Source organism: Zerene cesonia, chromosome Z (genome assembly GCF_012273895.1).
Source record: "Zerene cesonia ecotype Mississippi chromosome Z, Zerene_cesonia_1.1, whole genome shotgun sequence".
Taxonomy (NCBI): Eukaryota; Metazoa; Arthropoda; class Insecta; order Lepidoptera; family Pieridae; genus Zerene; species Zerene cesonia.
The window spans coordinates 5,276,384-5,348,472 of record NC_052122.1 but is presented as its reverse complement, the minus strand read 5'-3'; the positions used below and the strand labels follow the sequence as shown (position 1 = coordinate 5,348,472).

At 32.1% G+C, this 72,089-nt stretch overlaps 4 protein-coding genes and 1 long non-coding RNA gene across 9 annotated transcripts in view; 2 read left to right on the top strand and 3 right to left on the bottom strand.

The window, feature by feature from the left end:
- The window catches only part of LOC119835878 (otoferlin-like), a 66,524-nt gene extending 53,822 nt beyond the window's left edge, over window positions 1-12,702 (top strand). Inside the window, exons 9-26 of the mRNA XM_038360956.1 lie at window positions 3,167-3,323; window positions 3,590-3,776; window positions 3,908-4,094; window positions 4,546-4,669; window positions 5,456-5,730; window positions 5,805-5,995; window positions 6,083-6,280; window positions 6,364-6,480; window positions 6,563-6,715; window positions 6,859-7,059; window positions 7,141-8,526; window positions 8,679-8,813; window positions 8,884-9,326; window positions 9,421-9,710; window positions 9,921-10,119; window positions 10,542-10,780; window positions 11,030-11,309; window positions 11,443-12,702. Of these exons, the coding sequence (XP_038216884.1) occupies window positions 3,167-3,323; window positions 3,590-3,776; window positions 3,908-4,094; window positions 4,546-4,669; window positions 5,456-5,730; window positions 5,805-5,995; window positions 6,083-6,280; window positions 6,364-6,480; window positions 6,563-6,715; window positions 6,859-7,059; window positions 7,141-8,526; window positions 8,679-8,813; window positions 8,884-9,326; window positions 9,421-9,710; window positions 9,921-10,119; window positions 10,542-10,780; window positions 11,030-11,309; window positions 11,443-11,623 (4,943 nt within the window). The 3' untranslated portion in view covers window positions 11,624-12,702. The remainder of the gene's footprint in view (window positions 1-3,166; window positions 3,324-3,589; window positions 3,777-3,907; window positions 4,095-4,545; window positions 4,670-5,455; window positions 5,731-5,804; window positions 5,996-6,082; window positions 6,281-6,363; window positions 6,481-6,562; window positions 6,716-6,858; window positions 7,060-7,140; window positions 8,527-8,678; window positions 8,814-8,883; window positions 9,327-9,420; window positions 9,711-9,920; window positions 10,120-10,541; window positions 10,781-11,029; window positions 11,310-11,442) is intronic.
- Window positions 12,703-17,360: 4,658 nt separating this feature from the next.
- LOC119835766 lies at window positions 17,361-17,711 on the top strand. The gene has a single exon (XM_038360752.1). The coding sequence runs from the start codon at window positions 17,361-17,363 to the stop codon at window positions 17,709-17,711; it is 351 nt and encodes a 116-aa protein (XP_038216680.1).
- A 502-nt stretch (window positions 17,712-18,213) lies between these two features.
- On the bottom strand, window positions 18,214-49,771 carry LOC119835868 (GRB10-interacting GYF protein 2). Of its 2 annotated transcripts, none has more exons than XM_038360925.1 (27): window positions 49,696-49,771; window positions 46,993-47,523; window positions 46,415-46,553; window positions 46,148-46,287; window positions 45,749-45,913; window positions 45,580-45,677; window positions 45,384-45,471; window positions 44,416-44,525; window positions 44,160-44,299; window positions 43,711-44,084; window positions 43,117-43,633; window positions 42,836-43,030; window positions 41,268-41,417; window positions 40,870-40,962; window positions 36,222-36,335; window positions 28,649-28,939; window positions 28,254-28,508; window positions 28,084-28,164; window positions 27,888-28,000; window positions 27,143-27,212; window positions 26,161-26,376; window positions 25,756-25,836; window positions 25,358-25,472; window positions 24,821-25,024; window positions 24,238-24,361; window positions 23,824-23,932; window positions 18,214-23,347 (listed from the first exon to the last, which is right to left on the bottom strand). In XM_038360925.1, the coding sequence occupies exons 2-27, from the start codon at window positions 47,466-47,468 to the stop codon at window positions 23,231-23,233; spliced, it is 4,575 nt and encodes a 1,524-aa protein (XP_038216853.1). In that variant the 5' UTR covers window positions 47,469-47,523; window positions 49,696-49,771; the 3' UTR covers window positions 18,214-23,230. The 2 variants fall into 2 exon arrangements, with proteins under 2 accessions (XP_038216853.1, XP_038216854.1); XM_038360926.1 differs by having other exon boundaries at window positions 28,084-28,161.
- A 2,186-nt stretch (window positions 49,772-51,957) lies between these two features.
- Window positions 51,958-56,250, bottom strand: LOC119835550. Of its 3 annotated transcripts, XR_005288061.1 has the most exons (4): window positions 56,100-56,241; window positions 54,816-54,883; window positions 53,748-53,935; window positions 51,958-52,092 (listed from the first exon to the last, which is right to left on the bottom strand). It is a non-coding gene; the product is annotated as an uncharacterized LOC119835550 (long non-coding RNA). The 3 variants fall into 3 exon arrangements; XR_005288059.1 differs by lacking the exon at window positions 54,816-54,883 and having other exon boundaries at window positions 56,100-56,250; XR_005288060.1 differs by lacking the exon at window positions 56,100-56,241 and having other exon boundaries at window positions 54,816-55,813.
- Window positions 56,251-59,528: 3,278 nt separating this feature from the next.
- LOC119835429 (proton-coupled amino acid transporter-like protein pathetic) overlaps window positions 59,529-72,089 on the bottom strand; it is a 24,379-nt gene continuing 11,818 nt past the window's right edge. The window contains exons 1-6 of one of the 2 annotated variants that reach the window (XM_038360224.1): window positions 64,876-64,967; window positions 64,272-64,401; window positions 63,341-63,481; window positions 62,911-63,183; window positions 62,269-62,826; window positions 59,529-61,795 (exon numbers count right to left, since the gene is read on the bottom strand). In XM_038360224.1, the coding sequence (XP_038216152.1) occupies window positions 61,381-61,795; window positions 62,269-62,826; window positions 62,911-63,183; window positions 63,341-63,420 (1,326 nt within the window). In that variant the 5' untranslated portion in view covers window positions 63,421-63,481; window positions 64,272-64,401; window positions 64,876-64,967 and the 3' untranslated portion in view covers window positions 59,529-61,380. Of the gene's footprint in view, window positions 61,796-62,268; window positions 62,827-62,910; window positions 63,184-63,340; window positions 63,482-64,271; window positions 64,402-64,875; window positions 64,968-72,089 lie in introns of those variants that run through there. The other variant, XM_038360223.1, reaches the window with a different exon arrangement.

Here is a 72,089-nt window from a genome sequence, read left to right as displayed (position 1 = left end):
TGATACGAATCGAAAATTAAACGTGTATCTTTGTGCTGATTATCCTTGCCTATCTCATCCTTTTGATATTTGAGCAGGTACATAGAGGTTAGGAGAGTAAACTCCCACAATATACTTATAATGCCATCGGTATTTACGTAGTGGCAAGTGGCTCTTTAAATGTGTTATCAAAACCACACTGACTTGACACTTACAAATATATTAATTAATTGTAAGGCTCGACTCTAAATCATTAAAATACATTTATTTATAAACCGCATCCTTACTAATTTTTAATAGGTTTTCATTTAAAACCGGATTATAGGTATGATTTTTGTGTCTGGAAATCGCAAGGAGGTTAAAGTAACTTATATGTAATTTATATTAGATATATAGCTTTATTTATTAGATATATAGCTTTATTATAGTATATCAATATCCATATTTTATAATTTCGTCAGATTGCGCTCTTAAAGAAGGCAGCTGCGTTTACAAAAGCGGTACTATTAAATCAGATGTTTATACTCAATACAGCTTTATTATACAAAAGTGGTGGGAAGTTGTATTTTATGAATGTCTTCAGCCGACATATTACGATGTCGTCGTACTGAATGAATAAGAATAAGCAGCGAAGCAGACGTCGGAACTTTGATCTCCGAGTTCCATCTCCGTTGCTTTCAAGTTTTATTCCATTCTTTTTTTTTGTTTTATACGTTATTACATATGCCTTTTTTATAGTAAAGAATGCTTTTGCGCATATTCGACAACATCGGGGAATGGGTCTTGGGTTATATCGGACTTCCACTGCTATAGTGAACTATCTATCGACTTAACTCCTCCGAAGACCCGCTTTAATGATTCAGGCAAAGCTGTTAGATAGAATTTTTTCCGTGTCCCCATGATACATGCCCTTAAAGTTTTGTTCATAGAACAATAAAAAAGACAAACTTTTTTCACAGGAAGTTCCCTTAAAAATCATTATGTTATGTCGCATAAACATACAGATCGTACGTCATTTGAGCCAATAAAAGAAACAAGCTTTACCTGGTATATATTATTTTATCTTTTTGCTAGTCAGTTTCAAATTGTATTGAAAAACCAAATCATGTTTAGAATAGTCGAAAGTTTTTTATTTTAAAATTACTGAGGTCGCTCCTTTGTGTTAGAAGCTCTATCGAAAGCGTACGGAAGCTTTCAAGAAACTTTTTATGTTTCAAATTCTGCCTTTTTTCTTGTCATTCACTATCTATACTAATATATAAAATGAAGAGTTTGTCTGTTAACTTGTTTGTCTGCCTGAACGCGCTAATCTCAGAAAATAGTGGACAGATTATAAAAATTATTTCATGGATACGTAAGTGATTCCGATCCTATGTGCTATAGATCTACTACGAGTCAAACCGGGATGAACCGCCAATCTTATGATAAAATGGGCAGTAAAAATGTGCTCATAAAGAATATAATTTATTACTGTCTATGAAAGCTTTTAAAGCTGACTTACTCTTGTTTATTTTATACACAAAATGAAAGCCGAGTCTTCGCAGCCTTTTAATCTCTAACTGACGCAATGCAATTAAATTGCTAATGTTTCTAAATATTCACCAAAATGTTAACAACTTGCGTCGCAACGGCGTGCTTGTTTTTAATTACTTCTACTATATTTTTATTCGAATCTCCTTAAGTGTTTCATTTTAACGATTAATGGTTGGTTTTTTGTTGGAAACGAATTCATCTATCTCTTTAGAATTCAAATTATTATGCGAAAGTGAATATAATACATTATATGCAAAGCGAAGTTATGCATGTCTATCTATGGGATTACATTGATATATTATGATGTACATACGTAACATTCATACGAAATAACCTCCGGTAATACGCCAATTGTTCCGTATAACAATCAGAAGTAGCCTTTGGTATAAGCAAGATCTTTGTTAATGAATTTTGTTAATTAATTATTGAACTCTACCTTCTTCCTTGAAATACGAACCGTATGCAAGTTTTAACGAGAAAGCTTACTAAATAAATTGAATATTATATATCTAGAACCATTACTACCATTAGTACTGTTAAAACATTATTATTTTAAGTATTTTCATATTTTCCACAACTCAAATATGTTAATGAAAAAACTTTATCACTTAGGAAAGCTTTTAGTACAAAAGTACTATAAAAATAAAAGTATGACAAGTAATTGAATAGAAAGAAATTGAATAATTTAAAAGACTTCAAAGCTGATAAAGCCTGAAGTTATGATTAGTTCCGAGAAAACTTTTCGATAAGCTGATCTTATAATGTCTCGATATTCCAATGCCAATGATGTGATATTAATAATTATTTTATTCCAACGTTGTACATTCTACAAATAGACATTTGTATCAATTAACACAAAAGGCATATAATAAAAAATTTTTTGTGGAATATACAATGAATTAAAAAATAAAATAAAATAAACCTATTTGCACCAAAAACTTACATACTACTACATACTACTACATTACATACTATTACATACTACTACATACAATGTAATAACATAATGATCGAAGACTAGTCTATGAATGATTACGATTTTCAGATTATTATTACAAGAGTGATTTTTGTAAGTTTTAATTTACGATATAATATAGATATTTTATTAAAACTGGACAGATAAATCTATAATTAATTAATTTACTTTCAAAAGCGCGACATTTTTATGATTTATCATTGTATAAAGTTCATTTTGTTTTGTTCATTAAATACGTACCTACGTTCTTGTGGTATTACAGATACTTTAAAGTAAATTTTTATACAGTAATTTCGATTTTATATGTTTGGTCTATAATTTTATTGTGCTTGGATTACACTAGTCGATACCAAATAGTCAAATAAAGGATGTTGAGTAAAAGCAATGCGAAATGGGAATAAAACTCTTATTTGAGGCTCAATAAACCAACGAAGCCTCGATCTCCGGTGGAATAAAATTCTCTGATTCTTCGAGTGTCTCTTGGGCTTCTAATGTTGTTTGTGACAGTTTCGTTGATCGAACCGTCTTTCTTTTCTGGGAAAAAACATACATTCTGCATTATGCTATTCTAACATTACCCACTACTTTCTGCTTAGTATGTGTTTCACGACAAAAAGACTGACAAAGCTTACAATTATCGGACATAGCTAGTTCTAAATATGTAATATTTTGTCGTAGATCGCCAGTTCTACCACAAATGGGCACTTCTCACGGACCCGGACGATATAACGGCCGGCCCAAAGGGCTACTTAAAATGCGACATAAGTGTTATCGGCAAAGGTGATCAAGTAAAGGTTCCACCCAAGAGTGAGAAAGATGAAGATGATATAGAAGCGTTAGTACACACACACGTATTTTTTTTATTAACACTTCAAGTCTTTAATATTCTTTATTTCCCCACGCATTTAATTCATATTGTAAATCTTTATTGGATTTGTTATTGTGCGCTTTCCTTTTATATTACACGATAAAACCACAGCATAAGGAGAAAATATAATATTAAGCTGTGATGAAACTGTTCAGTCAAAGGAAACACATTGCGTTTTAGAATTGAAAGTTACATGGCGGCAAAAGCATTATACAAGGTAATTTGTTTTGCAGAAACTTGCTACTCCCCGACGGGGTTCCAATCGAGCGGCAAAGAGCTCGATTCATTATCAAAATATACAAAGCAGATGGTCTGCCGAAAATGGATTCTTCGCTTCTCGCTAACATAAAAAGCGCCTTTACCGGTGAAAGCCAAGATATAATAGATCCTTATGTTCAAGTTTGCTTTGCAGGGATGACGGTAAGTATTCACGAAATAAACAATTTCCTTAGAAAAAACAATTATTCATTGTGAAAGCGTACAAATAAACAAGCGTTTCTTTATGAACCAGAAAGTTTCAAGTGACATTGACCTTTTAATTTTTTCTACAGGGTAAAACAACAGTTCAAAAGAATTGTTGTACACCAGTTTGGAATGAACAAATAGTGTTCACTGAAATGTTCCCACCTTTGTGCCAGCGTCTCAAGATACAGTTGAGGGACAATGTGCCCATACACCCGAGCATTATTGCTACACATTTCATTGATTTAAAAACAATCTCACATGACGGCGAAAGAGGTTAAATTTAACATTTAAAATATTTTATAAAGTTTACCCAAAAAAGCATACTTTGACTCCTCAATACAAAAATTTATAAAAAATACTAATGATAATAGATATAACACAAAGGATAGCATGGAAAAACTAAATCATATTTAACAACCACATATATAAATGAGCAGCCACACAAAATACGCTGGAACCCAGTTGCAGCAATGATTTTCAGTAACCCCTCTGTAGCTACAGGCGCGGCTGCTCATTCGTTAATTAAAATACACATATTAAATATTCTTATTAAAAATTAAAACAACTAACAATATTTCAATAACATGTAATACTAAAATTGTATTATAACTATACACAGTATACGAACAACAGTTGACTTTTTTTAGAAGAGCACTCATTTTTTAAAAATCTGCAAATTGCATTACTAACAATAATATAATTAATATATTTTGCTTTTCAATAGGATTCTTGCCAACTTTTGGCCCTGCTTATATTTACTTATATGGTTCTACTCGCGACTGTGGTCTATTGGACCAATCATCCAATTTGAATAAGGGTATGGGTGAGGGTGTGTCATACAGAGCAAGGTAAGAAAATGAAATATATCTAAGTGTGTATGGGTTTATTTGATAATTTACTTTAATCAAATAATACGCGGACTTCAAATTAATTTAACAATCGAGTTATATATACAATGCAGTATTATCACTAATTATTCGATATCTTTAATAAACGTATAACAGTAAAATAGCAATAAATTTTTAAAGGTATGGTTTTTGGTTTAGTTCACTTTTTTCATACTTGAAATCTGTAATGGTTTGGTACATTTAGTCAAATATACTTTTTCTTTATCATAATGCAATAGTGTAATCAAATGTTGGTACATATTTCTAAATTACTAAATAAAAGTAAAAAAAACATGTATATTAAAAATAATCACACTATTATCAAAAGGAAAATTAAATAAGAGTTTTAAATTTTTTGTTGCCGTTTTAATCTGTACTCTTCAATCAACAATACCAACTATATAAAGGATCACGTAGAAAATCAAACTGATCTACGTTTATATACATTTGTGCCTTAGTAGACGGAGAGAAGTGCTATAAAACAGTTTTAAATTAAACCTAATTACAACCATGACACTTAGCGATAAAGTCACAAATCGTATAATTGTAATGCTAATTGTTAGTAATTTTTTCATTGACATGTTTCAAGTGAACTAACCGCTGAAGTGCGCCTTTATTTGCCGAGACGATATTATTGCGCTAATATGATAAGTTGGTATTATTGATCGTAATCTGAACCTGTGTATAAGGTCCCATAACGTAGCCTAATTTTTAGTTATAATCATAATAAAACAATTGAAATTATAGGATACTAATTTCAATACGAACGGAGATAATAGATAACTTTGAAAGCCCATCCTCGGAAGTGGAGGTGGAACCAATAATGCCAATAAATGAATTGTCATTCGAGAAAAATGAAGAATTTTTCTTATTCGGAAGCATTTTCGACGCTAATATGATAGACAAAGGTATTTCGGACAAACCTATTCATTTCGAATTAAGCATTGGCAACGCCGGAAATTCTTTGGATGGTCCTCATGCATCTATGAGGAGACCGCAAGATTTAGCGGTAGAATCTTTGGGTAAGGTTTAAGACAATAGAGATTGAAATGCCTTAGCAATTATAGGACTTTCTTTAAACACATTGCAATTTTAGATGATTTGAATGCTGACACGGGCTATTGGCAGAGTACCACTCCAGATGTAAAGCCGCAGACAAGTGACAGATACTACTACTTTCTGCCATATTGGGATACTAAACAATGTATGCACGTTCGTAGCATTTGGCCCGATCACCGTCGCCGTATGTATAACTCGAACATGCTTAACTACATAATTGACCTATTGGTAAGTATAGCAAACATTCTTAATTTCTTCATTTTTTCAATTCCTTGGTAATATCTGATATTAAATAAGAAGTTTTCAAACTCGCAGGAAGATGGTATCACCGACGCAGAAATGTCTTTGAAAACGAATGGTAGCCTCGACAATACATCCTTAGCAGCTTTAAAGTCAGTTATGGAAACAGTTACTATTCACTGCGCGAAATATATTGAATACATGAATAACGCTCCTCCTATTGGGAACACTAAGCTCGACCGGGAAAGGCAAAAATTGTGTATATATGAAATTGTAAGTACAGTCTGCTGGTTGAAGTTTCATTACTATTCAGCGGTATAACCTGAAGTAAACTGCTAATCAATATCGCGTTTCAGGAACAACTCGCTAATTTAGCTCGCACGCTCAAAGCTGTTATTACAAGACATTCAGTTAAAGACCGTCTAAGAACAGCCTTTTCCTACCTAAATCGATTGCGATATTTGTGTGAGGACGTAAGTTTAAACAGATTTAATTTTAATATTTATTAAAGTTTGAAAAATAATTTTAATTTGTTTTTTTTTTTGTACTTTGTAGTCGCAACATGCGATGCCAGATATATTTATTTGGATGATAAGTAACGGTAAACGTTTGGCTTACCAACGTATCCCAGCAAGAGACATAATTTATTCAGATAGGCCCGATGAAGTGGGCCGGCTTTGTGGAAAGATGCAGACATTGTTTCTTAAGGTAATGGAAAATTAAACCATTTGTTCTTTGTATTGTATGTTAATGTAAATCCTCTTGAATTCTGTGTATTTGTGTATAATAAAGAAATTTCTATAGCTCATTGTCTTATACTTTAATAATACTTGAATTTTATATAAATTTAGTGGCCTGGGAAGAAAGCATCAGCGCCGAGTGGTTGGACTGTTCCTGCTAAAATAGAAGTGTATCTTTGGCTTGGACTTTTGCAAGACAAGAAACATTTTCTAGATGGTTTGCCGGGGGGATATTCACTTAGCACTGAATTAAAAAATGCAGACAGGCCGCGCGCTAATCCTCCATCGAATATATTTTACACCGAGAGACACGTAAGATTTATTTATTTGTATACATTTGAACTAACCTATTGTTATGTTTTCATAAAATAGTAACTATATAATAATTTTCAGAAATTTCAAATGCGAGCGTACATCTACCAAGCAAGATCATTGATAGGATCTGATGCTTCAGGTTTATCTGATCCATTCGCTAGAGTTGTTATCGGAGATTGCTCTGCTACCACCCAAGTAATTGACGAGACTTTAAGCCCAACATGGGATGAATTACTACTATTTGATGACGTATTGTTGTATAGCACCATCGATCAAATAAAAAAATATCCACCAACTATAGCAATTGAAATATTTGATCAAGATAAAGTTGGAAAATCAGAGTTCATTGGGCGAGCTTTGGCACGACCACATATTAAATCTTTGTCGGAAAAATATGAAAAACCAGAATTCCCACCTCGGCTAGAGTGGCACACAATACTTCGAGGCGGTGATGCTGCGGGGGAGCTCTTGGCTACCTTTGAACTTTTGGAGGTACCATTAAAACAAGGTGCTCCTGAATTGCCTGATCTTCCTGATCCTAGAGAACCAAATGGAAAACCACCAATTGACGCCAATAAAGGCCCAATCCTTCCCGTACCAGTAGGAATACGCCCGACTCTATCGAAATATCGTATAGAAATTTTGTTTTGGGGTTTACGCAACTTAAAACGCGTTCATCTGTTATCTGTCGATAAACCTAGAGTTGATATAGAATGTGCTGGGCATTTAATATACTCGTCTATAATACAAAATACCAAACGCAATCCTAATTTCACAAGTCCAGTAAAATTCATTGATGTTGAGCTACCAGACCAGGATTTATACCGGCCTCCCTTGACAATACGTGTTTTAGATTGCCGCAGCTTTGGACGAGTTACTCTAGTTGGGACACATACTATTAATTCGATTCATAAATATATGTACACCCCTATAAGTAAACGTGAAAAAGAACTCGAGGACCGTAAAAAATCGTTAATTCAATTACAAAATGTGGACTTGCATGCAAATCGTATAGTTCAAGATGATATTATTATGACTACCGACGAGAGAGAGAGTTGTCCTCTGCTTATACATGATTTTCAAGGAACTGCTTCTTATGGATCAGGTGCTACTTCCCCTATGCGTAAAAAGACGCCAGGCTATGCAAAACGTGATATTAGTAGGAGGAGAAAACCAAGCTCCGAATCATCAGCTGAAGAGGACGACACAAGCAAAGATTGGTGGACAAAGTATTTTGCCTCTGTGGAGAAAATGATAGAGGAAGAAAAAGAACACAAGAAAGAGAGGCAAGGTTTACTACAGCCCTGCCAATTGAATTATGTTGACGAAACACAGTCTCCTCGAGATGAAGCCCACTCACCGCGCTCCGAACGCAACAGACGTCGTCGCACTGCATCGCCTAAACCCAAATTAAGTCCATCAATAACCAACAATTATGAAATACCTAACAGCACGTTGGCTAAAGTAAGTATAACTCAAAAGTTACACTATTACTTTTTTAACGAAAATGTTTTTAAAGTGTTCGCAGATAATGAAATACATACAAAAAAATTATTATATCATATCTATTAACCGTCCATTGTAAAATCTCATACACATATAAATTTCGAATTCAGATATATCCTCATGAGCTTGAGGCCGTACCAGAGTATGAAGAATTTAAAGATTGGCTACACTCATTTGACTTGTACCGCGGTAAAAAAACGGGTGATGAAGCCGAAGATGAAAGTAGGGTCGTCGGAACATTTAAGGTATATTATTTTTATTCGTATATTTCTTCTATATAACAATAAAAAAATAACATTTTTATTTTATATACAGGGAGCATTGAAAGTTTACAAATGGCCACTGTCTAAAGAAGCTGAAGACAACACATTAATGGGATTTGATCCTAATTATGGTTTCTTTCAAAGCGTTCCCAGTAATGAACCAATACATGTTCTTATAAGAGTATACATTGTAAAGGCTACAGATTTACACCCTATGGATTTTAATGGAAAAGCTGACCCGTACATAGTACTTCATCTTGGATCTCGTAAATTCAGTGACAAGGAGCACTATCAATCCAAACAACTTAATCCAGTATTTGGTAGATGTTTCGAAACAGAAGCTACTTTTCCTCATGATTCTATGCTCACAATACAAATTCTTGATTGGGACTTATTGGGAAAAGACGATTTAATTGGTGAGACAAAAATTGATCTGGAAAATAGATTTTATAGCCGTCACCGTGCAACGTGCGGTTTACCGGTGAAATATGATGAGTAAGTTCTTATACATTCTTTTTAACTTACATTTATTCGTTTTATTTGCGCCTAATGCCACTTTATACTTACTAACACTGTACAACAATTTTAGAGAGGGATTTAATCGTTGGCGCGATGCAATGAAGCCTACTCAAATTTTGGCTAAACTATGCAAGGATATCAAAATAGACCCGCCAGTATATGAATATGGTCGAGTTAGAATCGGACGTACCATTTTCAACATGTCCATGGATGATCCGGAATTATTCTCTAATCCAGACACAATTCAAGAGCAGATGGCATTGAATGTCCTCCGACGTTGGCACGAGATCCCTCGTCTTGGGACACATCTTGTCATTGAACATGTAGAAACTCGACCCCTTTATAATCCCAATAAGCCAGGTAAGATTATATAACAATTTTGTTAAATACTTGTATAAATATTATAACATTTAATTATTCAAATAAATCTAGTGAAATAAATAAATGAAATGTTTTAAGCGTAGCAAATAACAGCCAATACTTACTAAATAATACTAAAGAAACGCCAACAACGTGATATTAACACTTATCTAATATTATGTAATTGCACGTTTTTTTATTTTGATACAGGAATCGAACAAGGCCGCTTAGAGATGTGGGTAGATATGTTCCCGATGGACATGCCACTACCTGGACAACCTGTAAATATATCTCCAAGGAAACCAAAATCTTATGAAATGAGAGTCATTATTTGGAACACTGACGACGTTGTCCTTGAAGATGATGCTTTCTTTACCGGCGAAAAGATGTCTGACATCTACGTGAAAGGGTAATTATTTTTAATTTATATAAAATGGACGGTAATTATTGAAAATACGTACAACGCATATAATCCCCGAGGCAGCAACAGATATCAAGTCCATTTTCTTCTGGTTTAATAATTTATACCATGTTTAAGTCTATCATTAAGCAGCATCAGCAGCAGCTCCAATTGTGAATTGAGCAGCGGAGACGTTGTAAGTATATTAAAAAAAATATCAGTCACTACCTAGATGCTGACCCTGGCACACGGACCGTAACAATCTTAATGAAAAAAAAAATACGTTTCAAATATCCGATAGTTCTTAAGTAAAAGTAGTTGTCTAACCGAGAGTGTTACTAATGTATCTGTTATATGGATAACTTTATTTATCTTGTATAAAATGATCTGGCTTTAATATTCCTAGTAATATTCATTGATAAATCTTATAGGTGGCTCAAAGGTCCTGATGATTGTCAGAGCACTGATATTCATTACCGCTCACTAACTGGCGAAGGAAATTTCAACTGGCGTTTCATATATCCTTTCGACTACTTGGAGGCTGAAGAGCGCATAGTGATAACCCGCAAAGAATCAGTATTTTCATGGGATGAAACTGAATGCAAAATTCCAGCTCGACTTGAGCTGCAAGTTTGGGACGCTGATCACTTTTCTGCTGATGATTTCTTGGGTATGTAACTTTATTTTTTCTTCATTATATGTTGATTAGACCTTCAGTTAAAGTAGCTCAAAATATAACAATACAATAATCTTAATACGTTACGTATTAAAATGATTCCCTGAACCGGAACTCCCTGAAACCAATTGTATTGCAGAAAAAGTGTGTATTCAGCACATATTTGTATTACTTTACTATTCTTTATTTTGAAAATACGCATAACTAGATTTCAAAACGCACATGTATTTTAATCTGTTATAGGGGCTTTGACTCTGGATCTAAACCGATTTCCACGCGGTGCAAAGTCTTCCAAACTATGCACCTTGGACATGCTACGAAATGACGGTTCTGTTCCAATGGTAAACATTTTCAAACAAAAACGAATTAAAGGCTGGTGGCCTTTCTACACTAAGCGTGACAATGAAGAAATGGAACTTACTGGAAAAGTGGAAGCTGAAATTCATCTTCTTACTCGTGAAGAAGCCGAAAAAGTACCAGCTGGGTTGGGACGCAGTGAACCGGACCCCTTAGACAAACCAAAGTAAGTTCTCTTGAAGTTACTTAAGGTTTTCTTTAAAATTTATAGTAAAATATTCCTATACGATATATTACAACCTGATATACGGGCATATTGTTTTGTATACACATTGCCTTACTATTTTTTCGTTTTACAGTCGACCAGACGCATCCTTCATGTGGTTTTTGAATCCACTGAAGTCACTACGCTACATATTGTGGCACAACTACAAGTGGACCATCGTCAAAGCCTGCTTTGTAGTCGGAGTAGCAACCATGATTCTTTTACTCGTTTATGCTGTTCCCGGCTACACTGTCAAGAAATTCCTCGGTGCTTAAACGAATGATTTGATTCGTAAACATAACATCAATTTAAGAACTTACGAAAATTGAAACATAGATGTTTATTTGTAATGGATATAAGAGCCTTCCTTCGCTACAGAGCCACAATATGACTAGACAATTTGAAAGCAAATTTGGAGCTAATTCTCAATTTATAATAGCTAAATTTTATTTTTATTTGGGATCATTATTCTAAAACATGAAGTGAGTAAGATCGAATGTCACTAACTTCCCGGATTAAAGTTGACAAATTAATTTTCGCCACCGCTCATCCCGTGTAGTTATTTTTCAAATCTTTACATTTATTTTCCGTATCCAGGTCGAAACAAATACAAAAAACTAAAAACCATTAAAAACAGTTTAGCCCTTCTTTATTTATGAGTATTATAACCATGAACAAGATTTGTTTCAAATAATTACATGTAGATTATTTTAAAGGTAGATCGTTTATTTACTTACTTTTTCGGGTACCAAGACCAAGGGAACAAACCGGACTCTATTCCGCTGATTTTTCTGTGTATCTATGTCCATATATCTTACGCTCTATCTGTCTTATCTGTCTTCTTTGTCTGTATGTCTGTCTGTCTGTTTGCCTGTCCGCCTGTCCATCTGTCAGCGAACTGTATCTCATGTACCTAAACCTAATAACTAGGCAATTGAAATTGTCACGAATAATATTTGCCGCTGCAACAACAAAACTAAGTATAAAATGAAATAAACATTTAAGGGGGGGCCTATATAATTTGTTCTTTGTATAATTTGCGATATCAACTTTTTTCTTTGTAAGAATATTGGCAACTTCATTCTACAATTTCGTACTTACATATTTAGTTAGTAAGCAGATAAGGGAAATTCGATCTTATTTCATATTTCACATTATACTCACTTCACATTATTATTTCACATTATATTCGCTTTCTACCCGGTTGAATAGTATATTCAACACGTCCTAAAAATCATAATTTTTGAGAAAGCTCCTAAAATTTGATTTGGAATCGTCTAATTTATGCCTTCTATAGCTACATAACATACATTAACACATAAAAAATTAAACAGATATTAATAGAAAAAAAAATCGGATACATAGTAAAAGCTTCCACATTTCATACAACGGAATCCAGAACCAACTTGCACATGCGATGTTGCAACCTTTTGCAAACTTATACTTATTAAAGCAGCAGAGGTCAAACTAGTACCTAGTGCTAGTTTTTTATGGTCATGCTTTAATAATTTAAAAATTACACTGATTTGTTTGCTAAATGAACATTATATTGAGCATACGACAGAATGTAGGTATAACAACGAAGTTTAGGTGGTACCTGTTCTTCTAGACCCTACTGTATACGAACATGAACTTTAATATATCACTAGAAAATTATTTTAACTGAACTCAGACATGCATAGGTAATAGTTATTAATGTCTGCAAACGGAGGATTGTTAATTTTTAAACATATAATGCTCAAATCTGTCAAAATTAATAATATCTATAAATATTTATGTAAAAAATGTATTTATAAAAAATAATTACGACTAAGATCTAGAATCTATCTTTTTTGTGGCCTGTTAAAACTATGAAGCCTTAATATATATAACTTTCTAATATTTAGAGTTTGATCACATTTATGTAAAGGAAAGATAACGTATTGTATTGGCATTAAAGGCCACATCAAATTGATGTAAGGTAAATTACGATTTTAAGATTTGGGCGAATTGGAAAAACTCCTGAGTTTCATACATATACGGTTTACCGGATTCAGTGTATAAATTAAAAAAAGTAAGGACATGCTGCGAATATAATATATATTTTTACCATTCATGTTATTTAGGCACTGTAAAATATTTAAAAAAATATTAATTTTTACGCAACGACGCATTAGATATTTTAAAGGGGTTTTTTTCAGTACGGTTTTTGCAATAGCAATGCTAAAAATGCTTATTAAAAAATTGAATTCATTTATGAAATTTTATGATGATGAAAAAAAAGGAAACACAAAATGTGACCATAACATGACAAATATTGACATATCTGATATTACATATCAACCGAAAAGACATGTATACACGATGTAAAACATGCATATGAATAAACACATACCTATTATAGAGGTGATACAAGCAGAAAACTTTTTCTAGTATATTTTGAACTGGACATAGACTCAAATAACATATACATACAACTAAAGCTACGGAACACTATATCCGTAATAGCTTATTTAAGAATACAATTAAATAAACAATATAATCTTTAAAGCATAAGATTTACGACGCGCAAGAATATACATTAAAAACGCGATTATTTATTATTATAATCCATATTATCTCTATGAATGTAATTTTTGAAACATATAGGTGTTAGTAGTACGTAAATTAATTATCTTTTAACCGTTTTTGTGCTAACTGTATCTTTCTGCTGTATTTTCTTTATATACTGACTTTATCGTGTAACTTACCATATCCATATTTAGATTTAACTTTGCTTATCAAACTGTTAACGCGCAAATTTTTACTGCATCAATATGTTTTTGAAACAAGTATCACATGTGTACGTCTATAAAATTAACGATTTTAATGTATTGATTTTTTTTTGTGCGTCTTGGTAAGGTTTGTTTATGAAAACTTAGATAATTATTGTTTCATTTCTAGGCGTATTCACGCTTTCGGGTCCTGCAAGCATCACACTTTTAATTTACATAGATTCAAATCCAACATTCGAAGAAGATTAAAATCCAATAAAATTCGTTATTTCTATTTAGCACTACTTATAAGGGATAAATAAAGAAAATAATCGGAACGACCAAGAACAACCACCACGATCGTTTCGAGAATATAAAAATCCTTTTTTTATATATATTTTCTTCGAAAGCTTTTTTTCTCAGCGTAGCTTAGCCTAGCTTTCTAAGCTTTACCTATTTTTTAAACATCCTTTATAATCTTTGCAAGTAAAAAGTGTGATTCTAAGTTTCTGGACGTGTAGGTCTCGCTGTCATGTTTGTTCTTGTATTGCAAACAATAAGCTGTTGCACGTAAATTGTTTTTAGAAGGAATCATTGTTTTTTAGTACTTAGTATTTAATAATGCTGCACATTTATTCAATTTCGCACTAGTAACATAATTTCAATTTATTCGATTTAATAGTGTAGTAGGTTCGTAGGTAGACACTTACCTACGTTATAATATAATTTCAGTCTAATATTAATTATTATTCACTCTCCATTCTTCGTGAAGATATTATCGCTGTTGTTATGAAATACGATTCTCTAAATATTGTGGACATCATTCAAGTAGATAATATAAATTTATTCAATTTAAGTGTAAAAGTATAATAATTACCTAGTTCTAGTCGTTATACCAAATAAGTATTAACATATATCTACTCACTTTACTTCTTAAGGTTTTCAAAACTATATTTTATATTTTATGTTTTGTGTATTTGATAATTATCAAAATCATATAATTTTATTATATAATTCTTGTCGGTTGATGAATATTAAGCAACGATACTAATCAAAATATTTATTAATAGATACAAATCAATTGAATCAAACGATCGTTTTTTAAATTTGGCATTCAAATTCGACATGTGAAAAACCCTTGGGAAATCTGATTTTATCATTCATTTGTGAGAAAAATTCATTTTCTAATTTTATTCCTACCAGGGGATTAACAGTTATGAATCAATCTATACATTAGTATGCATCTAATTGTAATATTATTCTTCAAGTCATTATACCAATCTAGTTTCATTAGGGTTGCCAACTCTACTTACAAGTTCTACTTTATATCTCTACGTCATATATTAAAATAACATTGACGATAGCCAACGTGTTTATTGTTTTATAAATTGGTTAAAAACACAAAAAATCTCATAGAGCATGAACAGATCAATTATTCACTTATTTTTGTGTGAATATACTTGTGTTTACCTATTAAAAAATCATTGCAATAAATAAAAAAATTAGTTTATTTCTGTTAGACAATATTAACTATAAACACTATGATATAAAGCTTCATTCAAAAACACAAATTGTTGGCAGCTCTACAAATTTTCTTGTATACTTACAACTATGATATTATGTAGTTGAAAATACACACAATGTAACCAATTTATTTGTAGCGCAAAATGAATGTCATATATCTGTCTAAAAGTAATAAAATAAATGTTTAAATTATTGTTTTATTTATCTCCTACCTACCATGTAAAAATAAATATGCATTTTACAAAGCATTTAATATCCATTAAGACAATGATACTAATTAGAAGTAAAAAGTTTTGACGTATAATATTATTGCATTATAATGTAAGATTTAACTTCTAAAATAATTATAAAGCCCGAATCTTGGCTAATTAACCTTGCATACATTATTTTTTTAGCACTTACCAAAGGCTTCGAAGATAAGATTATAACACACTAAATAAGACCTTTGTAATATCCAAAACTGGGTTATTTGTCTTCTTTCGTTTGTCCTTCATGTTTTTTTTACAATCGATTTTTACCCAGAAGATCACCTTCAAAAAGATCTAAGGTGAGCTTTCACCTCCGAAGGTGTTCCTTAAAACCTAATGATATTAAAATAAAGTAGCAGTACCAAATGACTGGCGGAATATCGAATGAAATTTTATACTAATTTTAAGCTTTTCCTTTTTCTTCAAGCCTAAAGTAGTAAATGTAATTGAGGAAATTATTATTAACATAGAATATATTAAAAATGATTAACTAGTAAACAAAGAAAAAGCTCTTATATATAAGGATTTTTACTAAATCCATTTTTTATTAAAAAAAAACGTCAAATTACAAAATAAATAAGAAACGGAATTCGTAGAACAACATTTAACTAACAAGTACAAAACATTAACAAAATTATTGTCCGTGTATTGTTCAAATTTTACGCTTCACAATTTTCACTTTCACATTACATGCTTATATTGTATCTTGCAAGCTTTTTGTTCAATCCTTGACGCGGTTTGGGATCTGGTAGAGCAGGCAGTCAGCGACGGCGGCGACGCATTCTGCGACGGCGACCTCGGCTGCGCCGGCGCCGGATACGGCGGCGACGTCGGCGACGGGAACGACTCCTCCGTCGCCTCCGAAGCCCTCGCGCCAACCAATTAATAAAATGAGATCCTTTCCTCTCTAAAAACCCTAGAGCTGTTCCGTGCTCTAATATTGACTGAACAGTTTTATTCAAATCGTCCGTGGGCTCTTTGCCATGCTCATCGTGAAGGTGTCGCACTATATCTGTCAATGTAGCGCCATCCCGAGACTCCTGAAGATATTCTATAACGAGTCTTCCGGCGGCCTGCGCCGGCCTTTCTTCGTTATTTTCGTCTGTATTCATTGAAAATTTGGCCACGATAAATCACACCACATTTCACAAGTTATTTGTATTAAAATCAAAAAATCATCATGAATATAATTTGACAACTGACAAAAATTATTTTAATTGTGTTTTAAAAATCGAGTAATTCTATTTTTTGAATCATTTTTCTTTCATTGTTTCAGCTTTTTTAAAAGAGGTTATATGTTATTCTTTTGAAATTAAATTTATTAGTGTATAAACTCAAAGGTATTTTTCTTTTAGTCAAGATGCTCCTGGTGATTTACAAAAAGAGAATAAAAGAAATTTGGCATTGATTATTTTATGTCGGCTCATTTATTTTCGAAGTAAAAGAACAAAATTTTATACCGTTATTATACTTTCTAAATTTAATAATGTATCAAGAATCCCAATAAAATGGCCCAACACGAGTCGCTGAAGCAGCAAGATGAGAATATGGCCAAATTGATCATTAGCGCTTTTCGTCGCTTAGACGACAAGGGAGGTGGCGTCTCCCCTCATGAGATCACTAAGTATTTGCAGGATAAATTTGGTGATATATGGAGTTCGTATAACTTGACGAAGAGAGCGGAGGAAACGTTAAAGAGAAGTGCAGCTTTGGGGTTTCTAAACAAGCGAGGTGATCGGTACTTGGAAAGCGTGGCCCGGGAAATGTGCGGCCGCCGCAGGAGACGATGCAGATGTAGACGCCGCAGACGCAAGCGCTGCTGCCGGCGACGCAGGCGACGGCGTTGCGCCTGTGGATAATTCTAAATCATTAAAATAAAAGACATTGTAACTGAAAAATCTTTTTAAGTCCTTATTCGTTAATAAGTTCATGTGACAAATTAATCTTCCTTCAAACAATATTTAACCAATAGAGTGGAAATATTGGTTCATCGCCTCAGATACACAATAATTTGTACATGGTAACGTAAGCTGATTAATTATCATACAAGACGATTACATCATTGCAATAAAAGCAGAGGTGGCTCGGTGGTGAGGACTCGAGCTCAAATCGAAAAGTCGGGGGTTCACGGTCAGGCAAACGTACTCGAAATGGTGAAATATACGACCTAAGAATCAAAAAGTTAAGACGAAATGTCATGTCACCGCCTTACCTCAGGTAATGCCTACCTGAAGTTGGTCAAACGCCTGCTTGATCAATTATAAAAAAAATTTAAAACTTAGTCTTCATCTGTCAGTAAAAGACGAACTAGCGAATAAATAAAACGCAAAATTGATTATTATTCTTTTATTGTAACTCTAAAATATTTACACGTACATATTCAATAAAAGAACAGAGCCATTTAACATGCACAGGAGCTTTATATGAGACAAATACACTTATTGCTTCAATAATTATATCGTAAAAGGCAAATTAGTAAAAAAAATGAAACTAAATAAAATCAACATGAAACGTGGTTCGAAAAATATTTATATGGCTTGAATAGCCTGGCAAGGACTTTTTCCCAGTGAGAATATTTCTACATTTACGGAATTATAGCCAATATATGCATTTCTTGTTAAAATTTGCCACGACTATTCCCACCGTTGTCTGCTTAATTGTGGTTAAATGCAACTTTAGAAATTACGTTTTTTTTTTAATTGAGATACCACGTAAAGGTTATAAAAATAGTGTAAAATTCCATTAAGAACTCTGCATTTTACACACTTACACCTTCTTAATGTGATTTTATACAAATACTTTTTACACGCAACTTAGCATAAAGCTCATCAGAATTTGCAACCGAGGAATAACGGGTGCACAATATTCTGGCTACTGAAATTATCTAGTACAAACATATCAATAAAATCATTAAAAAATCTATTTTACTAAGTTATATCGCCATTTCTCACAACACGCAATACAGCCTTACAACGAATTGTGAATAAAATCTAGTATCAATTAAACGTTAACAAAATTTTCATTACATCGCTGTCATTTGATCGTGAATTTTATTCAACACATGACGATCGACACTAGATGAGAGCTTCAGTAAAATTAGACAAGACATATAAATAACGATTCTAAAACAAATCATTTATAAAATAAAAACACTTACGTTACCTTTATGTTTATATATTAATATTAAAATAGTTTACAAAACTACACCTAACAAAAAGTGTTTGACAAATATACGAGACATTACTTCAATTTTACACACTTCAAGTACATTTGTAAGTAGGTATAGTCGAAGTATTAATAATAATTTACGCAACAGAATTTACAAATAAGTATATAATATTAACATCGATATACAAATTGACCTATTGTTTTGTTTTTAAACTTCCGCGCTAGCGTTGGTGTTTCCTTCCGCGCATTTTACAAAAGGGCTTCAATAAGTTTACGGATGCGAGCTCAAAGCTAACAACCCTTGTCTGCAATAACAAGCTGACAATCTCGATGCTATACCGTCACATCCGCAAAGTTATTTAGTATTCATTCTACACATCAATTACATTGAAAGGGGTGATTATTATACTTTGATCAAAATTGAGGGATTGCACATACACTAATTTTAGATAAACACGTTAATACATCGATACACAAATTTTAAAATTATGTTTAGTCACTAGTTTCTTATGTTTACATCTGAACTATACTGATTCAGGGCAATAAATGAAGGGTATTTATTACACGTTTTCTATTATAGTATTGTAATTTGTAGTTCAAAATTGATTGAATTATATTACTGACAATCTCGACAACTCGTTTACAAACACATAAAAATCAATGCAAATAAAATGCGGATGGATACAAGAAAGTTAATGAAAATAATAAATTGAATATAAAACATCATAGAGCCATTGATACCGTATTTTACGTGTGATTTTATTTTCATAGAAAGAATTGACGGCACAATATACATCTACAAATGCTATGACAATTTAATAATTATTGGGCAGACACAAAACGAAATTTTCAAATCGTATTATGTACTATTTGAATTGAAATGCATCGTAAACAAGTACACAGTTCAGAAACTCGTCTCAATCATTTTATCAGTATGTTTTATTAAAATCAAATTAAACATTAGTTGCTACGAAATTATTGTTGTTTTAAGAGCCCGGAGAAAATTCTGCTAGAAGTACACAAATATATTGCAGTACCAATATACTTAAAGCTGAAATGTTAAGCTTATCTTGTTGGTGTTTGTGAGCATAGGACTAGTGACTTAAAAATGCAAATTATGGACATGAGCAAACTTCAAATAAACATTACTTATATGAATCATAAAATCAACAGTTGATTAGACACATTACATATTTAGTAGTTAAATAAAACTGATTTTAAAACAACTACATTATTAAGTTTTTTACCACACAAATAAATCAAAAAAGCTAAGACTAAGATAATATAAATTATGACAATGTTGCGTTAAATAAATTGATGTTTAATGAAACACTGATTAAAACAATCGAACCAATTTGTGATGAATGATTATGCGCGATTTAACGCCTAGTTGATTAAATATTAAGTGAGTTAAAATAAGCATGAGAACATAAGCATGCAAACGGGTTACTGAAAAATAAATCTTAGGTAACGTTTAAACAAAATTATATTTTAAGCAACGTTTCTCGTCACTGTGTGAAGGTTGATAAATTAAGAAATAAAATATATTTATGCTATACATGCTAGGATACTAAAAACAAAATGTATTGAGAATATATATGTACAATGACCATTGATTTACAAAAACATAAAAACGAAAGACAATACTGAAACAAAAGGCATTATAAATTAACAATTGAATCATATGACGCAAAAGCTTTCATTCGAACCAAATAAATGTTGATTAAAACCGACTCGGTAGAGTCCGAGATCCGCCGTGACAAGTTAATAATATTCTTTAAAAATCCATAGTATGTATGTCGCAGGCAAACTATTTAATTTCACCGTTTCCATGCGGAGTCTTTATTTTACAAACGCTATTATGTAATATGACGAAGACAAAATTCAATACATGTTATTCCTAATCATTTGAAATTTATGACCGATACAAACAAAATGGGGTCTAGTAATGATTTAGGACACATAAAGTAACCAAAAATAGTGTAAATGCTACTTGTTTAAAACATTCCTAGACATTGGAGATAGCGTTTTTTTTAACTTCCAAAACATTGCTAGATGTCCCATAGATGCTACAAAAATATCGGGTAAAGTATTGAACACAAGACAAGTAGTTTATCATATTGGCATATATAGGTAACATAAAAAACTGGTTTGACCAACGAGAATTAAAAACACAGTCAAATAACTATCTACGAGAAATTTCCCAAAGTCTGATATTCTCAAGAGAAGCTGTTTCTAATGATTCCAGACAAGGATTCTGCAAATGCTTATGAAAACCGGCTAAATAAAGCCAAAGTATTCAGATGTGCATCAAGTTCTTCGACAACATTTTTCTTTTCCCGAAAGCCGCCTATAATTATTATTCTTGATTTGTTTTGTGACATTTTTTCTTTTAAATATTTTGTATGTCATTGTGTTATTGGGCAATAATATTAACAAAGTAGAAATACGGATATTAATTACTATATTCTTTTGCCTTCGGCATATTACATAGCAAACAGCGTTTGTAAACTGTCGACGCAATACGCGTACGCGTATGCAAACGGCCGAATTATACATTTGCCTGCGATATATATATAGCGAATATCAAACATGTTATTTTATCTATAAGATGGCTATTCTACATTTAATTTGTCTGTGTCAAAATGGAAGACTATATTTGTAAACCAATGATACTGTATTAATATTATTATTATTATTTAACATCACAAAATTGTTAATTAAAATGTATAATATTGCACAGAGCTGTTTCACAGGTTTCTGAATTTAGTTTAACGCTATTCCCTTTATAATTTAAAAATTAATCAATGTATAGTGAACGCTACATCAAAATTGACCTAATTATTGTAATCACGAAATCCTATCATTTAAAAGTATGTAAAAGTGTGATATTGAAATTGACGTAAATGTCATCGACGAGTATTATGCACTTAAGAGATATCACGCGAAACATTGTTAAGTGTTGAGCCTGCAAGTATTTTTATCATATTGTATACAGTAAAACACAGTGCATATTTTAGTACCATGGCCAGTATGAAGGCACACAAAACACGTAATTCTCGACCCGCATCTCTTGGGAGATGAGCGACACGCACTATATTACATTTAAATTATATTTATTATGCCGCGAAGTGAACACTTCAAAATTGTTCATGCGCTCAGCTCCGTCGAAAGGAAGTCAAATACATGCACTTATCGAATTACTTTAAAAATATGGCGAAATGTAACCTAGTTATCAAAAATTGACATGCAAACAACGCGGAATCGAAACCGACGAATTGAGCACGATGATATAATACGTAAATACTATGTTTAAATGCGACTCACTTACGGCCTTTTCGAATTGCAACGGTGTTGGGAAAGCACGACACACGTGTCGAATGAAACTTCTTTCGCGCAACGCATTTCGAAAAGGTCGTATGTGAACAGCATTTGAACCGGATAATATATATATTAAGCATTTGAAAGGTTGAATCACTAATGCAAATCACGCTTATGATTAATATGGTAAAAGTATAAATTAATAAGCTTTTTGTCTGTTAATTAAGTTTAACACAATTAAGCGGTAATGCATTTTAACAAATAATACTGACTTTATCGGTTAATAAATGCCTTTAAATAAGTGTCGAAATACCTTCAGCATTGTTTGATAAATATAATAAAAAAATCTGTCGTTTTAAGAGCAATAATTTTCAAAAAAAAAAATAAGTTCAGCAGCTTATGAAAAGTTGATTATAAAACAACTTTTAAAAGCGTTTGAAATAATATTGACAGTTGTTAGAAAGAGCTTCATTGTAAGCACGTACGTTATTCCAATTACTGAGGATACTTTTCACATGGCATTTAAAAACACAAAAAGCCACGCAAAACGTTTAAAGTTTAAAATATAATTAAAAAAAAAACAAAAACGGAGCTACTTTCCCCGCGGACTAACACGAGGCAACGTACCCGCACGTAACTGCGACCCATTGAACCAGATGCACGCAAACAGAGACAGGACGACCGGTTATCACTAATCTCACACGCAATCCCGCGAATGAGTCGCACGAACGTTAACCGTGTACGTTACTTTACATATATATCGATTGCTCAAGCCGTCGGTAGAGGGGACAGGGAACGATGGATACCATGTTGCGCTGTTGAATACGAGATAAAGTTATTTAGCCCCCGAAGGGTTATCACAAGGCGAGTTGGTTTGGGGCTGGCGGGATCAGGCGGTGTCGATGTCGCCCACGTTGATCCGGTCCTCGGCGGCTGTTACTGAGAAGCCGAGGATACGCGCGTCCACCTTCATCATTTTGTTCTTCTTCGTTTTCTTGCCTTTGCCCTGGAAATAGTTGGCGAGTTATGTAATAAATACATTGGTGTACGTGACAACACATAAGCCTTTGGTTAGTTTAGTTACGGTGGCTATTTTTTTCCAAGTCTGATGATTCATTGTTACACTGTGTAATTTCGTTCCAAATAAACAATTTTGATTTTTTTTTTTTTTTCAATTGATTCGTTCTTGATAGATGTGTATAATCACAATTTTCTTCTCCTCTAAGATTCTTCGTATATTATCAAAGAGCTTTCATGAAATAAATCTTAAAAATTTTAAAGGAATTTAATATAGTCCTGCATATTATAAATGTTTGTAACTGAAATGCTTAAAATTTAAGTGTTCTGAACATTTGTTGTCTTTGAATGAATCCTGGGCTGGTTTCTTCAATCATTAATAACGAAACAAGATATCGTAACAGCAGATACGCAAGACGGCAGAAATATACAAACAATATATATAAATATACAACAACGCCTTACCTTAACTTCCTGATAGTCCGACGTAGATGTGTTGCGGGGATTTATAGCGAGCGCAGGCGAGCAGAGATCGTCGGACGGTGTTACCATTCCGACGCGAAGAAGTTTCGACCTATAAATAAAACAATTTAATAGATTATCGCTAATACACTAATAAGACCGACTCGATGATACAATGGTTAACGCGAATGCGTAGAATCGAGTCCTAAGTTCGATGCTCGTCTTAGTCTCGGTTTGGCCGGTGGCGCGATTAGTGACAATTTGGTTTAAAAAAAAATAGTAGTCTACACTCCATCTCCGTACGAAGCACAGATATTCCAAATTTGATACTCCGCCGTCCGCGCAAAATTCGTGAAAAGGGGTAGATTTTTTTACGTTTACCTTATGTATTATAAATATAGATAAAGAAATAGTAACCTTCTCTCGAGGAACTGCCGGGCAAAATCACTGGAATCTTTAGATTCACCGAGATAACACTTTACATAGTCCTTCACTTCATACGGCGACTCTATGTCCTTCAGAAAACCTACAAAGGTCGGCACTGAAAAATGTACAATCGTTAATATCTGACTAATAATAATGACAACTTAAAATTAATTTATTTCTTGATAAACCATTACAGCAATGTCAATATTTATAATAATTCTTATATTGTTGTATTAACTATGTAATAACTTTATAATTTTTTCCAATGTTACTATTTAAGTTTGTCAACAACCATCAATACTACACATTTTAATACTTAATAATTTTTCAAAAACAACGTAATTGGTTACGAAAATATCATATCTTCGACAACTTTTTTTTAAGAAGAAAATATTTAGTGTTTGGTTTCACGCGAGTATTATACATTTAGAAATTAAAAACTTTTCAACGGATTATAAACGCGATTTATTCATTATATTATTAACCCGACATTTCGAACACTTTGCAGCGAGCGTGGTCACGGGGAGACCACGCTCCCCGTTAAAAAGTTTTTAATTTCTAAGAAAATATTTACCATCAATTTTAGAGCTCCAAGAACCTAAAGCCTGCGAGCACCAGGTCTCAAACTCCATGGCCGGCGTGGTCTCCTTCTTGGCCTGAGCGTTGACGGCGATCGTCACTTTGAGCTTATTCTTGTTGATGTCCACTGGTTTAGGCGGCTCCGGCTTCACGGGTTCCGGCTTGGCCGGTTGGATCGGTTGAGTGTCCCAGAAGCCACCTGGTGGAAAAAAAAAATTAAGACCATTGTCAGCAAAAATCACGAGGCGGTCAAAGACTTATGCGATAACAATGTTCCCAACAAAATTTCCTCTCTCTTTCTACCGTCTGCAATTGAAATTTGACGCCTATGTAACATTATTTATTTTCTTTTATATAGATCAATATGTTGAAGATTTCACATGGTATTGTGCCTCTCGTCACTAAATAAAAGATTAAATTCCCCTCATTGATCTATACTGTCACGTTTTACATAGAAGCGATTAATTGTAGCGGCTTCATGGGTCACTGCAGCACATATATATCAACTGCTCCAAGTGTACGTTACGCTCACCATTAGCACTATTCCCCCACGGCAACGGGTTGGGGAGGGGCGCCGGCGCCTCCTCCAGCGCCTGCGCCGCGACCGCTGCCAGCGCAGCGACCGCAGACTGCCTCCGAGCCTCCGCCTGTCGTATTGTTTTATACAATATTATTATAATCAATTCTCAGACTTTTACGTTACCTACATAGGTATGCCTGAATTATTAGTGATTTACTTTAGAGGAACATCAGAATTACATTACTAAAAAATGAGATAGTGGATATGGAAATGTTTAATGAATGCTTACCGTTTTTGAATCATTTTCATGAATCGATAAAGGAATTTGAGATTTTGTGTAATAATTAAGTAATCAAAATGACTTTTTCTTTCAAACATAAAAGGAAAAACAACACAATTTTCTATTATACCTGAATCTCAGCTAAGCTTTGTCCCGGTGTGTTAGGATTTGTATTCTTCTTTTTAGCCCAGCCAAGACCAACTTGCATCTCCTGCAAAAATAGACATAGTAAAAAATATCAGTTCGCACTAGTATAAACACTACCACAATGTTTTGATGAAAAATTCAAATGTTTCAAGACATTATAATATATATTACTAGCTTTTGCCCGCGGCTTCGCACGCGTTAATTCGGAGTAGTTTAATAGATATTATTATAAATATAAACTTTTCTCTTGAATCACTATATTTATAATAGGAAATATATATATAATAATAGCAAATAGGGACAGAGAAAACGATTTTGTTTTAATACTATGTAGTTATATATACTAAGTGCAAAACTGTTAAACATATAAAACAATAACAATAAATACCTGTTCTCGAGCCAACGTAGCAGCTTGTTGCTGTGCGATAATCTGCATCATCTGTTGTTGTTCCTTCATTTGCTCCAACTTTTTCTCACGCTCCATTTTCTGTATTTCGGCTAAGGTTAACCCATCCTTGTTAGTGGCCGTTGCTTGATTGGCCACTGCGGACCATGGAGCTTTCTTCGCCACCGACTCGGCTGCTTGTTTCTGTTGTTGAATTTCCTACAAAATATTATTATTTTTAACGCTATCGTTAAAAGATAAAATACGTATGAGAAGAATACAGATAAAATACGTATGAAAGATACAAGAATCAGGAAACTAACTACTGGTATAATTTTTTTAGAAAATTTCAAGTTGATTTTGAATTTTACAAACACTCTTAGGAGACCTATGTTCCAAAAAATGATTTCATTTAGACTATATCATCCAAGATACTAATTTCTCAATTAGGTAATATAAAGTATATTAACTAGTAACTTGTTCAACTATGATTTCGATTAACATATATAAATAAAGGTAGATGTCTGTCATACGCGATAATCGCGGGTATCGGATAAATCAGATGTTATTGTGTAGGTAAAAATGTTATAATACAGTATTATTAATGAAGTAATTGTCAAACTACAATATCTTACATTAATTTTATTCTACGTTCAGACCTCATAAAATGTTTGTCATTCCTCATAAAATAAGATCACATAATACATTTTTAAACAATCTAGGAGAGTTCAAATGGTAAATGTGTATGGTACCTAAAAGTTATTATAATTTAATAGATAGTTGTAGCTCTAGATTTTTAATTAAGATGCACTCACTTCACTAACTCTACTTTTATTTGTATATAATACAGGGAATTGGGTGTATTAATTTTTTAATTTTAAAATGCAATGGGCTTCCGTATAATAACCGAAGTAGCGTAAAATATCTGCATCAAAATCCGTTGCATAAACTATGTAGTGAAATATTTTACAAAGTAGTATATAACCTGTTGTTTTTTGGAGGCCGCAGCTACTTTTTTCTTTTCTTCATCGAGTGCTAATTTCTCTTCTTCTTTCCTGAAAAGTAAGAACATATAGATAGATTAGAGAGCAAAATAGATAACGTCAAAGTAACTGTTCGGAGACATTGTGTGTTTATTATGCTCCATGACCGAAATCGCTTATTGAGGGAAAAATTAGTTGACAACGCGTTGTGGTCATAGTAAGGCACGTGAAATTCGTGTAGTAAATTAATGAAAAGGCAGATAACGCACTGTATCCATGAACGCGCTTTAATGCTAAAATTTACTTACGTATAAATGTAAAAAAGCCACAGTAATAATATAAGAAATAATGTAAGAAAAGAAGAGAAATAAGCCTATCCACCGAGTAATCCAGTTCGATCAATGGACGACTGTTTGCCTTCGTGCCGTGCAAGCAATGAACGTACAGAACGTGTCGTGGCATTTTCAATTTGCAATTTCTGTGAAGACAACGCGCTGTGAGCTATTTTTCGCTCAATTAGTTTTCGATCTTTGATTTCAAATGTATTTTGAAAAATATTGATGTATAAAATATTCAAAAGTAAAATTAATATGAATCGAAAAGGAACAACAGCGTTTCTTCCTGGTTTTTCTATTAAAAAATGTGCTTTCTAAACCCGTGGTAAATAATTCATATGTATTATGACAATTCAAAGCAGTTCTTAAAGAACTTATGTTTGAAAAATATATGAAATTAGAATTAATGTACCGTTTACGCTCAGCTTCTTCTGCAGCCTTAGCCTCGTCTGCTTTCTTTTTTACGTCCTTATTGTTAGATTTCTCTGTACTCTTTACCATAGTGAAACCGTCTTTCACCAATTCCTGCATGAATTTAAATAAAACTATGTCATACTGTTCTAACATTTGAGAAAATGGAAGAATATACGACCAAAAACAATCATTACCCTTTTCTCCTTTTCAATTTCTTTCTTGTTTTGTTTTTCTTCCTTCTTAGTCTTTGATGGTGATGATTCCACAGACCTCTTCTAAAACAAAAAAAAAAAACATGTAACACTTTCCGTTTAGTATTTTTAACAAACTGTTAACTCTTTTTATTATAAAATAAAATTATTACCGCAAGTTTGTTAGCATCGTCATCCTTAGACTTTAATTCAATGCTATCATCCTTCTTGTCATCCTTTGCTTTCTTATTTTTAGGTTTTGTGACATTATTTTCTTTAGTTTTAACATTCTTTTCAGAGTCATTCTTTGCGAGTTTTTGGCCTTTTGACTCAGTTTTAACCGGAGTAAGTTGTTGCTTCGCATTATTAATCTCATCGACAGGTGAGTCAACTTTTTCCTCTTTCTCAGATTTAATCATTCCTTTGTCCTGGAAAATCCATTACTATATTATTATTTGTATTACTTACAAACGTATCAAAAAACTGAACGACGATTTAGTGCGATATTACCAATTTTTAATTCTTTATGTAAATAAGACGATGTTGTATAATCAAAATATATTGTTACCATGGGCGTGTCTTTTTCAGTGTTCACTTCAGTAGGGGTTTGTGTATTCTTTTTAACTTCTGGTTGCATCAACTTTTGTAGTTCTACGAGATCCGGTGTGGCGGGAACTTTGGGAAATGGGACCTCGCTGTTAGTAGCACTGGCTGCCGCGGGGGCTGAATCATTAATGAACGAAGGCTGTGAGACCGGTATATTTTGAGACGCACGCAGTTGCGCTAAAATCTCGTCTTCAGTTTTCATCTCCTTGGCGATATCTTCGGGCAAGATAGAATTTGTAGGAATGGCTGATGGCTAGAAAAAATGCATTTGTTAAAAACTATAACTCTGTATAATATTCACGATTCAGGACATCAAAATTTGAAAACAAAAATTAGGACTCAGCATAAGTTTTATTTACTACTTTTTCCCATTCTTAAATTTTTAAGGATTGATTGATATTTTTTTTTAATTACTTGTTTTAAAACATCTTTTTATAAACAAGGACACATTTTATTTAATTGTTAGATCCTTACACCTTTTTACTTTTCTTTTTGAATGTCTATAATTTCCAAAAATTAAATTGTCAGTTAATTTACTCGTACGCATTTGTGTTTTACTTTATTACATGGGCAATAATATATATTATTTATTCTGAAATTTGCATTTACCAAATGTGTAAACGTTTATCTGTTTTCTTATATATATATATATAGGAAGACATAACCTCATAACACGACAGGACGGGAGAATAAAGGGTTAACAAATAGTGCACAATAATACAATAAATTATTTTCACCATACAATTATACGCGTATTTATTATGCTAAGTATTGTGGATACGTGTTTTACTAAAAATAGTAGTTTAATAAATTTACCTTTAATAAATAAATTACTATCTTGGTTTATGAAGTATTTGACCAATAAATCATTCTCTCATCTCAATCATTTAAATAATTTTTTAATCATAAAAATACATATTGAGAATAAATGTTCTGCGCTTTCCTATTATCGCATTATATTTTTAATACACTATGTATATAATTGGTATATATCACGAAGCATATTAAGTTATATTTTCCGGTTTTTTATGCATTGGAGCTACTTCAAGACGCTTTTAGCTCATGATATTGTGTATAGGTGCATTTTCAATAGTAAAACTTGATTCATACTTTATGCATACATACTTTTTTACGTTGTTTAAAGCTAAATCAACAATCATCATAGAACATAACAATAAATATTGATGACTGTTGAAACACCAACAAATATATCGGTAAAATTGTTGGTAAAGATTTTAACATTTAAACTATGATAAATATCAATAAAATTATTTTAATTTTCTTTCCATTTTTACTACCCTACATAATCACGATTTAAACACACAATGGATCACGCATTTCTAAATCACTCATCACCAACGTAACACTGAATAAGAAAATTGCCAGTTAAATATCGATAAAGAGGGCGTACTTACACCTGAAAGCGCACAAAATCAACACAAAAGAAAACTCTGACGGGTGTAGCGCGATCTCTTTTCGACTGACATTTTGGCGACGCAGCAAACGCGCTCTTTTTGTATTCGTTTTTGTGAACGCGGTCGCACTATGGCAAGAGGATGTCCTATACGTTAGCATATTATAAATTTACTATCGAGTATTATATTACAATAACGAAGATGTCTCTACTATATTATAGTATTACAATATGTAGTTATTATCCTCAAAAGGTACATTTTTACACAATCGTTTAATGCATTCATTTAAATCCATCACAGAAACACATTATGACTCAGCATTATTTTCAAACTTTATTTCAAATCTATATACGGACGACGAAAATTTCTGGATTCATTCTCTTCTTTTTGTTAGTTTGCTAAACATGTGGAATTATCAATCAGAGATCATAATTATTTATATTAAGGTAATGATTCATTTCAAAGTTTAACGTTTCTTACAAATTATACAAGTTGCCTCTCAATATAAAAACATCTAATTTATCACGAAGCATTTTGTCATATCCTGGTCCTCCTTTACTAAATGTATCATGTTTTACTTATAGGTCAAATTACCTACTTTAACAAAATAATAACTGTATAATAAATATGTTCAATTACAATATGTGCATCCAAATATTGCATTGCATATAAAATAAGGTTATTCTACAAAATGAAACGTTTGCTAGCTAGATAAAAATTATCCATCAAATTCATTATGAGAATCTGACTTGATTTTATTTTTTCGATCGAAGATTAGAGATAGAAATCAACAAGTCCACAATTACTTATGCATACAAAACAAACATAAAAACCGTAACAAAATAGACTAGTGCTGCGAAAGCGACATGAGAGAATTGTACGTGGTCCACTGGTAACAGGTCACTTCCATGTTGAAATCCGTTCGGCCAGTACATTATCCAATAAAGTAATAAATTATTATTATAACACGCCTTATATTAAGCAATATTGATAACGCAAATGTAGTATATTTAATTTTGATTAAAATTTGCGTGTATGATAATTATTTATAATAGCTTAACCAACTCTACCCGTGACTCGCTTAGCGACTGCTATGTCTGTATATTAATTGTTGTTAAATGCAAATTTCAGAATAAGATCTATTCTTATTTAATATCAAAGAAGACTGCTTCCTGCAAAAAAATACAATTACGTCTGCAAGTTTTTTAGCGTGTAAGCGATTATTTTCGGCAACAATATTTTTTATCTTTTAATGTCGGATTTATTGCAAAAAAATTAAAAACATTTTATACCTCGACCTCTTCAAATAAATTTATCTAAATTCCCGAATAGTGTAGTTGAGTAACATACCCGCCCCTTGATAATTTTCCGGTTTATATAATTCCCAGACGTTCTCATTTTCTTATTTTTTATTCACTTCTCCACGCTCCAACCTCAACCTTATTTTGATATTATGATATAGCTGATGAAGCTATTTTATTCAGATTTATTATAGACGTATTAAGTTAGTATAAACAAAAATATTTAATACTACATTAATACACTTATGCTTTTTTTGTTGTTGTTGTTTCAAACGTTGTTTAATAATGTACAATTTTGATTTTTTTTTTTATATATGACTGATTTTCATGTTTGATTTTTCATTCATCATTACGAATCTTCGATAATGAAAACTAATCACTTAACGAACAAATTCGTATAAAGAGATATCCTCGCTACGACAGCAGTTAGATAGTTATCGATAATATAATGAAATAAATGGAGAAAGACAAAATAAAACAGAGTGTAATGTCAATAAAAAGTCAAAGAAATAAACTACAAACATTAATAATTGACACAGATTAAAGATTTAGGGCGGTGTGCAAACCCAAAGAGAGAGGGATGTGCGAAAAATTATAAAACAGTTCATATTTTCGTAATAATGTTATGAAAATATGAATAAATAACTAATTTATATCAAATATCGGTTATAATAAATGCAAGTTCCTTATTAAACGATGAAATCGTACCTAAACGTAAGCAATGATAGGGGACACTAAACCAGGCGGATTGGCGTATTGAAGCGTAACAAATACTGCAAGTTGAATTTTTTGTACAATATTCTATATTTATTTTCTCCATAATACTCGGATACCACCAGAAGGATAATATCCAGTCCTCATATTATTATTAATTCTTTCTACCGTCTAACCTTAGTATTTTTGCATTAAATTATACTAAGTCGAGCTTCTTACTTGGATTTTTAAAGAATTATAGAATATAACGAATAAAATAACTAATGCTACAGTATGATTTATTTAAATATAGAGTACAAAGTAATAAACAACAAACCGTTATAAGTTAAATTGTAGAAAATGTATTAAGCAACTTTCATTTTAAATGCACATGTAACCAACAAAATTGTGTCAACGTTAGTAACGTAAGAGAAAGATATTATGGTGCATTTTGAATTAAGTTACCCATTCCTAGTACAAAAACAATAGCCTAAAAAAATCAGTCTTTGAATAGTCTAATAACAGCCAATTTTATGTTCTAACAGCCAAATTAAGATTCTTGAGTTCTAATTAATTTTAGGCATTGAATCTATAACTTGGTATAAATACAATTGTCTTATTGAAAAGTAATAAAATAAAAACTATGAATATGTTCGTAAATATCCTTACAATAAACGCTATTTGGAAATATAATACTATGGTAGGTTTGCCTTCGAGTTGATCGCCATCCTACGGGAAAATGAAATTGTTTCATAGTATCTAACCTAAACTCATAGTGTAACAATCTTCATCCTAATTAATTCTTGCATTCATTAAAAACCTAGCATTTTTAAAACACAACAATTTTTAAACTCGATCACATTTTTGAATGTAGATTACAATTTCTCCTGTGAAATGCTCTTTTTATTTAGAATAATTTTATTAGGGAAAGCAATTGGCAAGAAAAATGTTTTTTATTTAACGTATAATTTTTTTTACAATCATAGTAAGAATGGCAATCAGCTCGTGAGCTTGAACCATTGTTGCATAACCTATTCTAAAACGAGTATCAACAACAGGTTTAACAATCAACTTATAAATCACATCAATTAGTTTTATGATGTCTCCTCGCCCATCCCCCTAGTAATGCAAATACTATGATTAAACCAATTTAAAAGTCTCACACTATGTACGAAACTCCTATAACAACAGATATGCTATTCGAAACTAATCAGAAACTATATTTTGGTTTAATTAACAATATATCAGTCCATATAAATACCAAAACAAAATAAAAAATGTTTTGTACTTTAGGCCTTAAAATAGACTAAATACTAATTAACAAAAATAAATAAAAGTATATATGTGTAGTAACGGTGCAATACATAGATCACACAACTCAAACGTAAACCTATAAATCACAAGGAATCCACTTATTAAACATTTTAAAGTTAAATGTCTAACAAATCATAACTGTAGCTTAATATTTAATTCTTCGTTTTAAGTTTCATCCATGAATCATATGCCCTTCTATTTTCGATCTCCGTTCACGCACTTGTCCTACTTTTTTGCGTTACGTTACTGAAAAATTGTTTAAGGTGACTATTTATTTGTACAGAAGTTCCAGAAGGAATCATGAACTCAGTACTATGAAAAGTTGCCAGTAAATAGTGAAAATCAGATGATTTTATAATCTTGATCTCTTGAAAGATTTGTTAAAATGGTTTCGCTTCTCCTTTCTAATATAGACTGGATCAGGATATCCGTATATTTTGTAATATGTCCACAAAAAATATCATTTTGATTTTATACTAGTATCTAAGAAATTCAATACTTTGTTCTTTAGTGTTAAAATAACTAATAAATTATTTTTGTTTATCTTAATTTACTTATATGTAAAAAAAATGGCTAACGAATCGAAGGGTAGCAGTGTTCATCCACTAAAACTAATAACTATATGAATCTACAGATACAGAAGAAAGTCCTTTAAAAAATAATAATAAAATGGTATAATAAATTCGCACGTGTACGTCTATTTTTATCACATAAGAGTATTTACGTATATGATTGCTTTTCAATTCACATTATACTTGTAGACAAATAATAAGAAACTTTAGTTATAAGAGATCAGTTAAAAAATTAATATTGAATATAAACTTAAGATTGACAATGGGATATTTATTTTAAGAAAAATGAACAGAGCTGAATATTAATTGGAATCCAATACTCGCTCTCTAGTAAAGTATTGATCCATGCAATACTTTCAGAATCAGAAATATTTCAAATTAATAACGACGTTTGGAGATAGGATCATATATTTTATTTAAGTTGGTTGTACATTACCTACATATATGTATCAAAATGAATTTTAAGGGGCATGTAAAAGGGCGTGCAAGTTATTGTTAGAACAAACATACATTCTAACTACGTTACTTCTAATTTCGCAAAAATATACCTCATTAAGACCACTACAAGAGCTACGTGATCTTGAATGACACACGCACACATTTATACATTAGACATAGGCATCAGGACTCGGCCGGCACTGTTGGTGCACGGAGCCGCACGCACGCGTGCGTACGTTTAGCGTTCAGGAACAATAATGCGATACGATTTAATAAAAATCTATAAATTCGATTAAAAACTTGCTATGTTCCTTGTAGAATAAGTTGACAATAAAAACAGTGTTATCGCCCCGTATTACCATGGTTCTAGTAGTTGAAAGAAATGTTTGGTAGCTATGAGTGTTTTTTATCGTATAAAAATTTGTGGGATTATTTTCTGAACTCATAAAACTGGCATATATTTTAAAAATCCCAAAAAATATCGAACGCCATTGGCACCGCAGATCTACTTTCTTTTTTATCGGTGATCTCAGTTATTGTATTAATTTATTAAGGACTTTTGACTTTACTCGTACCGAATTAAATATTAAAACGTCAATTATATTTATTCTACAATATTATCCCTTCATTGCACTGAGCAAGTAATAAGACTATACATAATATTATTTTATTTACAAATCAGCGATTTTTTTTCTCCACTAGAAAAGCAGTTAATTTTAAGCTCCATAACCTTAGGTGAATAAAAACAATTTAAAATTAAGCTTTAAAAGCAATCAAGGAATCATGAATTAGATAAGACTTATGTGTCGCAATTTTTATTTTTAATTCATGTGACTATTCCAGAAATGTCTTAAAGGAGATATTTTTGTTATATTAATAACAATATACAATATAATTTATAATTAACTATTTTACTGACATAAAAAAGTCTGTTGAATCAAAATATTAGAATGTAATTATTCTATACTATATACATAACATGTAATTCAAATATAATTTGAAGCATAGGTATTTTACCAAGTCTTTTTATCAAGAACTTTTTACCAAGTCTTGTAATGGGTTAATATTTTGTCAATGTTCAAGTGGTATTAAATAATCCCGAGAAAAAAATATGTTATATGTGCCACATTGTTGGACTATTCCCGCCACTTAAATTTTATCGCCACTCAATCGTCACACAAATGTTCCCTTATTATATTTATTATAGATAGACAAAAAATTATAGTGTGAACAAATCTTTCATGAAGACAAAAGCTATGTTGATATTTTTATTTTGGTTATAACATACAAAGAGTAGTTCATGATTCCTTTTCTTAGGTGAGATGTAAAAGCTTCTTTTGGGCGGATATTCGGCGGAATCTAGTTCGTTTACAATTAAAATTTATTATGAATAGGCAGTACATGGTTAATTATTTGAGCAAAAATATATGTTCATGGTAATAAAATACTTCTTCTTCAGATATACATAAGAAGATGAACACATAATTTCCAAATCGAATATACACCCATAATTGTTATCACATTACGCCATTGAATGCTTCAAAAAATGTGTATTCTATAGTTACATAGGAATTACGTGAATGTTTAATCCTTAACGGTATTCTAGGCATTCCATTATGCACAACACAAGAGGGAGATAAGAAAAAGTTGTTTTCTGTTTAAAATCCAATTTCATCAGTACCTAAAGCTATTGAGGAACATTTGTGTAGGCATGTTAAAAGTCTTTATAATAGTCCAACGATGTAATGGAATTTAAACAGAAATAAATATCGTTTGAAAAACTGCTTCATAATAATATTCACCTGTGACTCCCAAAAGAACATCGCCAGGTTGTTATTAACCCTGGGATTGGGGCGGTGTGCCGATTGCATCCATATTAAATCCTGAGATGTAGATGGCTGACTCCATAAAGATTCCTGAAACAGAAATAACACTCATAAAGAATTAAAATAATTTTCGTAAGATCCAAACACTCAAAGCTTTCAACTTATCAAAAATAAATAAAACCAGTTTAAGATAAAAAATCAACAATAAGAAGTTGAGCAATGAAATTTGAATATGAAGAGAGAACAGAAAAATAAATCTTGAACCGTTTTAGTAAATATGTATTTTCTCTGGTACCTATAATATAAAAATACAACATACTAGACTTAATAAGCAAAATAATTTATTTAATAAAAAAATCTTCAAAGCTTTTAAAATGTTATACTAAAGACATACATTATACATAACAAAAATAAATAATAACATTACGGCGTCAATAATAAGATGAATTAATAAGGGGGACCGGATTTGAGAGCAGAGATATATATAACGTAAAAATCCAATCGAAAATATATGTAAGTCAACATAAAACCAAACTAAGTTAGATTATATAAATTATTTTAGATATAATATACGAATTTAACAAATATTGTTTCAGCCCTATTTGGGGAATAGAAACAAAACAAAAAATTAAACCAGACATGGTGCGCATTCCACAGTTCCATAGAAAAATAAAATCAAGAAAATTGTACAAGGAATAAATACGAAAGAAAAATAATCAACATTTAGCAATTAACGAATTTTTTCCAAAAAATACCATTGGGCGAGTTTCTACAATTGGCGGAGGCGGAATTCCAAATGGAAATGCTTCGATTCGAGTATAATGAATATTATTTATTGGTGGTTCCTAAAATACAAAATAATGTATGACTATCTCGCCTTTTAAACATTAGAAACGTCTAGAAAGGCTGCATACATATTGGCACATACCAAATTGATTAGTTGGGAGACATGGAATGCGAGAAATGCCCATTTTCACTAACAAACCTACATATATTACACCTTCTTTGTGATGGAAATTAATACTTTTATCTACGAAACCCTAATTAGCAAACCAACAGCGATACATCTCACTCTATATAAATATAAAAATATATTACTGTTGATCTAATAACCTTACACATTATAATGAATACTTATGTTTTATTGTTAATATAAATAAGTATTACCATTTAAATAATCAGCATATTAATTCTATGCTTTGGTACATTTAATTGACCTTAATGCTGTATAAATTAAAATAAAACATATAAAACATATCATGTAAAAATAGAGTGAGATGTACTTTATATCCTTAGTTGACGTTGACAGGAAATGACGAGTTAAAATAAAATTATTGAGTATCTACAAATTAAAGACATTTTTGAGCACTTTCGTGCGATTAATTCATAACATTATTTATCACATTTAATATCCATTAAAAAGTCTTAATGTAAAATAATCGGGTACAATCAAACAAGAAAAAATTTATCGAGTATTGTTTAAAGCACTTTTTTTTTAAATTAAATTCACAATTTGTATTCATAAGTAGACAATATATTAAGAAGAGAGGTACAGAATACATGCATATATTAGGTGCTTCATACAAATTATAAATTTTGGTATGATATTATTTTTTTTTCTTTCTGTAATATCTATCTTTGTTAAAAAATGCAGTAATAGTAATTTATTTTGCATGGATTCTTTTATTGTTAGTGAAAACGAGCACAATAGCAGTTGCATCATTTTTGCACTTGTTCACATTAAGAAAATAAATATAATTAAGCCAAGATTCATTGTTTTTAGAAATTGCAGCTGGCTTTATATAATTAATTAAATTATAATTTTACTACTAATAATTTGCGTAGTATAATAATTCTATATAGATCTTAGAAATTAATTAAATCCGTATTAATGTTTAAATCTTGGCTTACATCACTTCTAGCTAACATTTTTCTTCTAACATATGCAGGATAGTCTATGGTATCTTCGGAATTGTCTACTGTTATCATTTTTAAGATCAAAATTATTCAATATTACAATTAAGTTTCATTAGTTAACAGTTTTATTCTAAGACTGTTCCCTTTTAAATATGATCATATATAAGATAATAACACAATATTTCATAGTGTGTACAAGCGCGCACAATTTAAGCTTTAAATGCAATCTAGTCTCCTAAATTGCACTTAAAGTATTACAGTCATGCATAAATTCACACAAAATTAACAACTCTTTGATTACCATGATGGCGCGTGGTAATGGCGGATGAACTTGAACTGTAATTAATCGATCAGTGCCCAGGCGAATCATGGGCCTTATGTTAGTCAATGCAACCTAGAATGCAACTTTAAACTTTAATATCAGCATAAAAGTGTATATATTACGACTGCATCTTCTCATCTGAAGGAATCTTGATATTTTCGTGTGATACCGTAAGCCTGTCAACATTACACCAACTTTTGCTGCTGTATAATGATGCAGATATAAACGGTGATGCAGTAAAATTTCCATCCATATCGAGCAGTAAGAAGCTAACATTTACGTATAGCTGTATTCGTATGATAAGTTGCAAAGTAATGGGGTGATTGGTTAATAATGGCATGGCGTATAAGAAACAGTCTATTTTGTAAGACAAAGAATTATTAAATAATATTCGTGAAATAAATACATAATTGTTTTCTTTTCATGAATTCTTATTGCAGTTTGTAACACGTTTGCATCACTATTAATGCAAAAAATCAACTATTGTTTTGTAACTACACTATGATGGCATTATGAATTAAGAAAACGAACAGAGACAAAGTTTCACACAATGGCATCGATGGCGTTAAACTATTACAAATATGCAGTGTGTGTTAAACCGGTTTTGCGATCGCTTAAATATGGATAATGATAGGTTTTGAATGGGATTCTTAATTAAATAACTAGACATAATATTATGACATCTCTACTAATATCATATATTTGTGAATAGGAACGAGATCGCGAACTATGTGGACAATAATAGCCCGGTCTGACTTTTCTTTTGATAACGCACACAAATTCCAGGGCGGAAAGCTAGATATAATATAACAAAACCACACAAAAGCGAAAAGCAAAATGAACACATGTAATTATTATAACAGCTACTCACTCTTATTTATTATATGGCACGTACTCGTAGATACTACTACTTGATAAACAATATATGTGTTTTTTACTTTTAGAATCACTTGAATTGTCATAAATCGTATAACTATTATACGATTTACCATCGGTTCGTAAAGCAGAAATAACGGCAAAACACTGTTGTTGTACTCTCTTTAAAAATAATGTACATTAACATTTTAATATAACATTATATCATAATAATGATGGAAAAGATGAAAGTTCCGGACTCACTAAAGTAAAGCACAGCAAATTATATACAGAACTAGCTTTTGGTGTGTGCGCTGACAGAATTTATAACAGACATTTCCACCTCCTGATTCCATCATCAGATCAGTTTCATAATCTTGTACAGGTTAAAAGGTACTTGAACGATTTTAATTCAGTCTGAAGTAGTTGGATTATCCTCGATTTACCTGAGTTTCCATCATCAAATCCTAACTTAATGATACAGGAATGTACTCTTTCAAACTAAATAATAAATTCTTACACTTTTAGTACCAAAAATCGTCTAGCATATATAAAAAATAAAGTACCTACAGGCGAACATAGAACGTCCTGCTTCTCGTTTTTGGAAGTCGGTTAAAAAAACAATATGACGTTTGATAGCCTCTCTAACGTTTGGTAAAATTGTCAACCCTACTAAAATAAGAAATTTGTCAACCCTCCTACAATAAGTAAGAATTTTTACACGCCTCTTAAACGCTTTGTCTCTGTTCCATTAAGGTTAAGACGAGCTCAAAGTTGGTGTAGTGACAGACTGTTTATATGTTTTATAGAATCCTTAAAATCTCCATACACATATTTTTGCGCTTTCTTAATCGAAAGCCTTCTTCATATCATATTACCGAAGTATCGAGAAAAATTATGCATAATTTTTTTTTATTCTTATCTTTGTATTGCAAGCCCAAATAACAAATTCGTGAGTAAAGGCTATCCAAAAAGACATTCATAAAAGATGAAATAAACTAATATCTTTAAATAATTTCATTGACATAAGACCTATTAGTTCAAAAAACTTGTTCATCTTTTATGCAAATCATTTTGATTGACTATTTATAGTGCTATCACTTTTTTTATTTGATACAAATACTTATGGTTTCTTTGTCTTTTACATACGAGTCAAAATATAAAAGAAATAGGAATTTCTTTAGATAAAACAATTCTAGCATGTTCAAATTCAAATACTAGGCTTTGTTGATGTGCTTATAAGTGCTTTTATATATTATATTTGTAAAGGCAAGCAAACTGAGCGTTTTTAAGCGAATTCAATTATAATGCAATTTAAGACAATTTCCTTAGTTGTATATTGCATTATTGACACTGTGTATATTTTGCAAAATCAGTGAAAACCCAAGCTTATAAGCTTTATTTAGCAAACAAACACATTCGTTTTGTTATTTTAGCACAAACACACTCACAAAGTACAAACCCATGTATCAAATTCCACAGAATGTCATGTCTGTTGGTTTTAACAATTTAAAATGCAACACAACTTACATCAATCCCTAGTCCTGCGTGTTGGTTTATCATTTCTCGAGCGGGCTGCGGGCGTGGCTCAAATCCAGGTATGGGATATGAGGACATAATTTCCTGAAAAATTATGTTTAACAATCAGAACATAAACACTTACTGAAAACTAAACGTACTGTATATTTCATTATACAACAATTTCAATTAATCTTAATTGTTAGGTAAATTTCTAACTATTTCTTAACTGAACAAAACAAAGCCGATATTCCTTCAAATTAGGATAATAAAATAATAGCAAAACAAGTATCAATGCTCAATAGCTCACAGAATTGTAGATATAACGCATCAGGTTGTGATGAGATGAGTTCCTCTGTTATCGGATGTGTTTAATATGAATTTTTGTTAGAATAAAATATAACAATTACCCTTTGAGCGAATGGCACTATAGGTCCATAAGAACCGAGTGGGCGCATATGAGTATCGCACGCTCTGCGCACCATTAAACCAGAGTTGAAAAAGCCTGCCCTGTACCAACTAAACATCTCCTTTGACGAAAATGGCCCTTGTATAATTTTCTACAAGAGAAATACCTATATTAATCACACAATCAAAAATAAATATAGAGAACTATTTCAAATCAATACACATTTCGCAACGTATGTTGCCTATAAGAGAACACTGTGATTGCATATTATACCATATATAAATATTCGCAAAATAAGTAGATGTTATATAAATTTGAAGTTAATCCCATTCATTTAAACTGTATGCATGGCTTGTCTCATGCAAGTGCATCAACTATGTTTTCTAGATAAATACCAACAAATCCTCTAATACCTAAAAATATTTCTTTCACAAAATTCTACTCAGCCTTCACTTTCTGTTTACGAGGCAGATATAAATATATATAATATAATTTCAGTGACCATTGGACCAATTAAAAAAATTCTTTCTCCTTTGGATATGCATCTGATCTCTTAGTGCTATATACGTACTACGTGCGAAACCCGAGCGTACTGCCAGATATATATGAAAAGCTTAAATAGTAAATCACAGCGGTAACATGAGAACAAGCAATCAATTGACTCCTGAGATATTATATACATTATTTCCCTTCCGCAACATCATTCGTACAACTTTAACTTCACATTAGCATAATATTTTAACATGTTTTGATTTTTTTTTTCTTGTTACAATGATATATAACATATGTACAATAAAGGTGTTCAATCCCAAAATGCATCAAAAATCATGCAAAGAAAGCATTTGGTTCAAATGTGGAAAGGTAGCAGACAGTTACTTCTGCACTTTAATTTTTGCAACATGTAATATGTATTCGCAAATATTCTGGATGTATATACACAAAATACAAACTAAACTATTAACACAATGGATACAATTAAAAAAAAAATACTCCTTTGTTTTGTCTTTCATTTGGTTATATAATACATACAATTTAGACTGTATGTATATAGTATGTAGGGAACAATGTATTTATAAAACGTAACAATTTTAATTTCTAGTCGGAACTTTCAAATTAGTGTGAGTTATTACTTCCCCAAGATAAGTATCCCTTTATTTTCTTCCTATGCAGATACATATGAACTTTAAAAAAGGATTTAATAAATAAAATTCGCATTACATTACATAAGAGCCTTGATTCAATGGTTACATGCAAAAAATACATTCGCATTGAGTGCAAACTTATTATCAGCAAAATCTTTAAAAAATTAATAGATTCTTTCATAATATACTTTTTTATTATTTACTTGGAGAATTTGTGGCATTTCAATAAAATTAAAAAAATATTGAAAAATTGGCACATAAAAAGTTTTCAATGGTTTTCATGTTATAGGATATATAGGATGGAGTGACAGTGAAAGAAATTATTTGAATGTATCGACACAACCAAAAAGAAAATGCAAAATTAATATTATCGAATTTAAACATTTGCTGAGCTGATTTGCAATTATTATAATATATAAAGTTATACCTCTGGGTCCTCATAATACCACTGATCGGCCATATTTGGTGTGGGAGGATTATTTTGATTTGTTGGAGGCATTATGTTACTATAGATTGAGTTGAAAGGCGCCTGTGAGCCGGCATGTTGTAAACCATGCATTGGGAATAAATTGTTTTGAGCTCCAGGATTTTGCAGATTAATATCATTTGGTGTTGGAATTTGCTGTAAAAATTATAAAAATATCAATTTAAATGACAAATTTATAAAATAAAATTTTCAGTTACGATCTGAACAGCTAGGTTACATACCGAATTATTATTTTGCTGTCCCAAAAATAGTGATGAGTTTGCAACATTTGGTGTTGGAATAACAGGAATGGGTGGATTCTGTTGAAAGTTGCCCATAACATTGGGATGTTGCGGCATGGGTATATTCATAGCAGGATTCATTGGGGCGTTGGGCATGGCCTGCGGTAGAACTCCTTGTAAAGGTAGCACCATACCATTGTTAGCACCACCCATTGGTAGTCCCAGTGTAGAGTTCAATACTGAATTGGGCATCCCAATATTCTGAATATTGCCTTGTGCGGCTGGATTAGACATATTAGGTGCAGAATTGATTATAGCATGGTTTTGCAGTGCAGGGTTGGTGAGCCCCATCTGGATGTTGGTATTGAGTGATTGCATTTGTGGAATCATACACAAATTGCCAGAAGCCTGATGTGACATGTTTGATGTAATATTTCTTAATGGCATGTTTGGTTCATCTAAGAGAGACATTTCAAACAAATCCTCCACAATTCTTTCTTCAGCAGATTGGGTCTCACTGTAAAGAATTTTAAAGTTAGATATTATGATTACTACACTTTTTTAATGTTATTTCAAATTATAGCCAAAACATACTTCTCATTTCCATGCGGCATACCATGGAACATCTGTAGGATACCAGGATTTATATTTTGTTGATTTGATGCATCAGACGTAGATGTTACTATATTCTGATGTTTCTGTCGTAGACTATTGTTAGGTGTTATCATGACTGATTGAAAATTGCTCCGGTCATCATTAGCATCGGCAATGTCTATATCAGATCGCATCAGGGCATCAAATGTTTTACTCTCCGCATATTGGTTCTTAGAATCCTCTGCAGCTTTGTTTTTTTGATCTGGTGATGGGCCTCTTTCCAATTTTTCAGGAATTTGCTGAAGATCATCCAAATCCATAGGTCTATTGCGCGCACTTGTACCGGCTTCATTTGAGTCCGATTGATTTGAGGTCTGTAAATTGTCAACCGTTTATAAACATGTTAGAAATGTAACGGCGAAATCACATTGCAAGCAAAAAATTTCTACCTTCTCAAATTTTAAATCGCCCGGGGGGAAACGTTTAGGCGAGAGTTTTTTAGCTTTCTCTGAAGCCCACCATTCCTCTGAACCTTCTTCTGCGGTTTTAGATCGAGCGAATGACGAATGTGTATGAGATCGAGCCAGCTCTAAAAAATTTACAAATTCAAAAATTCTTAAGCATATTATGAATGAAGTACCTACAAAATAATATTTATTTTAAAAAAGGTAGTGTATGCTTATATATAATGTACAAGATTCTTACGATATGGCGCTTCTTGGGATTTCGGTAAGTTGGAGTCATCATTGCTGTAGCCATGGAAAGCCCCTGATGAATCAAATGATCCAGCTCCTGCCTCAGGATTATCAATAGCCCTGGTTCAAAGAAACAAAAACTTTTCATCTATCATCTGTATATACATAACTATAAATATATATACATCTGTATACATAATAAGTGATGGTATTTCATTTAGTATTTGAAAAAAAAACTATGTATATTTAAACACCTTTTTCAACTAGTGTAAACTAGGGAAAACGAGTTAAAAACTACAATTAATTAAATTTGATTTATTTTAGTTATCCGAACTGGATCCTGCTTGAATGAGAATCACCCTTAGTACCACCAATCTGGCATTCGCCGGCCGCTAACGAGGCACACTTGTGTGATGGTTAGCGAACCTAATACGCTCGTCGTTTCTCTTCTCGCTAACCTTTTTTTATACTAGTGTATAAAGTCATAAAGACAGTTTACAATAATTATTATTAATATAATAACTAATCGAAAAAAAAGGCAATGCATTTAAGTTCCCCTAATTAAAACTAATTGTAACAAAGGCATCTAGTTCTAAGGTAGGGACTTTAATGGTAACATGAACTTGAAATAAAAAAATGTTCCCCGTTTTAATTTTATCGTTAGAGTGTGAAAAGTGGCACACTGATATTTTGTAATTTATATTCTTTTTATCTATACATAGGAGTGCAGACAATTAATGGTCTAAAAATAATCCATGCTAAATACGTATATTAAATCGATACAAAAAACCTTACTACCATGCTATTTTATACACAGATGAAGACATACTCTTTTTTATGGTTATGACCGAATTTCCATCCCAATATTAAATAATTTTTCAATAATATATATATATATAATCATGTTGTAAATGAATTAAAAATAACTACTTAATTATTATTTCGTGACAGGTATGACATTATATGGCTATCCCTCACCATTCTGGTAAATCATCACTATGTTGGTTGTCGGACCATGGGCGCCGATTTGTACCCCATGATTGTGATCTTTCTGGCCATTCACGCTCTAAAGCAATAAATAAAGAATGATAATTAAATTGATCATATAAAGAAAAAATATTAATCAAGAATATTAATCAGTATTATAACTAAAATTATTGAGGAATCACCTTACCTTGGTTTGGTGGTCTACTTCCTGCTGCCTCATTCATTCGCCATTCATCGCCTTCTTCTCTGGCCGATTGCCTCCAATTAGTATTGTGAACTTGTCGTCTAAAACAAGATTCAGTCATTTCACTAAAATTTCAAACAGGTTAACCAAGTTGACATTGAATTGGACATACCTATTCCGGAATAATTTATTTTGGGCCCATTCAGCTTGTTCTGTTGGTGTTGCCCTGCTCGGTCCGGCTCCATTGCTAGAGTTCCAAGATCGTAAAGTAGGTGTTTCATCATCTGGCGAACCAGCACTGAATCCTGGTAGCCTAGGTTTCTGACTATGCCAACCTCTAAAAATAAAATATAAAGATTACATAAACACAACATATTTTAGTTTATTGAATTTAATTTTTCTCTGTTCAAGATAAGTATAATAAGTGTAAATTTTTTTACAAAAACAAAAAAACGAAACCCAAGCAGAGCCACAAGCAGCGGTATATCATAAAGTCACGAGTTATTTATTCTATTAAACTTACTAGACTTATATTGGACACATACTATGCAAGTCACATATATGATCTAACCTGCCATTAGATAACTGTCGGACAAAAGGAATGCGTCTAGTGGTGTTACTCAATAAACCTCGAGTTGCACCACGAGTGGCACCAAACCTTTCGCCTAGTAAAGGTCCACTATTTGGTGGACCACCGCGGATTCCTTCCCGCTGAAATAAATAACAAAATATATATATGATTACTGTAGTGACTTTCAAATAACTACGTAAATCATTTCAATTTTAATAGATACAAATCAATTCATAGCAAATTGTAGAAAATTTTAGAGAGTATTACCAAATTATGATCCTCTTCAAATGTATTTAATGCAAATGGTACTTTTCCCCGGGGTTGGTAAAGTAAATCAAAATATTTAAGTTGTTCTGGTGCATCCACATTTCTGTCATACAGAGCTAACATCTCCTCCCTGCCATACCTATATTAATAATTGTACATATATTTAATATGAAGTAAATATTTGCATGAGTGTAACTGTAGGTAAAAAATTTATCTTTTAAATGCAGGTTTCCATACCTGGAAAAGGCCGAAAAGAAAGTCTTGGTCTAGCTGGACACACAAGGCTGATTACCTCTACTTTTAGAAGATTAAGCAAAACTAATGTATAATATATACCGCACAAGGGGACATGAAACTACTATTAATTCAAATTTCCTTATAAAAATAATGGTTGATCCATAAGAATAAATAGTGTAAAAAGTTTGGAAAAGCAAAGCTTACAAGCTTATTTATAAAAAAAGGTATATATTGTCTATTATATTTGCAAAGTAAAAAAAAACTATCAACAATAGTAGTAAATAATAGGAACATTAATTAAAAAAAAAAATGAATAGAGGAAAGATTTGATTTAAACATACCTCAATTTTGCTAGTAATACTTTAGGTGGTGGATTGTTAGTTGCGTTTCTGTTTTGACATCCAGATGTACTAGGCAAAGCCAAGTTTGCAGACGCACCAGAGCTTGAAGCATTTTGTCTATTTTGACTTCCTGATGGGCCTGGTATGGCTGTGGCTCCTGCTGCACCTGAATTTGATGTGTTGTGTCTGTTTTGATTGCCTGATGGTGTGAGTACTGCAGTAGCCCCCAAACCTCCTGAACTTGACACATTTTCTCTTATCTGACTCTGTGTAGTTACTGCTACTCCTGTTGTGTTGGATGTCCCAGAAGACGATGTGCCAAGACCAAAACCAGATGTTTGATTTCCAGACATACCACTGGCCAGTATAGGCCTAGGCCCTGTAGCATTTGGATTATTTGGTCTGGTTAAACTACGCTCCCGTGCCAACTTCCGTAGCCATTCAGGACCAAACATAATAGGATTACGATCAGCCATAGTAGGACTCGTGAATAGAAGACAGTAGAATACACAAACAAGCAAAAGGCAGGAACTGAAACAAACAGTTTACTAAGAATATTTAAAGTATAATATTCAAATTAAGTTTAAAACATAAACAATATTCCTAAAAAAAATAAAGTGAACTGTACAAAATAAACATTGTTTATTCTTTATAACAGTTTACAAAAGTCTATGTTCATACCAATAACAAACTTGAAGTATATTATTATCTAAATTACAGTTCTATTAACATTATTTAAAATTGTCAATTTATGGTGGGACTCTAGATATACATATATGAATAACTAGCTGTCCCGTATTCCGTACGAATATGGGGATTTAAAGTTGCCTATATGTTATTCCAGTTGTCCAGCAGTCAACATACCAAATTTCATTGCAATCGGTTTAGTAGTTTTTGCGTGAAAGAGCAACAAACACACACACATCCTTACAAACTTTCATATTTATAATATTAGTAGGAAGGATAGGATAAATGTAATATAAATATTATTAAAACAAAAATAAAAAAGCATTGACTGCTTGAATAATTAAACTTCAACATATCTTAAATTTTGTTTAATCTACTTGTTCTTGATAAAATCAACTGAGCAACTCTAAGAAAATTATTGGCAGATACCTGGATATAAAGAGAAATTCAGTATCCTTATTTAAACATTAATTTTTCATGGGAAAATTTGTTTGAAGAACTAATTTGCTTATTATTTTATATGTACAAAATTCTAACATAAATGATATTCACTTCAGTAAGTTTATATTTGAATGAATTATTATTGAGTAATTTGGTTTATATTATTTAGAACACATACACTATAAATTACAAAATGTATTATGTTACTAATAGAAATTTCTGGATTTTTGTCCACAAAATAAATAAGCAGATTTTATAAATTTATTACACAATGTTAGCGACACATGAAGAATGACTCAGCCTAGATCATGTTTTAATTCAAATATAAAATCAAATCAGATAAGTGTATCTTATGAACTCTAAAATATATTAGAAAATAATGGAAGGTAATAATTTTATAGGTATGAAAGTTCTAATTATATTAAACATAATTGAAATATACTAAAAGAAGTTATCTACAGCCCCAATAGTTTGTTCCTAGATTTCAATTCAATTATTAACAACATAATTTTGTTAACTTGTGAATGAATGCAATTGAACTAATCTATATATATAAAAAAGTGGTGTTAGTTACACTTCTTATAACTCAAGAACGGATTAACCGATTTGGCTGGAAATTTGTGCAGAGATAGCTTAGAACCAGGAGACGGACATAGGAGTTTTTGTTCCGGAAATTTTGCGGGAACGGGAGCATGCAAGTAAAACCCCGGGTCTATCTTTCCTGCGACTATGCGGGCAAAGCCGCGAGCGGAAAGCTAGTACACAATAGTAAGAAACAGACAAAACAATATCATTGCAAAAAAAAACTGATGGGTGTGTGTCAACAAATTGTGATTACTTATCTGAACGAAAACTTTGTTTAGAATATCCATCAAAATATATTTTTTATTTTCTTGTTTTACAACAGATATAATTGACTTACTTATTTGGTAAAATCCGAAAAAATAGTTATCAATGTATAATAATAACACTTGTCTGTGTAATAGGTACCACTATTGTAATAATTGTCAATCAATGTTTTAATACAAAACGTATATAAATATTTAATACAAAACATACGACGTTCACTTAAAACTAAGCGAAATACATTAGCCGTTGTAAATTTCGGTTGAAACAATAATTAAAATTATGAGGGTAGATGTAAAAATTATGTTCAAGAACATTCGCCGCCACGTTGCCACCAAAATGAGTATTTATTTAACTTTATTTAGACCCTGCAAGAAATGTCCTATTTCATGGAAATTACGATGGCATGTATACAAAGGAAGCCTCTATTAGATTACCGCCCGTTGAAACTCCAATTCAAACACATACCCCGATATTACTTAAAGCTCGTAAAACATAACACCTCTCCAATAGTACTTATTATAATTAACTTTAATCAACGCAAGCGCCTCGTGCTTGCTGCAATACCAGATTTGAACATAATATAATCCAAGACTTCCGAGAGTCAAGGTGGCAAATAGCAGCTAAGTACAAATCGCTACTTACGATTCGTAACACAATCTTCATTTTCACAACACTGATTGTAATATACAATACAAAATATGTTTCAAACTGAATTATTATAATTACCTAAATTGTGAGATCTCGAATAGCTAGATGCAGCACACACCGCGCACGACGACAGAGAAATATGGCGGACCAAAGTCAGAACTCGGAAATGTATTATGTATTGAAGTTGTATCAGTGTTGCTATTATTGAATAAAAACATAATATTTAGAAACTCGTTTAATATGTGAGAAAAGATACGTGTAGTAAATTATACCTTAGGTGGTAGATTCACAGTTAATGCACAATTGATTTTTTTCTATATTTTATACTTAACTCGAGCATCGAAGAAAACGATGACTTTACGAATTTATTGCTTGATTTATAAAATGTACTTATTATTAAATAATTAAATTTAATCGTTCGAACTTTGGTAATGACAGTATCACTTGTAACTTAAGTTACGGCTAAGTAAATTTACTTATGTTTTCTTTGTTAATTCGTTTTCTCTTCATGGATAAGGTTAGTAATTTTTGAAGTGAAAACTTCTTTATGCGCGTTGAGCGTTTTGGTAGAGGGTAAAATCCTCGGTTCGCGTCACCGACATGCTAATGATAATAGTATATCTATAGCTATGCAGAGCCAGACTAGCGCACGCGCAGTAGCAACTTGAATTTATTGAAATTCGTGTAAATATAAATACTATGTATAATTAAGATAATGTATATTAATTATTTTTTCAACCACTTTGTATTTATATTTTGTTCATGATTTGTTTAACCCATCATATGTAACTGATAAATAAAACATAAAAAAATTTCATATAATTTTTGCATTAGTTAATTACTCTCAACTTAATAGTTCCGTTTTCACTTCTATCGGCAGTCCCACGACTGCTAGTGTTTTTTTTTTTAATTTTTCAAAGTGACAAAATGTTTCATGGGTGGAGCCAATTACTATTTGTGAATTTATATACAGTATTTTTCTATTACACAGTATAATTACTCATTTCAAGGAGGGAGCTGAGGAACAAAATGATATATACCTAAAATTTATCTCTGTATCAATTTTTTTTATAAATACAATAGGCTGTTTTCCCGTAAAACATCATAAACAAAACAAACATCCATACTTACAAGTTTTCGTATTATAATATCAATAGGAAGCCTACCTCCTATTGAACTTAGTAGTAATACCCCTAAGATACACATTACTAAGTTTATATTCATTTTTCGAGATGGTAACTCCAGTTGTCTAATATTATCTATGTGATAATTCTACTAACTTTTTAATTATTTGTTATACTGTATATGTCTGGCGGGAATTTGAAAAAGCGCGGTTCACAATTTTTTTTTTTTTCTTCCTTTATGGCAATAAGTTTCAATTATTTGCCAGTGTCAAGTTTAACAATTTTGATTTAAATTTTAATAAAATAAATGAATCGGGAGTTGCCATTTAATAAAGAAGAAGTAATTAAATAAAAAAATATATATATTTACCAAAAAAAGAGTATAAATAGGCAAATTATAAATAAATAAAGCGTATTGATAATAAATATGGATGGAAACGAGGGGGGCGGCGATAATCCGCCCATATCTAAGAAGAGACCACGACAACCTGAAGATCTTCGAGATGTTTCTGGAACTGGCGGCGGAGGTGGTGAGAGTGACTCCCCTTTTCCACCTTTTCGTAAGCCTAATTATAAAAGGCTTTATCCGCAGAATAACATGAACACAGAATATAAGGTTTTCGTCGAAAGCAAAAACTTACAGGAAGAAATAGGAAATAAAAGTCCCATTTATTTGAATCATATATTTTCTAATTTTAAAGGTGTGGTGACCCTGAGGCGTATTAGCGCCAACAAAATTTACTTGTGGTCTTCAAACAGCACAACACGGTCAATAATTTTCTTAACAATAACAACTTTCTGGATAGATATGATATAAAAGCATATATTCCAGCAGCCCAAATTAAAAAAACTGGTATAATTAGATTTGTACCATCTAATTCGTCAAATAAAGAATTATTTACAAAACTAACTTCCAAATATGAAATTATTGCAGTTGGTAGATTTCTGATAAAAGAAGGTCATGAATTAATAGGAACAGAGACTGTTAGTATCACATTTCTGACAAATTCATTACCTGAGAATGTACAATATGATTTATTTTCATACAGAGTTTTTGACTATGTTCCCCCTCTTCAACAATGTTACAAATGTTTTAAATTTAACCATTCTGCAAGGATATGTAACGGCAAACAGCATTGTTCAATCTGTTCAGGCGATCACTCATATAAAGAATGTAATAGACCAGATGAGATTTGCTGCATGAATTGCAGTGGACCCCATTTAGCTATTTCCAAAGTATGTCCCATTAAAATGAGTAAAATTTTAGAAAAGAAGAATAAAATAACATATGCTAGTGTTACTATGACAAAAGAAAGTACTGACTTCCCTCCTCTGCGGTCACTTGGCATCCCTGTAAATAAAAATGTAAATAATGTAAATATTTTGCCCAAACCTGTTAATAAATCTGTAAATATTAAGCCTGTATCAAATACTGTAAAGGATCTGGATATAAAATCACAAATAATTGGAAACAGTGATGTACTTATGGCCCTGGTACATACACTGATCCAAATTGGCAATAAAAATGATGATGAACCAATAACTTCTTCATTAATTAAAGAGGTTCTTATTAAAATTTTGTCAACATAATGAATATAGAAACTCAAAGAATTCCCTCTTTATGTATTCCGAAATTCAATGTCCAAGGTTTCAATCATAAAAAACCTCTCCTTATACAATTTTTGAATGAAAAAGGTATTGATATCTGTTTATTAAATGAAACATAGTTAAAACATCATCAATATTTTTACATTTCTGGTTATCATTTTTACAATAGAAATTCTAAAAACCCTCGCAATGGTGTGGGAATATTAGTGAAGAACCATCTGAAACACTATGTTTTAAATACCTCTTTTTATGAAGATATACAAACTATAGCCATAAGTATATATACAGAAAATACTACTCTATGTTTTCTTTGTGTATACTGCCCTCCCTCGAGGGGACCCATAAGAATGAATAGATTGCGCAATATCATGAGAGATTTGTCAAAACCCATTTTTGTTAGTGGTGATTTCAATGCACACCATATTGCTTTTGGATATCTATCTACTAAAGCCCGTGGCCAAAACTTGTACAATATAATGGATGACTTTGATTTATGCATTTTAAATAATGGCAGCTTCACTACTGTCAATTATCCTAAACACAATCCCTCAGCAATAGATGTTAGTTTTGTTAGCCCCCAACTGGCCCTACTTTGTGAATGGTCTTTGTATGATGATTGAAAGGGTAGTTAGCATTATCCAACCATCACAATATAAAATACTATGTGCATTGAAAGATACACAATCAATGAGCATGTTGACAAATTTTTATATGATAAAACAGATTGGACTAACTATACAGAAACTTCCTATTCCGTCTTCCAAGATATGATAGTCAATGCAGAGAACCCAATGAAATCCTATGAGGAGTTTTATAATTGACTTGATAAATTCAAACAAATTGTAATTCCAAGATTCATTAGGTCTAACTTCCGGAGTAAGACACCAGCTCCATGGTGGAACAGTTTATGCGAACAAGCTGTTATTAAATCTTATGAAGCATTGAAACTACAGAAATGATCCAACCATTCATAATTATATTAATTATAAAAAATTGGATGCTTCAAAAAAGGGACTATTAAGGAGCAAAAGGAATTAGTTGGAATAGTTTAGTAACAGTTTTAATAGAAATACCCCAATTAGTAAAATCTGGAATCTGATTAAAAGGTTTAAGAATATCAGCACTAGTAATAAGTCATATAGAGATGAATTTGACAACTATTTTCATATTAATAATGAAAATCCCCAATCACAGTTTTAACTAGATCCTTTTTCATGGTCCGAATTCTTAATGAGTTTACAGTCTAGGAGAAATACTAGTCCTGGTTTAGATGATTTTCCATATTTATTGATTAAGCATCTACCTGAATCCATACAAAATTTATTTTTAAATGTTATTAATATAATCTATGGCACAAAAAGTTAATACCAAGTTCATGGAAAACTCAATGTGTCTTACCTATACTTATCCTTAATAAGTTGCTATCGCCCAATTTCACTATCATCATGTCTTGGAAAGATATCTGTAAACATGGTTAAATGTCGCCTGGACTGGTATGCAGAATCTAATAGTATCATCCCTCATGTTCAATATGGATTCCGTAGAGGAAGAAGTTGTGCTGACAGCTTCATTCACTTTTATGTGATCTGAAAGATGCAAAGACAAGAAATTACAAACAGTTTGCGTATTTCTAGATGTGAAAGGCGCATTTGATAGTGTAGATCCTGGCATACTAGTCAAGGTTTTAGGTAATGCTGGTGTACCCGGACAATTGTGTCAATGGATCTATAATTTTCTTAATAATAGAATATTATATGTCAGGCATAACAATATCTTATATGGACCCAGACTTGCGTCAAAGGGTACAATGCAGGGTGCAACATTATCACCCTTATTATATAATTTGTATACTTGTGAGATATGTAAATATGTAAATATTAAAAATGCAAATGTACTTCAGTTTGCAGATGATTTAGTATTGTACAGTTCAGATATGAATTTAACCACAGCCATTAGAAATGTTAACATTGGTTTAAGGCAGTTGAGTGACTACTATGAAAACAGATTAAATTTAAAAATAAATGCTACCTAAAGCAGTGTCATGATGTTTGGTAAGGACTTGCCATTAATTGATGTTGTTTTTAATGGTGTTTCATTTGAAGAACATATTAAGTATATATCTAGAAATGTACTAAAGGGTATTAACATTTTGCAATGTTTAGCAAGTATTACATGGGGTGCTGATCCCAAAATACTCTCAGTTTTATATAAATCTATAGTAAGGAGTCATTTTGACTACAGTTCTATGGCTTATTCTAATAGCACCCATAGCCATAAACTAGATGTAATACAGAACAAGAACAAGGCTAAGAGGATCATATCAGGGGCAATGTGTTTGACTCCAATAAGGGCCATGGAGGTTGAAACAAATATTATGCCTTCGATATTGAGACGAATCAAGCTTGCAGAAAGATATTGTATAACGGTTATCATCAAATAATTTCCAAGTTATAAACAGACTCATACCTCACCCCATTACAGCAGATGGTACACTAACTTCACCTAATGATCTTCTGAAAGTTATATCTCCAACTCTGTGCAAGATTTTCTTAGAAATACAATCTCATTATTCAAATATCAAAAAACAATCTCACTGGCCTTGTTACACTCATTCATATAAAAGTATTATACATCCTACTGTAATTTTATCTAAACCAATTGATAACAATTCTGACTTTCTAGCATTCTTAGAAGAGAACAAAGACTATTATACGGTCTATACTGATAGTAGTAAAAGTACTGATTATGTTAGAAGTGCAGTCTATGATCCCCAAAGGAGTATTGCTCAAAGCTTTTTTCTACACCAACAGTGTTCTATTTTTACAGCAGAGGCATATGCAGTTTTTGAAGCTTTAAAATGGATTAGTTGTGTAAATAATTGTAAATATTTTCTAATCTTAACAGATTCTTTAAGTCTTATAAATAGTCTGAAACTTGTAAATCTAAATTTTAAAACTAATTATATTATCTACTTTTTAAAAGATTTCATATTGCGTTTAGATAATAAAGGAACTAAAATTGCCTTTGTGTGGGTTCCCTCACACAAAGGTATTTCTGGAAATAAAACTGCATATGAAGGGATCAATGCTTATGATGTCAGAAATGTGGTGCATGTCCCTATGACCGATTATTATCACGATGTAAATGTCTCCGTAAATAGTATGCGGTTAGAATTCTGGAAAGATCAGAAATTTAAAGGAAAATGGTATGGAAATATTCAAGAGAATTTACAAAGAAGACCTTGGTATGATGAGCTGGATACATTTTTTTTTATGTTACAGTCAGCAATGGAGCTGGTGGGACGCCTGATGGTAAGCGCTACCACCGCCGCCGCCGCCATGAACATTTGGAGAGGCATAAGGTCTATTGCAGACCTTCCGCCTCTACAATTGGATTGCCGACTTTTTGGGAAGGGATTAAGAAAGGATTGGCGATAGGAATAAAGGAAAGGACTGGGAAGGGTAAGGAAAAGCATATGGGCCTTCAGCTCCCCCACTCGCCGAACGAAACGCAGCAGAATGCTATTTCACGCCGGTCTTCTGTGGGGGTGTGGTACTTCCCCGGTGCGAGCTGGCCCAATTCGTGCCGAAGCGTGCTCGACTACCACATACAAAATTAAATAGCTAGCCTAGCTAGCTAGGATATAGCTAGCCGTAAGTTTATCACCACAATCAACAGATTACGATTTGGCCACAACAAAGCACCCGCACACCTTGCAAGACTGAATATAATTAATAACAATATATGCACCTTCTGTAATGAAAAAGTCGGTGATATGAACCATATTATATTCAGCTGTCAAAACCATATGTTTATATTTCATAGACTTGTATTGGCAAGTGAAATAATAGAAGAAAGCGATACCTCCCGCCGCCAGTTGTGTGATCTGTTCAAAAACAAAGTGTTATAGTGCGTTATACAAATACATTAAAAATACTATTGGAAAGATCTAGGAAAAAAATAAGTAATTACAGCAAAGACGTGAAAATACATAAAAATAAAGAAATTTGTTATCAAAAATAAGGCTTGGCTTAAAGATCTCGTAACCAAGCCAATAAAAATATAAAAAAAAAGAGATACACTGTGTACAGGTATATTTCATCGTGCTCCAGGGACGTCAACAGAAATAAATAGCCAACATGATCAGAATTGAAAACATTTATTAAAAACTTTAAAGCAGTGGTGGCTCAGTGGTAAGAACTTCGGACTTCAAAATCGATAAGTCGGGGTTCGAGACCGGGCGAGCGTGCAGGAAATAAATTGATTTTTCAATTTATCTGCGCATGTGGTTAACATCACCACTGCTTAAACGGTGAAGGAAAACATCGTGAGGAAACCGGCATGTCCAAGAATTAAAAGTTCGACAACATGTGACATCTGCCAACCCGCACTTGGCCAGCGTGGTGGATTTTGGCCTGAACCCTCATAGGAGGCCTGTGTCCCAGCAGTGGGAACATATATGGGCTTCTGATGATGATTAAAAACTTTAAAGTTAATAATAATTTCGTTACATATTATATGTAGCGTTTTTAATTTTCAGTTTAATTGCCGATTTAAACGGCTGTTGACGTTCATGTACCTGATGTTCATGAACGTGTCAATTGGAAGTGTCAATATCAAAACTTTTATCTTTTATTGACATAAATCTAGACTAATTGCCTCTATCATATTATTTATTAAATGTAGGGAAACCAAATTGTTTGGTTAAAAAGATTTTAAATGAGACCCATTGTTGATAATTTTATGTGGAACCGACCAAAGCATTGTGTTAATTGTTTCTTTGAGAAAATAACTTCGTGATGAGTGAAGATCCTCATATTCAAAGGCTTGCCCATCTAAAATACTAACTATCTCCAAAATAGAGAGTATAACACTCCAACGAGAATTAATTGCTGAAGTCTATCCTCAAACTTCCATTTTGTAAATATTTTTTCCAGATCTATATTTGGTAGGTTGTGGTAACGCCAACATTATTAAAAAAGTGAATTCAATTTAAATATTTATTATTTCGTGGTGTTATCCAACTTCCCTCCTTACATGCGAGCACAACCAATAACCGCGCGCTTTTAAAGCAACCACAACGTCCCTATTGGACGTAGTGACACATATACGTCAAACAGTCTGCATCGATCTTACGTGACGATCGGAATTCAATAACCGCCGGTGTGCCTTCACGAGGCCTCTAGACATTTTATATATAATTCGCATACTGCCCGAGAGCCTTTAAGAGGTTTTCTTGTCATCGCATCAATCGAAGAGTATATAATCAAATCTTTCATAAAGATGCCTTCACGAGATTCTCTAGATATCTCAGGTAATGTACTAGTATAACCCCCATTCCATTTGGTCGCGCTGAACCTCCGCGTGTGTGTGTGTGTGGAGTGACGGACTAGACCTGGTCTGCCTGTCCCGAGCTTGAGGATCCTTGACCGCGTGGTGCTGTGCCGCGTGCTTGCTTAGATGCTACTAACTCATACTCTTTCCCTTTTTCGCTACATCACGTAGATTAAGTTTTACAGTCCGCTTAAAATCGAAAGTAAGTATGTTTTGGCGCGACCAATTTGAAATTAAGCCTTTTAGTTAACTGCCTATCTATGCAACATTCATTTGATGCGATATATCTGATAAAATAATATCTGGTTTAGACTATTTCTCTGTTTCGGGTTAATTAAAAAAAAACGAATTTAAAGAGTCAATCGACTATATCTTATATCTTTAAACGAGCAATTCTTGTATATATCTTATACCTTTAAACGAGCAATTCTTGTATATATATATAATTGGAATCTCGGAATCGGCTCCAACGATTTTCATGAAATGTAGTATATAGGGGTTTTCGGGGGCGATAAATCGATCTAGCTAGGATTTTTTTTTAGAAAATGTCATATTCGTGTTTTATCGACTTAAACTTAGCGACTCTTCCTGACATCTATTGGCGAATAATAATACTAATACTATTTTTTCTTCCTGACATCTATTGGCGAATAATAATACTAATACTATTTGTTGGCGAATAATTAAAGTTCCAGCAGATGGCGATGTTAAGTAACGAAGTCAATGAGTGTTTGCTTTGAGGTTAGACAAATTGTTTATATTGTTTTGTGTCTTCTTAATGCACGTGTTCACTTAAAAATGCCTAAACGATCTTGGAAAAAACGCTTATAAACAATCTAACTTCACGAAGTTAAACCGAGCAAAGCTCGGTCATCCAGGTACTTTAATCTTATTTGGGACCAACTAAGTACTAATCAAAATCTTCTTTTTAACCGACTTCATGAGTAAGAGGAGGTTATCAATTCGGTTATTTTGTTTGGTACTCTATAATTATTTACTCAGTGAACCGATTTACACATACACGCACACTCAGAGACACACTCAACATTCATAGGGTTGGCTTCCCCCCTTTTTGCTTTTATATAACAATTTTTAGTTTAAGTTTTACTTTTTTTGACGTGACAACGTCTTAAATTAGGTTGCGGCTCGGAGGCACTCATGAAAAAGTGTAACGCCCGGTAACGTTACGATGAGTCACCGAACTATGATCGGTCCGCCGCGCGCGCAGCACTAGAGAATTAGGCGCATTGAATCGGCGTGTGCTTGTTTGTGTCTCTGTCTCTGTCTTTTTAGTAAACAAAATATATTCTCTATGGTTAAAATTTGTGCAATTCTTATTTTCATTCAATTCCTTGGTCCTATTGTGCAATTTAATAATATTCATATCAATAAATATTCTACCGAGAAAAAGACGTTGTCACGTAAAATCTTCGCCCGTAGAACCGACTTTACAGGCAACCATTTTTGTTTTCTATCTTTTAACGGTTAAAATTTTTTTACCTACAAGTGTATAATGAGCAGGGAAGGGACTAGCTCTCTTCACACAGGTTATACCTAGCAAGAGGGCCAGAGCCTCTCAATCAAATTGTACAAATACCAAGGTGAAATAAAGATTATAATATTATTATTATTTTTATGATTCTGTTTTTATTTGAAAGCTGGCGCCAATGTCGCATTTAAATTTTATTGTATTGTGATAATAAGAAGGCGGTTTGGTTCTTTGTAAAAAAAAAAACTTATAATATTGACATAACCTTATTTGTTAAAATAGAATAGAGTTCTAGGCACAATTACCTGTGGATACGAAAGGAAAGGCAAGATGTGTAGGAAAATAAAACGAACATCACCCTTTAAACTGTTTTATTTAATACTGTAACAAAACAACCACCACTCCTATGATTAATTAGGCAAACTGATACTTTATATCAAACTGTACGCAATATCTTTATCAATAGGAATGATTCCCCTCGTTCATATTTTAAAAAACTTTTAGAAAATAAATTTAGTAAAACGTTACGAAAATATTGCACTCTGATTTGCTGAATTGACTCTTCGGATGCAATGTGTTACATTGAATAATTCATTGTTATAAATATGCCGAAATTCGTCTATGAAATTCCTAGAACTTAAATCTCGTCTATTGCAGGAAGCTACTCGGTTGTATAATTGCAATCTTAAAATATATAATCACGATTAACCATTTGATTAAATACTTCAAGGCAAAAGGGCCTAAATAAATTCAGTTCTATTGAACCGTCTGTTACCTAAAGTATAATACTTTAATTATCATCATATTTGAAACAATCAAAATCACAATCTCTCTGGAGTAAACTAAAATAAATATCAATCAATAGACTCGTTCAAAGGAACATAATTTGATTATTAACTACGTATAAAATATTTAAAATAGAAAAGATTTTGTCGGAAAACTTAAACGGATTAATGCAATTTTATACAAAATTTTCAACTTCAATAATAGTAGGAGTTGAAGCCCAAATTATACCAACTAGAACAAGATTAATGCATTCTTAACATTGTACAAACTACAAAATACAATATTTTTATATTCTTTGCCTCATAATCTGTATATCGTAACATTTTAGCATATAATAAACAGTTACATTATTTGCATGTCATAAATGCATAAAATAACTGGCGCGAGTTAAAGATGTTTACTAATAATTCCAGAAAAATGTAAGATTAGCCGTTCCAGCCCATTTTCGTATACAAGATGAAAATTTACATAATTAGGAATGTAGGAAGTAGAAAAGTGTTTTTGTTTGACGTTTTATTTTTATTTTTTGTTGACTCCGAAAATGAGAGGACTAATATAAAAATACTGCAGTTGTACCTATCCGATTGTTTAAAAGGAAGTCTAGAATATATTATATTAATATGCTAAATGAATAATTAATGGTTAGGGCAAAATATACTTAATATGCTTTCTCTATATTAGAACAAAATGTATGCTTAAATAATTCAACTTAACGTCTCAATTAATTACGTTCCTAGATTATTTGTTGGTAGTTAAATGCCTTAGTATCCAAGGTAGCCATTGCTCGATTTGAACAATTTTCTTAGTCAGTAAATATGTATATATGTTGTGGCTTTTTGGTTATTGAAATGTCATTACTAAATTAGCATTAATATCACTAACAATTGTTTTCACAATATAACCCATAATATGCAACACACTTTTACTTACGTCGAAATGTGCCCATGAAAGACAGATTATTCTAAATCTTTTGATATTGTCAACGTTTTCAAAACGAATAACATTATTTTTTTAAACCATAAGTTCCATATTTTATGCATAGAAATTTACGCTTCTCTAAACCTAATAGTTTATCACATTTTAATAATGCACTAGAAAAATTCTCACACATTTCATATTTATTAATCTACAGTTTGCTTATTCTAGGTAAATGGCTACAGAGATTCGGGGCTAAATATATTTCGAATAAAAAACACAACCCGCTTGACGCGATATACATAAAGTCATGTACATAATACTAATCTCAAACATTAAAATTTGAGCATTCCAGAAACTCAACATCTGTTAGGAATCTCTATCTAGTCTAGTAAATAAAGTTGTATAAAAATTAAAATAAGCAAGAAAAAAAAATTCCGAAAGAACTTAGCCCATAACGAACTTTCTTTTGAGCCTTAAATTATCTTAGTCTTTCATGTTGCTGTCTTACTCTTCTCCTTTGAGTATGTCTAAAATACTAACGTAGGATCCGGTAAGGAATCCTAAAATCCCGAAACAAACCAGAAATAGATTTTTCCACAGTACCCAATTGAATCGGCCTAAGCCGTTAGGGCGGTCCCAATATGTTACAGTCTCAATTACGGCGGGGAAAATTAGACCTAAGAAGGAGAGGCAGACAGCACCCACGAGAGAAATGAAAGGACCAAGGTTTGGAATAGCTATAGCAATGCAAACCGTCATTATTACAATAGCAATTCTAATACTGTATTCAGCGAGGTTTTTCTTGGCTCCAAACCAATGGCGGACGTTTTTCCAGATAATTTCCATCGGTACATAGAACTGTAGACTGTACGTGAAGAAGATGGCCACAGCAATCATAAGCTTTACACATTGTCCCAATCTGAAAGAATAGCATTAATATTTAATATCTTATTATTTTATTTTTTTATTTTCTATTTTCTTAATGTGCGTGTCAAGCACGCCTTAGCACGAATTGGGCTAGCTCTCACGGGGCAATACCACACCTCCACCGAAGATCGGCGTGAAATAGTAGCACTCTACTGAATTTCTTTCGGTTTCGGAGTGGGAGAGCCGAAGGCCAGTATCATTTTCCTTACCCTGCCCACACCTTTGCTTTATTTCTTGTCAATCCTTTCTTTATCCCTTTTCATTAAAAGTTGGCAATCCATTTGTAGAGGCGTAAAGTTTGCAAACAATTTTACGCCTCTTCAAATTTTCATGGTAGCGCTTACAACAGGGCGATCCATCAGCTCCATTGCCGATGATGACATAAACAATATAAAAAAAAATGGAACATTGAAATCATGATTATTAAATAAATCATGATTATTAAGTAAATATTAATACACTTACACTTCGTAATCTGGCAGGTTCAATGTGATACTCCCGTAAGTTTCGTCTCCGTATTTCAAATATCCAAAGAATCCGACCAAAGCATACAATGAAACAACAAAGAACATGCCAGTATTGAGAACTCCAGGGCAGCCGATGAAGTGAGTGGGTGTCTTCATGTTATTTTCAAGAGGCATTACGACACCAATACCTTCAAGAGCAAATATTGCAGTACCGAAAAATGTGGGCAGACGAGTAACACCAGCGAATGCTTTTCTGGAACTCAGGCTAGGAATATCTTGGAAAAGGTAATAAAATGTTATGCCCATTCCTGTGCCTACTAAAAGATTAGCAATCATTGAGAATGGAGCCAAATACTTTAGATTTCTTAGCAGATTCATTAAAATTAAGAATGGTAGGAGTGATGCCATGTAAATTCTGATATCCATATCATGTGGCAGCCAATCACTTTCTTTCGCATGGAAATCTACTACTTGTTTTACATTTTTTGCAACAAATACAATGTATACACAGCAGCATCCCAATAAATCGATCACCAGGAACCAGTTTATCATTGCCCTGAAATTAATAAATTAAATATTGTAGCAATTGTATGAATTTTATATAAACATGAATAAATCTACTTCTTTATTTTGTACATACTTTGCAAGTCTTGAGAATTTGTGCACAGCTGGAGGTCCAGCTAGGAAAGCAGCTTCAGCAGTTTCCGCAAATCCAAGAGATGGTTTCTGCAGTCTTCTACACAGATCGTGCGCAGTTCTTACTAGCACGTGAACGCAGTAAGTGCATATTCCTCCTATGAGGAATGTAGCAACCAATCCAAAATAAAGACCGGCATTCATAAAAGCCATAGGCATAGCTAATATGCCGCTGCCTAATGAACCTTTAAGGAGATGAATTAACGTATCCATGTCACTGAAATAAGTTTAAACGATAATAATTAGTATTCTTGATCCCAAAAAATAATAAAATCTGAACAATTATCTTTATAAAATAATATAATTAATTATTTACATGAAAAAAAAAAATAATCTATAAAATATTCAATATTCCATAGATGTGTTTAACTTACGATGTAGGATGCGCTAGTTTTCTATGTTCAAAGGGATTATAGTCCTCATCCTCTTCAATATCCCGACCTGGTATCTCCATGAGGGGGAGTGTAGACCCAGCCTGTTGCTCCACTGGGATTTCATTTGGATCAACTTTATATCTGTAAAATATTTTACAGCAACTGTTATGTATTAGTTTATTACTTTGCAAATATAACTATTAAATTAATGTGGAAGTTAGAGTGAGTGAATAAAAGTGTAGTCTTTACTGTTTATTGAGTTCAAGCACAAACAAATGATACGATGGGGCGAAACATAAAAAGCGTAGTTCATGAAGCTAAATGTGAACGACGGGGGTGTAAGGCGGTGTAATGTGATCACAAATGCATGTAGATACCAAAGACAATCCCTACTGTGTGGACACCGAACAGAATAAAATTATTGGTCAATTGTAATCTAGCCGTCGCGTATATTCAAATTATATTGTTATTGACTACTATGGATTGTATGTGTTTCTTGAGTGGTGTGTTTTAGAAATTATGGTCTCCAATATGTAAGTGGTAGTTGGCTAAGAGCGTTTCACTCTGTTAAGCTTCGGCATTTACAAAAGAATGACCCAATCTCAAAATTCAATACAGCTTTACGTTGATATAGAATAAAAATAAGTTGGTCACAATTTGAACAAACATTTATGTTGTAATTAATTTTTAAATTCGCCAATAATATTTGCAGAACATAAAGCTAAATTAAATTTGTACAGCAGGATGGATAGTGGGCCAATCCCGAACCTGAACAGAGATGGCGCACGGGAGAGCGAAGCCGCCGAGGCTCTTACGCGTAACGCAACGTCTTCGGCTTCGACTTCCCATATGACATATGTTTTAATTTCAATATTTTACCAAAACCAAACAAAAATTAAATAAATTGAAACCATAAAATGGAATGATGTACCGGTGTATGAGTCCATAGCGAGATGATCAAGGTCGTCGAACGACTTTAATCTCGTGGAAGCAGCACACGTCTTCCCGGATCGTCTCCGAACGGCGACGAGCATTTTATTAGCTCGTATAAGGAGCAAGTACTTAACAGTCAACATACAATATAAAATACCATTTTAACGACAAAATATCCATTATTACAGTCATCAAAAAGTGAGTCGGAAGACCCGTGAAATTCAAATAGAATACGACAATAAATTTACAATGAAATCATTGTGCAAATAGAAAATAATGGTATTTAAGAAATTTTTTTTTAATAATTTTCTTTTCAATGTCCTGTTGAACAAAAATATATGAATATTATTATTAAATAATGAGACATATTTCGATTATTATATACATTTTATAAACGAAACAATTCTGTCCATTAATAAAATATGAGTTTAAGCTGTGATGCATGCTTTACGTAAGTATTTTGATTTATGACAAAATCAAGCAAACATTTATTGACCGTGATTTCAGATTTTTTAATCTGTTTAAAAATGCACACAAAGCTAATAATACTGATGAACGAATCTAAGGACATCCCCGAAATTACAAGGAACATGAAAACTTACTTGACCATAACAAGATCTGACAAGTCATTTTTGACTCCTTTTTTCTTGGGATCATATTCGGCTATCATCGGCCGTAATTGAGGTTTCTGAAAAGAATAAAATTATTTATAATTACAACCATAATATAACTTGAATACTAAGAACATAAATAAATGACAACTATTTGTATAATTTGGCAGTTGCAATTGCGTGTGGGCGTAATCTATACTAATATCATAAAGTTGAAGAGTTGGTTTTTTGTTTGATTGAACTCAGGAACTACTGGTCCGATTTCAAAATTCTTTCAGTGTTAGATAGCTTTTTTATTGAGGAAGACTATAGGCTAAATCAGGTACTACGTGGGTAAAACCGCGGAGCACAGCAAGCCTATTTATAAAGAGACCAGTTATCAGACCATTTCTGTACTAATATTTTTCAAAATAATAATTGCTATGCTATTTTATAGATCTGATATATATTTGTTTGTACGTGCGTCAATTACGAAAAAACCACTGTGTAGATTTTAAAATTTCCTATATATATATATACTACTCTCTCATATTGCCTTTTTTTTCGAAAAATACCCTAATATGAAATTTTTTACTCCGAGCGAGAAGCCGTGGGAGGACTTTTTAGTAATAAATAATAATAATTAAGAATATGATTTCTTACATTTTCTAGATCGGGGTCACTAAAATCTGAATCGTCTTTCCATTTTCTAATCAATTTTTTATAATGTACGTTTATTCGAATATCGAATTAAAAGACAAATGTCCAATTATTGGGCACGCATTTCATATACATAGTTATAAATAGGTACAACGCAAGAGTTTTATATTCTCTACGTTTAATTTTTATCTAGTCAAGTGTATCAATTATAATTGAGCTTGTTGATGAAAATTTGTTGTGATTGCGTGGTAATGTTTGAGTAGGCATGTTTTGGAGTGTGACGCTTTAGTGACGTCGCTATCTGGCACTAACCTTAGGGGCTCGGTGTACTCGTGTTGTAGCTGCGTGATCACGCCATAGTTATTTTGGTAGGATATAAATAAGCATCGCTCCCGTGTGAGGATGAAGCAAGTCACAAATAGTTTACAGAAACTGCGACTTATTGCGTTTCGTAACTATACTTTTGGATTTAGTTTGTTTAAAAATTTGGCTTTTTGCACTGATTTGTACAATTTATTTTGAAACTTAGTTTCGGGTTACGAATTCAAAACTACGTAAGACAAATCGGTGATTAGCATTTTAAATATTTCACTGGCAGTTGAAATAACTTTTTATTAATAATTGCACTTGCAGTAAATAATTTCCAACGAGATTTCTTGTATTTGTAAAAAGAAATAATCTACGACTCTAACATACACAAAATTGTTTTTAAAATCTGTCATAACTATACAAATATACATACTAAGTGCTGATTATATAGGCACTGGGATATTTCCTACCCCTTCATGTTATCGTGACTCACATCAACTGCTTAGCATTGTATGCATGCAATTCCATTCCCCTAATTGTATTCAACTAAGCAGTTGTGTTCTTTAACCTATAAATATTTTAAACAAAACTGAACTTTAAATAGAATAGTTCAAGAGTTTATATAGATTGTGAGTGTTCCGCTTCTGTGGTAGTCAACTAAGGCCGTTGTTGGCCATACTGGATTGAACTGGTTCCTAATAATAAATTGGGAAGGAATCGGTCGCCCCATTACAGTTATTTTGTTAGGTCTTTCTTCTTTTTTGGGTTTTATGTTGTTTATATTTATACATTTTATAGGCATTAAAATGCTTGAGTGTGTATATGTGATCATTTGTGAGATGAAATACAGTCTTACGGGTACTTCTTATAATATGCATCCGCTATCCTCCTTTCAAACGTAAAATATTGGAAAACTGGTTTGGCCAGTTAGACGGGATTCGAAGCTGTAATCCCTTTGATTTATTTCAATGCAAATTTGCTGTTCTGTTGAAAAGTGAATGTGTAGACCGAAAAAAAAATAATATTCTGTCTATAGGTATTATCGGTACATTTCTGAGATGGTTCTCATATAAATTCACGATTGTGCTTATATTATTAACTCGAAACATAATATGTCTTTAATAATAAAATATAATAATCTGCGGTTTTCTGACGATGCAATTGAAGAAATAATGCGATTGGCATAAAATATAAATATAGATTCTAGAAATTTACGTGATGATCGTGACAATTGAGATATGTAATAAATAACATTGTCAACAACCGACTGCACGATACTTGATGAGTTTGTGCGTCCTGACATAATAGTTTCTATTGTATTCTTCGTCACGAGGTACTAATGGATAAAGTACTCTAAATCAGTGACGAAACAAAAGTACCTGTACAGTGTTTGCCGATAACTAGTGCGCACTAGCACTTGACAAGGTCGAAGAAGATTAGGTCTCAAATTAAGTTACACCTCCCTAGTTAGTCCGTCAGTCCTCATCAGTTAGTCCGTCATATATTCATTACACTCTATATACAGAGTACGCCAATAATAAATTAATTTTAACCAGTTAAAATTCTCTTTTCTGTAGCTAAGCTAAATGGAAAAACTCTGTTTTTATTTGTGGATATGTATTGACGTTATTTTTTTAACTTTAGAATTTATTTAACAATTTTATGTACTCGTCAAATAAAAATTAGTAATTTTGCAAAAAAACTTTTGCAACGCTATAAATTTTAAACCTATGTATACTTAGAACCTACTTTATATACCTAGATTAGAAAGGAAAAAAAAACTGAAGACATGCGCAAAAGGTACGCAACCTAGGTATTGAACTGTTTTAGTCTTGTAAGTACTAGGAACGCATAAATGTAAGGATATAAAATTACAATAGAATGAATAAATTCTGATTATGATAACTATGTTAAACTGTATTTAAACATATAGCCACACTAATTTTATGGCATATTTTTAACAATAATATTAATTTATTAACTTCACAACTAATTAAATTTAAAACAAATAGTGTTCAATTTGATTTATCATAAATGTACGCATGCGCTGAGCTTATAGAATAAAGCCTAGGTATTGAACTAAAACTGTTCCCATGTTACTAAGACCACATAAAATTAAGTATTGTGAGTTTGCGCACAATATAGTGAAAAGGTGGATATTTGTCACGTGTGACAAAGTGTGTGTGTGTGTGTGTGTGTGTGTATTGTTTTGACCCTAGGACTCTACATTGAATTCGAAACACCTAGGGTGATTAGATGCAAGTAAAGGATTTAACATCGGTAGGTGTAATATTGATGATGTTATTTCCATTATAATTTATATTAAGGAAACTTTATTATTTGATGGGCAAAGAAAACATGTATGTCTGTTCGTTTTACATTTAATTTTATAATTATATACATTATAGGTAAATATGTAAACTCAGAAACTGTTAGTAAATAAATTGTAGCATGTTTCGTTTTTTTCGTAGTTGCTAAAATTAGGCCCATGAATAATTTGGCACTCGATTGTAAACAGAGTTTATATTATCTTTACATTTCGATATACATATGTAGCAAACAATTTATGTTTGTAAAAGTATAATGAACTTGTGACTGTCAATTTTCTATTAGTGAAAGGAATTCAATAAGGATTCGTAATTAGGTATGGGTAAGAATAAGTTTTAAATTCGTCGGCATAAAATTGGTTTATTTATTTTGTGTGTTTGATTTAGTTCGCTCTAAACACACTCTATATAAAATCATTTGAAGGTGGTCACTGTTTACCGAATTAACTAGAGGTTTTGTAACTGATTATTCACTGTGTTCGCGTTATCATCGCTGTTCTATGTACACGTAATTGTTTGCACAACCATTTACTCACTTCCCGGGTTTTAATTAGCATTCTCTGGATTTGATTGACGTGCATTTACCTACCTACTACGTTTCACTTGATACAATTATCGTTTTCATAATAATTATTATACTAATGATCTATTAATAACTGAAGTTCATATAAAATAAGCATATTTAAAAGAGATTTAATTCAAATTTAAAATTAACTAAGCCATTCTTAATAACGATCATTTATATATGTGTACCTATTAGGTACCTATATAGATGTCAGGCGTTATTGTATGTTGTTTCTGATATAAATATATTTTTAAACGTAGAGAATGTACATTTCAATACCATACGAATACAAGATGCAAATTTGATTACTCCACCCTATTAGCACCAACATTTGATTCAGAAATTGTTCGTAAGTATGTTATGAATTACACACATTATAGTTTATAATTAAATGCAGAAATATAGTGACTTGAGTACCTATGCACTATTTGCGTTAGAGCAAGTAACAGTTATCGTTATTAGGTCCGCTACTAACGAGAAGTATGTGGAGCAAACAACAGCTTAATGCACTTTTAATTGTAAAGCATATTTTCAAGGAAATACGGCTAGGTTATTATAATCATATGTGGAAGTTACGCAGAATCATAATGTACTCTACAAGAAGCGTAAGTTTTAGAGGAAAATCTTACTTTAATTATACATTGTTTTCCACTGTAGGAATTCTACGTCTAATTAAGTAGAAGACATCGAACAAAAAATGCCTACCAATAGTATCTATTCAGTTTAATAGAAAGGTGGATATCCAATTGCAAAGTGACTCGGAAAAATATTGCAGTAGGTAGAAGCAAGATTGTACAATCAATCTGAGCCGGATAATAGTGATTTAGCACTTGTAGGTAACGAATAGTGAGAGGAGTGTTCAGTTTAGTTGTTGAGGGCGAGGGTCAAAAGTTGAAGGATCAGTCAAGCGCAAGCCCACTTCCTATGTATTGAATAGAAATGACTCCTCTATGTGACCTTAACAAAGGTAGTAATAATCTGTTACACGTGCGCTAAAATACAGAGTATACAGACGTTACTATTATTTTAATATGTTTTGAGGATATAAAAGTAACGGTTTTCAATCTTATGTTTCGGTTATCAAACCTGTGAACAGTTTTATTAAGATTCTCGTAGTAAGATTAATTTTTTTTTACAGCTCACCGAAGCAAATAGTTTATTATTTAATAAAAAAAATTGCAATAGTCTATATTTTTTTTAAATGACCCTCTATTGACCAAAGTCTAATGCGTAAGTAGGTACTTAATACCTAAATTTTCCTGTTAATCGTTATCATAACACACACTACATATTACTAATAATAATGATGTTTAGTTTGGGAATGACAATCGGTAAAAAGAATATAATATGGTAAAAATTTTTAAAGTTCACAAATTTTTAAATAATAATTTTGTAGGCATTAGGTTTCTGACGTGTTACTTTGTTGCTGAATTGGATAATTTATTTGTTATATATTATTCCTATGATAATAAGGAACACAATATATTATAAACCCTAAACCTTTTCGTTGTAAACTCCTACACGTAATCGATTCATATATTATGGTCTGATGTCATGGTAACAATCAATTGAGTCGTTTATTGCCAATCATAATTTAAATTCGTATTATTTAAGGACGTACATACATTTGTAATTTTAACAGCATGCACGTTACAGTACTGTTTTGATGAATCTCAAAATACAATTTTTTGGCTCATGGTGTTCTTTATTTAGCATTACCTATTTTTTATTCGTGGTCCGCCCCGTATAAGCTTGTGGCACTTTTTTCACTCCATAAGAACAATTCTTTTGCCTTAACAAAAGCTCTTAGCACGTTTGGAGATTAATTTTTATTTATGTAGCTAAATTAACGCAATAATACTTGTTGTATATTTTTTTATTCCCATCATAATATAAGGTGGTACCCGAGTATTAATTATTTAATGAGAAGTATATTTAAAAATAACTAATCATTTTCTAAAATGTAAAATCAGTAGGATAGTACAAATACAAAATTATAGCACAATTAACAGCAGTATAGCACTACCAGTTGAAACTAATAATACTGCCACAGTTTCATTTTATTAACAACTACGCATAAATGAGAAAATTCCAGTTCACTGAATTAAATTGATTAGTTAGAGTGTTGGTGATTAGTGAAGTGAATCAAATCTTGTATTTTTTGTGATAATGTTTTGTGATGTGTTGAATCATGTTATGTAGACATGAAATTATAAAGACATTATTTATTTAAAAAAATATCTATACCCATTTTTCTTAGTTGTTAAAAATTCATTCTTTAAATACGTTCTATAAATTCAAATATGTAAAAATATAATTCATTACATAAATTCAAATATAATAAAACATACTGCTCTTTGATGAATTCACGATATTTTCAATAGTGCATAAAGCGTACCACCACGACTGCACCGCACTGAGGCTTGTGAAATGAATTAATAATGCGGTAGGTATGTACAGGATAAGAGACGTTATGGCGGTCCAAATAAGTGATTTATGTGAAAATTGTTATATTGTGAAAGGCTGAATGATGAATGACGGAATTTCTCCAACCAAAAAATAAAAACAAAAAAACGTCTTCTAGTGAAATCGCTGTCCATTTCGCTACGAAATCGGTGTATTTCTTATTTGTTATTATTATGCCGTTTTAATAAAAATGGACGTGGAAAATGATTTAATTCTTACGGAAGACGTAATGGCTGGTGAAACCTTGAATAATGTGTGAGGAATAACAGTACCAAGCGATAGGTACATTCGTATCAACCTGGATGACGACCTTATAATTTTTATTTTAATACAAATACAAAAAAAATAAACTACACTTGTTAACAATAGTAAAATCTTTGGTTTTTAAACATAAACGCGAGAATCTAGTTACATTTTTCGATGTCACGGCAACAAGTGCAATCATCAGAGAAATGTCATAGAAAAACTCGATAATAAAGAATTATACGCGAAATCCATTTGGCAAGAGCTTTTTGCGAAAGTTTTTCTAAGTTTCTTGTCATTAAGTCTTATGAAAGTCAATGAAGTACGATTAAAATCCAACTCCTAAGGAAATGTTAGGTGATGGTTTGCTTTTTGGTACCGACCATAGATTCCTTTAAAATATTCATTTAAGACTAGAAAAAGCGTGAAAATTAAATTGAAATTTCTTTTGTATCAAGATTTAGTCTTATTGTTGATCACTTTTTTAAATCTATACTAATATTATAAATGCGAAAGTTTGTAAGGATGTGTGTGTGTGTTTGTTGCTCTTTCACGCACGCTTTCAGCTGGACTACCATATAGGCAACTATTTATCCCGATATTCCTACGGGATACGTACTCACGCGGGTGAAACCGCGGGGCGCAGCTAGTAGGCT

Excerpts from the sequence above, each read along its gene's own strand:
- LOC119835766 (XM_038360752.1), top strand. The coding sequence starts at position 17,361 with ATGGCCCAACACGAGTCGCTGAAGCAGCAAGATGAGAATATGGCCAAA.
- LOC119835868 (XM_038360925.1), bottom strand. The coding sequence starts at position 47,468 with ATGGCTGATCGTAATCCTATTATGTTTGGTCCTGAATGGCTACGGAAG. Across the intron at positions 36,336-40,869 it reads ACGCAGGACTAGGGATTGAT|GAATCTTTATGGAGTCAGCC; the intron begins GTAAGTTGTGTT and ends TTTCTGTTTCAG. Across the intron at positions 28,509-28,648 it reads CTGAAAAAGACACGCCCATG|GACAAAGGAATGATTAAATC; the intron begins GTAACAATATAT and ends TGGATTTTCCAG.